The sequence below is a fragment of the Anomaloglossus baeobatrachus genome, chromosome 11 (assembly GCF_048569485.1).
Source record: "Anomaloglossus baeobatrachus isolate aAnoBae1 chromosome 11, aAnoBae1.hap1, whole genome shotgun sequence".
Taxonomy (NCBI): Eukaryota; Metazoa; Chordata; class Amphibia; order Anura; family Aromobatidae; genus Anomaloglossus; species Anomaloglossus baeobatrachus.
In genome coordinates this window covers 7,655,062-7,719,983 of record NC_134363.1, presented here as the reverse complement: position 1 = coordinate 7,719,983, position 64,922 = coordinate 7,655,062, and the positions used below count along the sequence as shown (strand labels likewise).

At 51.6% G+C, this 64,922-nt stretch overlaps 1 protein-coding gene across 1 annotated transcript; it reads right to left on the bottom strand.

Moving 5' to 3' along the window:
* Window positions 1-10,434: 10,434 nt before the first annotated feature.
* Window positions 10,435-44,001, bottom strand: LOC142257008 (ATP-dependent RNA helicase DDX19A). The gene is made up of 12 exons (XM_075329055.1): window positions 43,887-44,001; window positions 41,882-41,939; window positions 41,688-41,762; window positions 39,126-39,261; window positions 19,588-19,680; window positions 19,388-19,490; window positions 18,980-19,094; window positions 13,004-13,181; window positions 12,686-12,923; window positions 12,306-12,468; window positions 11,869-12,060; window positions 10,435-11,485 (listed from the first exon to the last, which is right to left on the bottom strand). The coding sequence occupies exons 1-12, from the start codon at window positions 43,941-43,943 to the stop codon at window positions 11,424-11,426; spliced, it is 1,470 nt and encodes a 489-aa protein (XP_075185170.1). The 5' UTR covers window positions 43,944-44,001; the 3' UTR covers window positions 10,435-11,423.
* Between the last annotated feature and the right edge of the window lie 20,921 nt (window positions 44,002-64,922).

Below are 64,922 nucleotides of genomic sequence, written 5' to 3'. Positions count from 1 at the left end.
AGGACACACACGCTCAGTCACCTCCACCTAATGGGCAGAGTGCTGGAGGACACACACGCTGAGTCACCTCCACCTAATGAGCAGAGTGCTGGAGGACACACACGCTCAGTCGCCTCCACCTAATGGGCCGAGTGCTGGAGGACACACACGCTCAGTCACCTCCACCTAATGAGGCGAGTGCTGGAGGACACACACGCTCAGTCACCTCTACCTTATAATCCGAGTGCTGGAGGACACACACGCTCAGTCACCTCCACCTAATGGGCAGAGTGCTGGAGGACACACACGCTCAGTCACCTCCACCTAATGGGCCGAGTGCTGGAGGACACACACGCTCAGTCACCTCCACCTAATGGGCCGAGTGCTGGAGGACACACACGCTCAGTCACCTCCACCTAATGGGCCGAGTGCTGGAGGACACACACGCTGAGTCACCTCCACCTAATGAGCAGAGTGCTGGAGGACACACACGCTCAGTCGCCTCCACCTAATGGGCCGAGTGCTGGAGGACACACACGCTCAGTCACCTCCACCTAATGAGGCGAGTGCTGGAGGACACACACGCTCAGTCACCTCCATCTAATGAGCCGAGTGCTGGAGAACACACACGCTCAGTCACCTCCACCTAATGAGCCGAGTGCTGGAGGACACACACGCTCAGTCACCTCCACCTAATGAGCCGAGTGCTGGAGGACACATGCTCAGTCACCTCTACCTTATAATCCGAGTGCTGGAGGACACACACGCTCAGTCACCTCCACCTAATGAGCCGAGTGCTGGAGGACACACACGCTCAGTCACCTCCACCTAATGAGGCGAGTGCTGGAGGACACACACGCTCAGTCACCTCCACCTAATGGGCCGAGTGCTGGAGGACACACACGCTCAGTCACCTCCACCTAATAGGCCGAGTGCTGGAGGACACACACGCTCCATTAATCTCTCCCCAGAGTGGTCAATGCACAGCGATGCCTTATTTTCTGCAGAACAGCCATTAGAAGTCCCTTTCTTCCTTCTTGTCAGGAAAGCGGCAGCCTCAGCAGTATATCTGAGAACACTGCCTTTAGAAGGGGGGTAAGACGACAATAGTGGCAGCTGCCAGAGGGGGGAGGAGACTGATTCTGGCTGTGGGATAACCCTTTAAACATCAAAAATTGCAGTTGACGAGATCAACAGATGAAAGAATTAAGCCCTTTAGAGAGAAATGTGACCGATGCAGAACTTTCTGCAACAAAAACTGCATTGTGGGAATTTAACTCCCCTAACGACATACGATGGAGAGAATCGGCCTACATCGGCTCCTCGCCTTTTATGTGGGGTCCCAAGCCGAGCCTGCGTACTCCCTGGCAGATAATGGCTATTATTCAGCCATCAATTTCTCATTTTTGTCTAAACAGCCATGGGTAAAGAAAAATAATTAAAAAATAAATAAATAATAAAAAAAGATATATAAATTTCTTCGGCGCTCCATTGGGAGACCCAGACGATTGGGTGTATAGCACTGCCTCCGGAGGCCACACAAAGCAATTACACTAAAAAGTGTAAGGCCCCTCCCCTTCTGGCTATACACCCCCAGTGGGATCACTGGCTCACCAGTTTTCTGCTTTGTGCGAAGGAGGTCAGACATCCACGCATAGCTCCACTGTTTAGTCAGCAGTAGCTGCTGACTATGTCGGATGGAAGAAAAGAGGGCCCATATGGGGCCCCCAGCATGCTCCCTTCTTACCCCACTTGTGGTTTGTAAGGTTGAGGTACCCATTGCGGGTACAGAGGCTGGAGCCCACATGCTGTTTTCCTTCCCCATCCCCCTGAGGGGCTCTGAGGAAGTGGGATCTTACCGGCCTCCAAGCCCTGAGGCCGGGCTCCGTCCACAGACCCATTGAACCTGCTGGATAAGGAGCCGGGGTACCGTTCAGGGACAAGGCCCTGCAACTTTCAGGTACTCTGTGTCCCCGTACAGACAGGCACGCACACGCCAGACTTGCTGGGTGTGTTAGTGCGCCGGGGACAGTAGCGCTCCACGCTGGGGTTTGAGTCACAGCAGCTTAGCTGTGTGACTTCATGTGCTGGGAACTACCGCGCCGGCCACTCTCGGAGCGGCGGCGCGGCTGGGACTTGTAGTGCGCCGGGGACTTAGCGCCGACCGCGCTTTTACGGCGGCGGCGCTTATAAATTTAGTCCCCGGCTTTTGCGGCCTAGCTCCGCTTCGTTCCCGCCCCCTCCCTGTCACTCAGGGAATGGGACAGACGCTGTGCAATCGTCAGCGCCGAGGGCTGGAGCCTTATTTACATGCTCCAGCCCTCTCACTAGGCACAGTGGGACGCAGGTTTCCCGCTTTTGGTCTGAGCACGCCCAGGGCCCGCCCCCCCCTCCACAGGACGCCGGCAGCCATTCCTGCATGCAGTCTGGCTGGAGGACGGACACAGGCTCTGGGAGACCCAGACTAGGGATTTCTGGCGACCACACACCCGCGTTTAGCGGGCGGTAAGCAGCACATTAGTGCTGGCCCCACTAGTGCCACAGTGTGTATTGGTGTACTTTTTCCTGTACCAGATATATATATATATATATATACTGCACTGTACGGTCGCTTCTTGGCTGTATACCCCTATATTGCTCTGAGGAGACAGCAACATGTCATCCACAAAACGCAAGGGTGCCAAGGCACGGGCTGTATACACTGCTTGTACAGCATGTGGGGCTAATCTACCAGCAGGCTCCAACGACTCTCATTGTGTGCAATGTTCAGTCCCAGTGGCACTTCGTCAGCCAGAGCATATGGTGGTGGTAGCCCAGGCAGAGACGCCTGTGAACCCTGCCCCGGTGACGGGGACAGAATTTGCAGTCTTTGCTGATAAAATGTCTGTGACTATGACAAAAATCCTGGAGACCTTGCAGTCCAGGCCAGTTGCTCAGACCATGGACACTGCTGTGGCTATGTTCCCAGGTCCCCCTCAGTTGGAACTAATCCGTACTTCAAGGGGGTCCCAGGCATCACAGGCTGAGGGCTCTGACTCTGATGACAGTCCCAGGCCGCCTAAGCGAGCTCGCTGGGAGAGACCCTCCACGTCATCACGCGGGTCAGGGTCTCAGCGAGAAGGGTCTCTATATGATGAGACAGAGGTGGGTGATCAGGAGTCTGGTCCTGACACCGCACTCAATTTGGATACGCCAGATGGTGACGCCATGGTAAATGACCTTATAGCGGCCATCAATAGGCTGTTGGATATTTCTCCCCCAGCCCCTTCAGCAGAGGAGGCAGCTGCCCAGCAGGAGAAATTCCATTTCCTGTATCCCAAGCGAAAATTGAGTACTTTTCTGGACCACTCTGACTTCAGGGAATCAATCCAGAAACACCATGCTTATCCGGACAAGCGTTTTTCCAAACGTATGAAGGATACACGTTCTCCCTTTCCCCCTGACGTGGTCAAACGCTGGACCCAGTGTCCAAAAGTGGACCCTCCAATATCCAGGCTTGCAGCTAGATCCATAGTTGCAGTGGAGGATGGGGCTTCACTTAAAGATGCCAATGACAGACAGATGGACCTTTGGTTGAAATCTGTCTATGAAGCTATTGGCGCGTCGTTTGCTCCAGCATTCGCGGCCGTGTGGGCGCTCCAAGCTATTTCAGCTGGTCTGGCACAGGTGGACTCTTAAGTCCAGCAGTGCCGCAAGTGGCGTCCTTAACTACGCAAATGACTGCGTTTGCGACCTACGCTATCAATGCTGTCCTAGACTCTACGAGCCGTACCTCAATGGCATCCGCCAACTCTGTAGTTTTGCGCAGAGCCTTGTGGTTAAAGGAATGGAAAGCAGATTCTGCTTCTAAAAAATGTTTAACCAGCTTGCCATTATCTGGAGACAGACTGTTTGGTGAGCAATTGGCGGAAATCATTAAACAGTCCAAAGGTAAGGACTCTTCCTTACCCCAGCCCAGATCAAGCAAACCTCAACAGAGGAAGTGGCAGTCGAGGTTTCGGTCCTTTCGAGGCTCGGGCAAGCCCCAATTCTCCTCGTCCAAAGGGACTCAGAAAGAGCAAAGGAGCTCTGATTCCTGGCGGACTCACTCACGCCCCAAGAAAGCAACCGGAGGTACCGCTTCCAAGGCGGCTGCCTCATGACTTTCGGCCGCCTCCCTCCGCATCCTCGGTCGGTGGCAGGCTCTCCCGCTTTTGCGACATTTGGCTGCCACAGGTCAAAGACCAGTGGGTAACAGACATTTTGTCTCACGGGTACAGGATAGAGTTCAGTTCTCGTCCTCCGCCTCGGTTCTTCAGAACTTCCCCACATCCCGACCGAGCAGATGCCCTTCTGCAGGCGGTGCATTCTCTAAGAGCAGAAGGAGTGGTGGTCCCTGTTCCTCTTCGGGAACAAGGACAAGGTTTTTACTCCAATCTCTTTGTGGTGCCAAAAAAGGACGGCTCATTCCGTCCTGTTCTGGACCTAAAACTGCTCAACAAGCATGTGAACGCCAGGCGGTTCCGGATGGAATCCCTCCGCTCAGTCATTGCCTCAATGTCTCAAGGAGATTTCCTAGCATCAATAGACATCAAAGATGCTTATCTCCACGTGCCGATTGCTACAGAGCACCAACGCTTTCTACGCTTCGTGATAGGAGACGACCATCTTCAGTTCGTAGCTCTGCCATTTGGTCTGGCGACAGCCCCTCGGGTGTTCACCAAGGTCATGGCGGCAGTGGTAGCAGTCTTGCACTCTCAGGGACACTCTGTGATCCCTTACTTGGACGATCTACTTGTCAAGGCACCCTCTCAGGAGGCATGCCAACTCAGCCTGAACGTTGCACTGGAGACTCTCCAGACGTTCGGGTGGATCATCAACTTCTCAAAGTCAAATCTGTTACCGACCCAATCACTGACGTATCTTGGCATGGAGTTTCATACTCTCTCAGCGATAGTGAAACTTCCGCTGGACAAGCAGCGGTCACTACAGACTGGGGTGCAGGCTCTCCTTCAAAGTCAGTCGCACTCCTTAAGACGCCTCATGCACTTCCTCGGGAAGATGGTGGCGGCAATGGAGGCGGTTCCGTTTGCGCAGTTTCATCTGCGCCCACTTCAATGGGACATTCTCCGCCAATGGGACGGGAAGTCAACATCCCTGGACAGGAAAGTCTCCCTTTCCCAGATGGCCAAGGACTCTCTGCAGTGGTGGCTTCTTCCCACCTCATTATCACAGGGAAGATCCTTCCTACCACCATCCTGGGCGGTGGTCACGACAGACGCGAGTCTGTCAGGGTGGGGAGCAGTTTTTCTCCACCACAGGGCTCAGGGTACGTGGACCCAGCAGGAGTCTACCCTTCAGATCAATGTTCTGGAAATCAGAGCAGTGTATCTTGCCCTACTAGCCTTCCAGCAGTGGCTGGAAGGAAGGCAGATCCGAATTCAGTCGGACAACTCCACAGCGGTGGCATACATCAACCACCAAGGGGGAACACGCAGTCGGCAAGCCTTCCAGGAAGTCCGGCGGATTCTGATGTGGGTGGAAGCCACGGCCTCCACCATATCCGCAGTTCACATCCCCGGCGTAGAAAACTGGGAAGCAGACTTCCTCAGTCGCCAGGGCATGGACGCAGGGGAATGGTCCCTTCACCCGGACGTGTTTCAGGAAATCTGTCGCCGCTGGGGAAGGCCGGACGTCGACTTAATGGCGTCCCGGCACAACAACAAGGTCCCAACCTTCATGGCACGGTCTCGCGATCACAGAGCTCTGGCGGCAGACGCCTTAGTGCAAGATTGGTCGCAGTTCCGGCTCCCTTATGTGTTTCCACCTCTGGCACTCTTGCCCAGGGTGCTACGCAAGATCAGATCCGACTGCAGCCGCGTCATACTCGTCGCCCTAGACTGGCCAAGGAGGGCGTGGTATCCGGATCTGTGGCATCTCACGGTCGGCCAACCGTGGGCACTACCAGACCGACCAGACTTGCTGTCCCAAGGGCCGTTTTTCCATCGGAATTCTGCGGCCCTGAACCTGACTGTGTGGCCATTGAGTCCTGGATCCTAGCGTCTTCAGGATTATCCCAAGGGGTCGTTGCCACCATGAGACAGGCTAGGAAGCCCACGTCCGCTAAGATCTACCACAGAACGTGGAGGATATTCTTATCCTGGTGCTCTGCTCAGGGAGTGTCTCCCTGGCCATTTGCATTGCCTACATTTCTTTCTTTCCTGCAATCTGGGTTAGAAAAAGGTTTGTCGCTCGGCTCCCTTAAAGGGCAAGTCTCGGCGCTATCCGTCTTTTTTCAGAAGCGTCTAGCACGACTTTCTAAGGTACGCACGTTCCTGCAGGGGGTTTGTCATATCGTACCCCCGTACAAGCGGCCGTTAGATCCATGGGATCTGAACAGGGTACTGGTTGCCCTCCAGAAGCCGCCCTTCGAGCCTCTGAGGGAGGTTTCACTTTCTAGACTATCACAGAAAGTGGCTTTTCTGGTAGCGATCACATCTCTTCGGAGAGTGTCTGAGCTAGCAGCGCTGTCATCCAAGGCTCCCTTCCTGGTCTTCCACCAGGACAAGGTAGTGCTGCGACCCATTCAGGAGTTTCTCCCGAAGGTGGTATCCTCTTTTCATCTTAATCAGGATATCTCTTTGCCTTCTTTTTGTCCTCATGCAGTTCATCGCTATGAGAAGGATTTACATTTGTTAGATCTGGTGAGAGCACTCAGAATCTACATTTCCCGCACGGCGCCCCTGCGCCGTTCGGATGCACTCTTTGTCCTTGTCGCTGGTAAGCGCAAAGGGTCGCAGGCTTCCAAGGCCACCCTGGCTCGATGGATCAAAGAACCAATTCTTGAAGCCTACCGTTCTGCTGGGCTTCAGGTTCCATCAGGGCTGAAGGCCCATTCTACCAGAGCCGTGGGTGCGTCCTGGGCATTACGACACCAGGCTACGGCTCAACAGGTGTGCCAGGCAGCTACCTGGTCGAGTCTGCACACTTTCACCAAACATTATCAGGTGCATACCTATGCTTCGGCGGACGCCAGCCTAGGTAGAAGAGTCCTGCAGGCGGCAGTTGCCTCCCCGTAGGGGAGGGCTGTCTTTGCAGCTCTAACATGAGGTATTTCTTTACCCACCCAGGGACAGCTTTTGGACGTCCCAATCGTCTGGGTCTCCCAATGGAGCGCCGAAGAAGAAGGGAATTTTGTTACTTACCGTAAATTCCTTTTCTTCTAGCTCCTATTGGGAGACCCAGCACCCGCCCTGTTGTCCTTCGGGATTGTTGGTTGTTTTTCGGGTACACATGTTGTTCATGTTGAATGGTTTTCAGTTCTCCGACGTTACTTCGGAGTGAATTTGTTTAAACCAGTTATTGGCTTTCCTCCTTCTTGCTTTTGCACTAAAACTGGTGAGCCAGTGATCCCACTGGGGGTGTATAGCCAGAAGGGGAGGGGCCTTACACTTTTTAGTGTAATTGCTTTGTGTGGCCTCCGGAGGCAGTGCTATACACCCAATCGTCTGGGTCTCCCAATAGGAGCTAGAAGAAAAGGAATTTACGGTAAGTAACAAAATTCCCTTCTTTATATATAAAATTTATATAAAAAAATTTTCTAAATAAAAATAATCTCAATTTCTTCCCTTTTACCACATTTTATAAAAGTCCGATCTTTCAAACTATAAAATAAATTAATCATGTTGGTAAATATAAAAAAAAAAAAAAAAAAATAGCAGGATTGCAGTTTAGCCACTGCAACAAAAAATAAAAAAAGAAAAAGGTTTTATTTTAAAACAAACCACAAACTAAAACTATGCTTTGTTTTTAGTTTTATTTTTTTCTTTTTTTTTTAGTTTAAAAAAACCCTAAACTAAATAAAAACAAAAAAAATAAAAATGAACTTAAAAAAACTAAAAACAGAATAAAAAAAATAAATTAAACTTAAAATGAAAACTGAAAAATAAAAACTAATCTAAAAAAAAGTTTGTTTTATTTTCATTTTTAAATTATAGTTTATTTTTTTAGTTTGGTTTATTTGTATTTTTCGTTTAGTTTTTATTTAGGTTTAGGATTGTTAAAAATCCACATTTGACTTTTAGGATCGCTACTTCCAATAGGTGGCGCTGCGCTGGGTTTTTCTCCTATCCTGGAGAGACAATTTGAATATTTAGGTTTAGTTTTAGTTAAAAAATAAAAAAAAAGGTTTATTTTCTTAAACTAAAAAGCTAATAAAAATTAAACTAAAAAACAAAATTTAGTTTTCTTTATTTTCATTTTATAGTTTATTTTTTTGCTTTGGTTCATTTGTGTTTTTCATTTTTATTTAGGTTTATTTTTAGTTTGTTTTTTTAGTTAAAAAACTTTAAACTAAAAAAAACCAACCCTACAAAAAAAACCAAAATAATTAAAAATAAAATAAAACAAAAAATAAGAAAAAAAATTAATGATAATCAAATAATATATATTATACACTAGCTGTTCAAAACATCATAAATAACTCACAATGATAAATAAAAAAAATTTCAGAACACAAAAAAACAAGCTCCCAGCTCCATATCCCAGAAATGTAGGTTTTACGGTTCTTGGAAGGTTGAGAGACTGCAGTATTATATCACCCTATAAATAAATAAAATAAAATAAAATAAAATAAAAAAATACTATAGATGCTTGGGGTCTGCACATTTGTACTGACCTGGATAATCTTTAGGTTATTGTTACCGTTAAAAAAAAAAAACAAAAAAAAACAAAAAAAAAAGGGAAACGATAGCTCAAACATTAAAAACAAAACCCAGTCTTTAAAGAGTTAATTTTTGTTAAAAAAATACACCGGCTATTTTTCTGGCAACGGCTTTTATGACTCAACGTGTTTTATTATCCGCAAGGAAAATCATTAAAAGAAAATTAATGCCGCCATCTGGTCACAGAAATTCTGCTGCCAACGTGATAAGACGGTTTCCGGAATACACGGAAGATTCTACGCATGTTGTATCTGAGGGGTTTTTTTTTTTTTTGTTTTTTTTTTTAAAACACCAGTTTTTGTGGCTTTTTGTTATGTACTTTGAGCCAAAAGCAAGAAATGGATGTCACCGGCAGTGGGGTCCGGGGCTGGGGCGGCTCATACCAGTTGTGTCCAAGTCCGGGCCCGGATGCAGAGAACGATGCCATAGAAAAACTATGGGGTCAGGGGACACAGCTGGGATATTTAAAAAGGACACGCACCGGCGGCGGGGTAATGAGCACACTGGACGCCGCGCACAGTGTCAGCACACCGGATATATATAGGGACGCCGCGCAGTGTCAGCACACCGGATATATATAGGAACGCCGCGCACAGTGTCAGCACACCGGATATATATAGGGACGCCGCGCACAGTGTCAGCACACCGGATATATATAGGAACGCCGCGCACAGTGTCAGCACACCGGATATATATAGGAACGCCGCGCACAGTGTCAGCACACCGTGTATATATTATATATATACACCGTATTTTTCGCTTTATAAGACGCACCGGAATATAAGACGCACCCCAAACTTAGACATATCCGTCTTATACTCCGGTGTTCTCTTACCGGAGGGGGCAGCAGTGGTGGTGAAGCGGGGTCACAGGAGGCACAGGTTGTGCTGGCAGGCGCGGCGGGTCAGTGGGGTCTGTGGTTGCAGGTGCCGTGGCGTCCGTGGTTGCAGGTGCGGTGGCGTCCTTGGTGGCAGGAGCCGTGGAGTCCGTGGTGGCGGCAGCAGCGGTGGCGAGTGAGCCGTGCAGCAGGCCGGTGCAGTGAGTGTCCGCGGTCCCGGTTCAGTGGTGGTGGCGGCGGGGACTGCTCAGTGGTGGAGCAGACGGATGCAGTGTTTTCCCAGTGTGTCCGCGGTCCCGATTCAAGTAATGGCGCCCGGAGCAACGCATGCGCAGATGAAGCTCTCATCCAAGGGCTCCATCTGCGCACGCGCCGACTCCCAGAGCAGCGCGTGCGCAGATGGAGCTCTCATCCAAGAGCTCCACCGGCGCCATCATTTGAAAGTGGGACCGTGGACAACTGGTAACATGCTGCACAGCCGCTCGCCCCGCATGCACAGAGTGGCAGCCAGCAGGCTGCCCGCTCACCCTGCGTACAAGCCGCCGGGTACCTGTGCTTGCGTGCGGTGGCAGCTGGGTACCCATGGCTGTGTGCGGGCGGCAGCCGGCTGCCGCCCGCACGGGCACCCGACTGCCGCCCGCACACAGCCATGGGTACCCGGCTGCCACCGCATGCAAGCACAGGTACCCGGTCGCCCGATCGCCTCAGACAGCAAAACCCCAAATTGTTATAAAGAAAAAAGGGTAACATTAATAGGGGCGCCCAAACTTTTTCATATGACTGTATAGAGATGCTGCGCACAGTGTCAGCACATCGGATATATATATATATATATATATATATATATATATAGCGGGGTAATGAGCACACTGGACGCCGCACACAGTGTCAGCACATTCTTTATTCATACATGAGACATCGGAGCTGCAGGACCCGTCCTTCCCCCCCCCCGCCCGGACGTCGCCTTCCTGCGGATGATCCTGCGAAGTTCTCATTGTCTAATTAAAATCGTCCATGGTTTTTTTTCCTAAAACTTTAGGTACAGCCTTCTCATTTTTTGCCTTTAAATTTTACTTGGTAAAAGAATTTCTGCTTCGGTCCTGAAGCCTTTTTTTTTTATTATTTTTTTTTTTTTATTTTTTTTAAACTAAAATGTTAAAAAGGAAAAAATGGAGGGAGACGACCCAGCGAGAATGGCTTTAATTCATGGATTCTCTGTCCCTGGTTGTCCGCCGGCATCACTTCGGCATCTGGGGGCAATCGGCTCTGCACCGACACCGCTCAGTGCAAAAGTGATGGCACCGCTCAGTGCGGAAGTGATGGCGCCGGATAACTCCTTTTGATGTGTGGTTTGCAGTCATTCGATCGGGGATGCCCATCGTTCTGTCATATCCCAGCATGCCGTGCGCACCGAGGAGGAAATGCTGGGACACCCTTCTGCAGGAGTTACTAAGAGTAAAGAGCGTTTAAGTCCATAGTGATGTATAGAAAAGAGGCAGAATAAATAGTCACAGCCCAGCGGGGTCCAGAGGAGGACAAAACAAGGAAAAGAGGAATCACGTGACTGATGCGGGCGCACAGATGATCCGTGGAGGCGGCCATCGCCCCAGAGTCCTTGTGAAGAAGGACGGGGTACAGACGAGTCCGGAGGGTGATCCTCGGGGGGTGAATGGGGAGAAGTCAGGATAAGCCAATGACTGATTAACCCCAAAAGGAAGCAAAACAAGGGGTTAACTCCTGGTCCAAAAGAGGGGAAGAAAAAAAAAAAAGTTCCAATAATTCGTAAACGCTGGACTACCAGCATCCGTGTAACACGGCGGCCCGGGTGGGAGGAGGTTCTGCCGCAGCCGCGAGACGTCCTCAGTAATAATCCTGGAGGTCGGGAGGAGGCGGCCGGGGAACGCTCAGTTGTTGATTTTCTCAATCTCATCAATGTCGTCTGTGTCCAATTTCTCAATGGGTTTATCTACGAGAAATAGAAACGACGGGACGTGAGCGACACAGAAGGCTCCTCCCCCCCGCTCCTTAGCGTGACCCCACCCGCCCCCTTCCAAACACTGCTCCACCCCCCGCTCCCATCTCCGAAGGTTGCTCCCCCCCATATGTCCCACTCCCGTCTCTGCACGCGCCCCCCGCTGCCGTCTCTGCACGCGGCTCCCATCATCCCACTACCATCTCTGCATGCGAGCCCCCCCATCCCTGCCCCCCTGTCCACAACGCACGTTCACGGTGCTCCATTTTACCTTCATTGCACCAAACACCTTAGACGAGCAGTGGAGTCACCGGGGGATTAAACACATCTACAGTGATACTACCACGTCCGTCCCTGGCTGCGGGGCCGTTACTTACTGAAGTGTTGCTGTATCTGGCTCAGGATGTTCATGCTGTGCTTGCTGTCCACCATGTTGATGGCGAGGCCTCTTTTGCCAAAGCGCCCGGTGCGTCCGATTCTGTGCAGATACGTCTCGTTATCCGGATTCCCATCTTTGTCCACAGGAAGATCGAAGTTGAGCACTACCGAGACCTGCTCCACATCAATACCTGCAGGATGAAGGAGTCATGTCACCTGCACCAGACCCGGCCGCACAGCTTGGACCCACCCGGCCACACAGCTTGGACCCACCCGGCCACACAGCTTGGACCCACCCGGCCACACAGCTTGGACCCACCCGGCCACACAGCTTGGACCCACCCGGCCACACAGCTTGGACCCACCCGGCCACACAGCTTGGACCCACCCGGCCACACAGCTTGGACCCACCCGGCCACACAGCGGATTTACCCACCTCGGGCGCACACGTTGGTGGTGACCAGAACCTTTTCTTTGCCTTCTCGGAATCGGTCGATCACGGCTGCTCTCTGCTCCACCATCATCTCACCGCTCAGTAACGCCACCTGGTGGCCTTCTTTGGACAGCTCACCCGCAAGCCAGGAGGCAGTTTTTCGGGTCTGCAGTGAGCAATATGCAACATTAAACATGGACAGAAATGGCTGTCACAACATACAACATCTAACCACCTGGATGACACAGTCGCCCTGGACCTCAGCATCTCAGGGGGTTAGACCACCCGGATCAGAGTCATCTGTTACCGGCCGCCGCACGTTACAGGCGCAGCTCCGATGCATCAGATGTAACCGTAATTAACCCTTTCCATCCCACACTCACATGGCAGAAGATCATGGCTTGTGCGATGGTTATGGAGCCGTAGATGTTGCACAGGGCCTGGAACTTCTCCTCGCGGCTGTTGCAGAGCACATAATACTGCTTTATGGTGTCCAGCGTCTCCTCCTCGCGCTTCAATTTAATGATGTTCGGCTCTGGGACGACTTTCTGAGCGAATTTCCAAACAGAGTCCTCGAATGTGGCGGAAAAAAGCAGCATCTGGCAGTCCTTGGGCAGCATCCTGCAACACACAACGTCTGATCATCAGCCCCCTGCGCAGCCCGGTGCAGCAGACGACACCACGCCGAGCCCCGCGCTCACCTCTGGATGCGGATGCTCTGGTCCTGGTGGCCTTGTGTGGCGATCATCACATCGGCCTCGTCCAGCACAAACACCTTGATCTTCTTAGGGTCAATGAACCTCAGCTTGGAGCACCAGTCCAGCACGGTCCCGGGGGTCCCGATAACTATGTGTTCTGTGAGCTTCATCCCGCGCTCCACTGCGGAGACCAGAAACACCGGTCACACAACGCAGACACCCGCCACACGCAGAGCTGGTGCAGCCAGCGGGATTAACCCTGTACACTCAGTATTTCTAGGCAGCACTCTCTGTGTAGACCGTGTCATTATCAGTGTCACAAAGAGATAATGCATGCCATTCATCTAAATAACAGTGATTTCTGACAGAAGCAAAGGGGGCCTTCCTCCCCCGGACGCAAAAAGAGGGCCCTCCTCCCCACCCCCACGCAAAAGGAAGCTTCTCCCCCTCACCCCCACGCAAAAGGAAGCTTCTCCCCCCCCCCCCGCCCCCCCTCTCCAACGCAAAAGAAAGCCTCTTCCTCCCGACGCAAAAGAAAGCCTCTCCCCCCGGCGCAAAAGAAAGCCTCTCCCCCCCGGCGCAAAAGAAAGCCTCTCCCCCCCGCGCAAAAGAAAGCCTCTCCCCCCCCCCCCCCCGATGCAAAAGAAAGCCTCCCCCCCCCCCGACGCAAAGAAGGGAATTTTGTTTACTTACCGTAAATTCCTTTTCTTCTAGCTCCAATTGGGAGACCCAGACAATTGGGTGTATAGGCTATGCCTCCGGAGGCCGCACAAAGTACTACACTTAAAAGTGTTAAGCCCCTCCCCTTCTGCCTATACACCCCCCGTGCTCCCACGGGCTCCTTAGTTTTGGTGCAAAAGCAAGAAGGAGGAAAAAGAATTAAAAACTGGTTTAAAGTAACTTCAATCCGAAGGAATATCGGAGAACTGAAACCATTCAACATGAACAACATGTGTACACAAAAAAACAGGGGCGGGCGCTGGGTCTCCCAATTGGAGCTAGAAGAAAAGGAATTTACGGTAAGTAACAAAATTCCCTTCTTCTTTGTCGCTCCATTGGGAGACCCAGACAATTGGGACGTCCAAAAGCAGTCCCTGGGTGGGTAAAATAATACCTTGTAAGAGAGCCGTAAAACGGCCTCTTCCTACAGGTGGGCAACCGCCGCCTGAAGGACTCGCCTACCTAGGCTGGCATCCGCCGAAGCATAGGTATGCACCTGATAGTGTTTCGTGAAAGTGTGCAGGCTCGACCAGGTAGCTGCCTGACACACCTGCTGAGCCGTAGCCTGGTGTCGTAAGCCCAGGACGCGCCCACGGCTCTGGTAGAATGGGCCTTCAGCCCTGAGGGAACCGGAAGCCCAGCCGAACGGTAGGCTTCGAGAATTGGCTCCTTGATCCACCGAGCCAAGGTTGATTTGGAAGCCTGTGACCCTTTATGCTGGCCAGCGACAAGGACAAAGAGTGCATCCGAGCGGCGCAGGGGCGCCGTACGAGAAATGTAGAGTCTGAGTGCTCTCACCAGATCTAACAAGTGCAAATCCTTTTCACATTGGTGAACTGGATGAGGATAAAAAGAAGGTAAGGAGATATCCTGATTGAGATGAAAGGGGGATACCACCTTAGGGAGAAATTCCGGAACCGGACGCAGAACCACCTTGTCCTGGTGAAAAACCAGGAAGGGGGCTTTGCATGACAGCGCTGCTAGCTCAGACACTCTCCGAAGGGAAGTGACTGCTACTAGAAAAACCACTTTCTGCGAAAGGCGTGAGAGAGAAATATCTCTCATTGGCTCGAATGGTGGTTTCTGAAGAACCATCAGCACCCTGTTCAGATCCCAGGGTTCTAACGGCCGCTTGTAAGGTGGAACTATGTGACAAACCCCCTGCAGGAACGTGCGTACCTGCGGAAGCCTGGCTAGGCGCTTCTGGAAAAACACAGAGAGCGCTGAGACTTGTCCCTTAAGGGAGCCGAACGACAAACCCTTTTCCAGTCCAGATTGAAGGAAGGACAGAAAAGTGGGCAAGGCAAAAGGCCAGGGAGAAATACCCTGAGCAGAGCACCACGACAGGAAAATTTTCCACGTCCTGTGGTAGATCTTGGCGGACGTTGGTTTCCTAGCCTGTCTCATAGTGGCAATGACGTCTTGAGATAACCCTGAAGACGCTAGGATCCAGGACTCAATGGCCACACAGTCAGGTTGAGGGCCGCAGAATTCAGATGGAAAAACGGCCCTTGAGATAGCAAGTCTGGTCGGTCTGGTAGTGCCCACGGTTGGCCGACCGTGAGATGCCACAGATCCGGGTACCACGACCGCCTCGGCCAGTCTGGAGCGACGAGGATGACGCGGCGGCAGTCGGTCCTGATCTTGCGTAACACTCTGGGCAACAGTGCCAGCGGAGGAAACACATAAGGGAGCTGAAACTGCGACCAATCCTGAACTAAGGCGTCTGCCGCCAGAGCTCTGGGATCTTGAGACCGTGCCATGAACGCCGGTACCTTGTTGTTGTGCCGGGACGCCATGAGGTCGACGTCCGGCACCCCCCAGCGGCAAAAGATCTCCTGAAACACGTCCGGGTGAAGGGACCATTCCCCTGCGTCCATGCCCTGGCGACTGAGATAGTCTGCTTCCCAGTTTTCCACGCCTGGAATGTGAACTGCAGTGATGGTGGAGGCCGTGGCTTCCACCCACAGCAGAATCCGCCGGACCTCCTGGAAGGCTTGCCGACTGCGTGTGCCGCCTTGGTGGTTGATGTATGCCACCGCTGTGGAATTGTCCGACTGAATTCTGATCTGCTTGCCTTCCAGCCACTGCTGGAACGCCTTCAGGGCAAGATACACTGCCCGTATTTCCAGAACATTGATCTAAAGCGAGGACTCTTGCTGGGTCCACGTACCCTGAGCCCTGTGGTGGAGAAAAACCGCTCCCCACCCTGACAGACTCGCGTCCGTCGTGACTACTTCCCAGGATGGGGGTAGGAAGGATTTCCCCTTCGATAATGAAGTGGGAAGAAGCCACCCCCGAAGGGAAGCTTTGGTCGCCTGAGAGAGGGAGACGTTCCTGTCGAGGGACGTCGGCTTCCTGTCCCATTTGCGTAGGATGTCCCATTGAAGTGGACGCAGGTGAAACTGCGCGAACGGAACTGCCTCCATTGCTGCCACCATCTTCCCCAGGAAGTGCATGAAGCGTCTCAAGGGGTGTGACTGGCCTTGAAGGAGAGATTGTACCCCTGTCTGTAGTGACCGCTGCTTGATCAGCGGAAGCTTCACTATCGCTGAGAGGGTATGAAACTCCATGCCAAAATATGTCAGTGATTGGGCCGGTGTCAGATTTGACTTTGGAAAATTGATGATCCACCCGAAACTCTGGAGAGTCTCCAGGGTAGCGTCGGGGCTGTGTTGGCATGCCTCTAGAGAGGGTGCCTTGATCAACAGATCGTCCAAGTACGGGATCACCGAGTGACCCTGAGAGTGGAGGACCGCTACTACAGTAGCCATAACCTTGGTGAAAACCCGTGGGGCTGTTGCCAGGCCGAACGGCAGTGCCACGAACTGCAGGTGTTCGTTTTCTATGGCGAAGCGCAATAAGCGCTGGTGCTCTGGAGCAATCGGTACGTGGAGATAAGCATCTTTGATATCGATCGATGCAAGGAAATCTCCTTGGGACATTGAGGCGATGACGGAGCGGAGGGATTCCATCCGGAACCGCCTGGTTTTTACGTGTTTGTTGAGAAGTTTCAGGTCCAGGACAGGACGGAAAGACCCGTCCTTCTTTGGGACCACAAACAAGTTGGAGTAAAAACCGTGGCCCTGTTGCTGAATAGGAACAGGGACCACCACTCCTTCTGCCTTCAGAGTGCCCAGCGCCTGCAGAAGAGCCTCGGCTCGCTCGGGAGGCGGGGATGACCTGAAGAATCGAGTCGGGGGACGAGAGGTGAACTCTATCTTGTAACCGTGAGACAGAATGTCTCTCACCCAACGGTCTTTTACCCGTGGCAGCCAGGTGTCGCAAAAGCGGGAGAGCCTGCCACCGACCGAAGATGCGGAGTGGGGAGGCTGAAAGTCATGAGGAAGCCGCTTTGGTAGCGGCACCTCCGGTGGCCTTTTTAGGACGTGACTTAGACCGCCATGCATCAGAGTTCCTTTGATCTTTCTGAGGCCTTGTGGACGAGGAGAATTGGGACCTGCCTGCGCCCCGAAAGGACCGAAAACTCGACTGCCCCCTCCTCTGTTGGGGTATTTTCGGTTTGGGCTGGGGTAAGGATGTATCCTTTCCCTTGGATTGTTTGATGATTTCATCCAAACGCTCGCCAAACAATCGGTTGGCAGAAATTGGCAAACTGGTTAAGCACTTTTTGGAAACAGAATCTGCCTTCCATTCCCGTAGCCACAAGGCCCTGCGGAGTACCACCGAATTGGCGGCTGCAACCGCCGTACGGCTCGCAGAGTCCAGGACAGCATTAATAGCGTAAGACGCAAATGCCGACGTCTGAGTGGTTATGGACGCCACCTGTGGCGCGGACGTGCGTGTGGCTGCGTCGATTTGCGCTTGACCTGCTGAGATAGCTTGTAGCGCCCATACGGCTGCGAATGCTGGGGCAAAAGAAGCTCCGATAGCTTCATAGATGGATTTCAACCAGAGCTCCATCTGCCTGTCAGTGGCATCTTTGAGCGAGGCCCCATCTTCCACTGCAAGTATGGATCTAGCTGCCAGTCTGGAGATTGGAGGATCCACTTTGGGACACTGAGTCCAACCTTTAACCACGTCAGGGGGAAAAGGATAACGTGTATCCTTAAGGCGCTTAGAAAAACGCTTATCTGGACAAGCATGGTGATTCTGGACTGCCTCTCTGAAATCAGAGTGGTCCAGAAACATACTCGGTGTACGCTTGGGAAACCTGAAAAGGAATTTCTCCTGCTGTGAAGCTGACTCCTCCACCGGAGGAGCTGAGGGAGAAATATCCAACATACGATTGATGGACGCAATAAGGTCGTTCACTATGGCGTCCCCGTCTGGAGTATCAAGATTGAGAGCGGCCTCAGGATCAGAATCCTGATCAGCTGTCTCCGCATCATCAACCAGAGATTCCCCCCGCTGAGACCCTGAACAATATGAGGATGTCAAGGGAATTATCAAGCGAGCTCGCTTAGTCGGTCTGGGGCCGGGGTCTGTGTCAGAACCCTCAGCCTGGGATCCATGAGACACCCCAGGAGGACATTGTTGGTCCAACTGAGGTGGGCCAGGGGACAAAGATTCAACAGAGTCCCTGTGCTGAGATACCGGCCTTGCGTGTCTGACCTCCTTCGCACAAAGCAAAAAACTGAGGAGCCCGTGGGAGCACGGGGGGTGTATAGGCAGAAGGGGAGGGGCTTAACACTTTTAAGTGTAATACTTTGTGCGGCCTCCGGAGGCATAGCCTATACACCCAATTGTCTGGGTCTCCCAATGGAGCGACAAAGAAAGAAAGCCTCCCCCCCCCCCCCCCCCCCGACGCAAAAGAAAGCCTCTTCCCCCCCCCCCCCCGCCCCCCCAGCGCAAAAGAAAGCCTCCCCCCCCGGCGCAAAAGAAAGCCTCTCTCTCCCCCCCCTAAGGCGCAAAAGAAAGCCTCCCCCCCCTCCCTAAGGCGCAAAAGAAAGCCTCCCCCCCCCCTCCCTAAGGCGCAAAAGAAAGCCTCCCCCCCCCTCCCTAAGGCGCAAAAGAAAGCCTCTCCCCCCCTCCCTAAGGCGCAAAAGAAAGCCTCTCCCCCCCTCCCGGCGCAAAAGAAAGCCTCTCCCCCCCTCCCGGCGCAAAAGAAAGCCTCTCCCCCCCCCTCCCTGACGCAAAAGGGGGGCCTTCCTACTGATTTTTTGAAGAGGAGACACATTATACCTTCACAATAAATGGTAATAAAAGTCGAGAGATTTCACTGCCAGGAATCTCAGAAATTGACCCAATGATAAGGATGGGTCTGAACAGCAGCGCTCTGCATTTATGGCGACTCACGTTTGTTCCCTCGCACGGCGTACGCCAGCTTCAGTTCCGGGTAGAACTTTCCCATCTGTTCAATGACTTTTCCAGTTTGCAGAGCGAGTTCATATGTGGGAGAAAGACACAGGCACTGCGGAAAGAACATGGAGGAAGAGCTCAAACTATACATTATACTCCAGAGCTGCACTCACTATTCTGCTGGTGCAGTCACTGTGTACATACATTACTGATCCTGAGTTACCTCCTGTATTATACTCCAGAGCTGCACTCACTATTCTGCTGGTGCAGTCACTGTGCACATACATCCTGTGTAAGTAACATCACTGAGGATCAGTAATGTAATGTATATACACAGTGACTGCACCGGCAGAATAGTGAGTGCAGCTCTGGAGTATAATACAGGATATATATGCACGCACTTACCTGTGGATACTTGTTTGCAGGGTTGACGCTGGACAGCATGGCCAGAACAAAGGCGGCAGTTTTCCCTGTACCGGACTGTGACTGAGCGATCAGATTCTGCGGCCTGTAAGACACAATCGAGTCACTGTTAGGGATCTTTGTACTTATGTGAACATTAACCCCAGTGCAGAAGTCCTCACACCCTCGGGTTGGACACTTACGGCTCAGCCAGCATCATCGGCAATGCATTCTCCTGGATTTTGGAAGGTCTGTTAAATCCCATGGCGTAGACCCCTTGTAAGAGTTGGGGTTTCCTTGAAAGACAAAAGCGAAGTGTGAAACAACAAGAGATAACAGCAAGAAGAGAGGGGGTGGGGGGGGGGCGGCAAGATGGACCCGTAAGCAGCAAGTGGAGTATTTAGTGCAGCTGATTAATATACATACATAAATTTTTTTTTTTTTTTTTTTTTTTTTTTTTTTTTTTTTTTTTTTTTTTTACACACACACACACATATATATATAAATCTTTAACAAGAAATATATATATATGTAAATATAGTGTATATATATATATATATATATATATATATATATATATATATATATATATATATATATATAATTTTGTTACTTACCGTAAATTCTTTTTCTTATTAGTTCCGTATTGGGAGACCCAGACCATGGGTGTTTAGCTTCTGCCTCCGGAGGACACACAAAGTACTACACTTAAAAGTGTAGCTCCTCCCTCCTAGCATATACACCCCCTGGTAGCCAGTCCTAGCCAGTTTAGTGCAAAAGCTGAAGGAGAATAGCCACCCACAAGCAGAACCGAGTAAGAACCGGAACAACCGGAGACTCTGTCCATGACAACAGCCGGTGATAACACACGGAACAAGAAAATTGCCAACAGGCAACAGGGAGGGTGCTGGGTCTCCCAATACGGAACTATAAGAAAAAGAATTTACGGTAAGTAACAAAATTCTCTTTTTCTTTATCGTTCCTTATGGGAGACCCAGACCATGGGACGTTCCAAAGCTGTCCCTGGGTAGGAATAAACAGAAAAACTAAGAAGTAGGCGGAGCCTAACTTCACAAATGGGCGACAGCCGCCTGAAGGATGCGTCTGCCCAAGCTCGCATCTGCCGAAGCATGAGCATGCACTTGGTAGTGCTTCGAAAAGGTATGCAGACTAGACCAAGTGGCAGCCTGACAGACTTGCTGAGCCGTAGCCTGGTGCCTGAAAGCCCAAGAGGCACCGACAGCTCTGGTCGAGTGTGCTTTGATCCCTGGTGGGGGAGGCACCTGAGAACACTGGTAGGCATCGGAAATGGCCGATCTAATCCAACGGGCTAAGGTCGGTTTAGAAGCAGAGAGGCCCTTGTGCCGCCCTGTGGTTAGCACAAAAAGAGAGGTGCACCGCCTGAGCGCAGCGGTGCGAGACACATGGATCCGGAGAGCACGCACCAGATCTAGAGTATGCAGCGCTTTCTCAAAGCGATGAACAGGGTCCGGACAGAAGGAAGGCAAGGTAATGTCCTGGTTAAGGTGGAAGGGAGAGACCACCTTAGGAAGAAAGTCCGGAGTCGGACGGAGAACCACCTTGTCTTGGTGAAAAACCAAAAAAGGTGACTCCGAGGAGAGCGCAGCCAAATCAGAGACTCTCCTGAGAGAAGTTATGGCAACTAGAAAGGCCACCTTTTGAGAAAGACGATACAAAGAAACCTCCCTAAGGGGCTCGAAAGGGGGTTTCTGCAATACCGTGAGGACCAAGTTAAGGTCCCAGGGATCCAAGGGCCGCCGAGAAGGCGGAATGATGTGAGACGCACCTTGCATGAAGGTGCGGACCTGAGCCAGCCGGGCGAGACGCCGCTGGAACAACACTGACAGAGCTGAGACTTGTCCCTTGAGAGAGTTGAGGGACAGTCCTAGATGCAGACCGGACTGTAAAAAAGACAGAAGGGTCGGCAACGAGAATGGCCAAGGAGAATGGCCGGAAGAGCGACACCAGGACAGGAAAATTTTCCAAGTCCTGTGATAGATCTTGACGGAGGAAGACTTACGGGCCCGAGTCATAGTGGAGATGACTTCAGGAGGAATACCAGAAGCCGTCAAGATCCAGGACTCAAGAGCCACGCCGTCAATTTGAGGGCCGCAGAATTCGGGCGGAAAAACGGACCTTGTGAGAGCAGGTCTGGACGGTCCGGAAGATGCCACGGCATCTCCACGGACAGTTGGAGCAGGTCCGGATACCAAGCTCGCCTGGGCCAGTCCGGTGCAATGAGGATGACTCGACGGCCCTCCATTCTGATCTTGCGCAGAACTCTGGGCAAAAGAGCTAGAGGGGGAAACACGTAGGACAGACAAAACTGGGACCAGTCTTGAACCAGAGCGTCCGCGGCGAAGGCCTGAGGATCGTGGGAGCGAGCCACGTAAACCGGAACCTTGTTGTTGTGACGGGATGCCATTAGGTCCACGTCCGGAGTGCCCCACTTGCGGCAGATTGACTGAAACACTGCCGGGTGCAGGGACCACTCGCCACCGTCCACGGTTTGACGGCTGAGATAATCTGCCTCCCAGTTTTCTACGCCAGGGATGTGGACTGCGGATATGGTGGACCTGGAGTCCTCCGCCCATTGAAGAATGCGTTGGACCTCCAACATTGCCAGGCGGCTGCGTGTCCCGCCTTGGTGATTGATGTAGGCAACCGCTGTCGCGTTGTCTGACTGGACTCGAATGTGCCTGCCCGCCAACAGGTGGTGAAAGGCTAGGAGAGCTAGAAGCACAGCTCTGGTTTCCAGCACATTGATTGAAAGGGCTGACTCGGACGGAGTCCAAGTGCCCTGAGCTCTGTGGTGGAGATATACTGCTCTCCAGCCGGAAAGGCTGGCATCCGTGGTGAGGATCACCCAGGACGGGGCCAGGAAGGAGCGTCCCTGAGACAGAGAGAGGGGCCGAAGCCACCACTGAAGAGAGCTCCTGGTCCGTGGCGACAGAGCCACTAGCCTGTGTAAGGCGGAAAGCCACTTGTCCCAACAGCGGAGAATGTCCAGCTGCAGAGGACGCAGATGGAACTGGGCAAAGGGAACAGCCTCCATTGACGCCACCATCTGACCCAGCACCTGCATTAGGTGCCTGATGGAATAACGGCGGGGCCTCAGCAGAGAGCGCACCGCCAGATGGAGGGACTGCTGTTTGATTAAGGGCAACTTTACAAGTGCCGGCAGAGTCTCGAACTGCATCCCTAGGTACGTGAGCCTCTGGGTCGGAGTCAGAGTGGATTTGGGAAGATTGACAATCCACCCGAATTTGGCTAGGGTGGCGAGAGTGAGCGAAACACTCCGCTTGACACTGCGATTGGCACATGTAGATAGGCATCTCTGATGTCGATGGACGCCAGGAACTCCCCTTGGGTCATAGAGGCAATGACTGATCGCAGAGACTCCATGCGAAAATGCCGCACCCGGACATGCTTGTTGAGAAGCTTGAGATCCAGGATGGGCCGGAAGGTACCGTCCTTATTTTGGAACTAGGAAGAGATTTGAGTAAAAACCTCTGAACCGTTCCTGAGCGGGAACTGGGACAATCACTCCGTTTGCCTGCAAGGACGCCACGGCCTGCGAGAAGACGGCGGCCTTGGAGCAGGGGGGAGTTGAGAGAAAAAAATCTGTTTGGCGGGCTGGAAGAGAATTCTATCCTGTAGCCGTGAGATATGATGTCTCTCACCCACTGATCGGAGACCTGCTTTAACCAAGCGTCGCCAAAGTGGGAGAGCCTGCCACCGACTAAGGACGTGGTTGGAGCGGGCAGAGAGTCACGAGGAGGCTGCCTTAGTGGCAGAACCTCCTGCGGTCTTCTGCGGACGCGCTTTTGGGCGCCAGTTGGATTTCTGGTCCTTAGCTGAGTTAGCGGACGAGGCGGAAGGCTTAGAGGACGACCAGTTGGAGGAACGAAAGGAGCGAAACCTCGATTGATTCCTACCCTGGGCGGGTTTCCTGGTCTTGGTTTGTGGCATGGAAGTACTCTTCCCGCCAGTAGCTTCTTTAATGATTTCTTCCAGCTGTTCACCAAACAGCCGTGAACCAGCAAAAGGGAGCCCCGCAAGAAACTTCTTGGAAGAAGCATCTGCCTTCCACTCTCGAAGCCACAAGATCCTGCGGATAGCGAGGGAATTAGCCGAAGCCACCGCAGTGCGGTGAGCAGCCTCTAGCATGGCAGACATGGCATAGGATGAAAAAGCTGAAGCCTGAGCAGTTAAGGTAACCATCTCAGGCATAGATTCCTTGGTGAGGGAATGCATCTCCTCTAGAGAAGCAGAGATGGCTTTGAGAGCCCACACTGCTGCAAACGTCGGGGAAAACGCGGCCCCCGCAGCTTCATACACAGATTTGACCAGAAGGTCAATCTGACGGTCAGTGGAATCCTTAAGTGAGGTGCCGTCAGCCACCGACACAACGGTCCGGGCTGAGAGCCTAGACACCGGAGGGTCTACCTTTGGGGAGTGAGACCACTCCTTGACCACCTCAGGTGGAAATGGAAACCGGTCATCAGAACCACGCTTTGGAAAGCGTTTGTCAGGGCAGTCCCTGGGTTTGGTCACAGCGGCCTGAAAACTGGAGTGGTTAAAGAAAACACTCTTCACTCTCTTAGGCGAGGTAAACTGGTGCTTTTCTGCCAGAGAGGGTTGCTCCTCTGACACTGGCGGGTTGAGATCCAGCACAGAATTAATAGAAGCAATCAAATCACTAAGGTCCGAGTCACCCTCAGAGAAATCGATGGGATACATAGCCTCCGAGCCCCCAGTGAGGGCATCCTCCTCATCTTGAGAGTCAGCTCTTGAGACAGAGCCGTGGGATGGGGAGGGGGAGGAAACCCTGCGCCTTCTCTTAGAAGGACGGGGTCTGGGATCAGATGATGAATCCTCCGTGAGCTCCGATGGACGGAGGTCAGAGGATAGGAGTCCTCTGTCAAGAGTATTAGAGGCACCCTGTGAGGGGGGCTGATGCATATTCATCAAAGTCCTGGACAAAAACCCCATGGACTCAGCAAATGACTGGGATATGGACCTAGAAAAGGACTCTACCCAGGCCGGGGGTTCAGCCACAGGTGCAGCAGCAGCCTGAGAGACCACTGGGGGTGAGACTCCAGGCTGTGGCACCTCCAAGTTAGAGCAGACATCACAATGTGGATAAATGCTCGGCTCAGGCAGCAGGAGCTTACAGGCAGTGCATGCAGAATAAAGCTTTGGAGCCTTGCTCCTTGTGTGAGACATGCTGCTGGAGTGGGGGCTTTGCAGAGAATGAACCCCAGGGAGAATATACAGAGGTCCACAACCGGAGACCGGCTGTGGCTTACCAGACCGCTGAGCGCGGTGTTGTGTGCCCTCCAGATCCCGAATCCCGATCCCCCAGTCGCAGCACCTCAGCAGAGATGCAGAATGCAGGATGTCCCAGAGCAGAGTGAACTCTGCCTGAGAAGAGGGCGTTCCTATAAAAGCGAGGGAACTGGAGGGCTATAGAGACCTGCCGGGAAGGAGGGACGCCCCAGCAGTGGGGAGTGTCCCTCCCCTGTGTAGAACGGCCGCCGGGAGGTGCCGAACCTGTCCCTCTGCATGAGTGACATGCGAGGGCAGGAAAAATGAAACTAGGCCTCCGGCGAAGCCGGGACCTAAATTTAAGCGGCGAGGCCGACAAGCAGGCACCATCGGCGCGGTTCTCAGGCAAAAGCTAGAGAACCCGCCGGAAAAGTTAAAACAATCACATACAGCATACTCTCCCCTTACAATAAAGAACCGGGACCCCCAACATAAACGTCTCAGGTACTTAGCTGCTGAGACGCAGGGCCATGTCCCTGGGGATGAGTGCTCCGGTCCAACAGAATCCTCAAGGGGCTGTGGATGGAGACCGGACTCCTGCCAGGCATGGAGACCGCGCTGGCTCCCACTTCAAGCCAGAGCCCAGAAGGGATGGTGAAGGAGCGCGGCATGTAAGGCTGCAGCCTTGTAAATCAACCTTAACAACACCGCCGACACAGTGGGGTGAGAAGGGACATGCCGGGAGTCCAGACATGGACCCGCTTTTCTTCAAACTCTTTCCAAAAGTCAAACAAATCAGATGAGAATGCATGTGTGGATGTATGCCTCCCGACACAAAGCAATAAACTGGCTAGGACTGGCTACCAGGGGGTGTATAAGCTCAGAGGGAGGAGCTACACTTTTAAGTGTAGTACTTTGTGTGTCCTCCGGAGGCAGAAGCTAAACACCCATGGTCTGGGCCTCCCAATACGGAACTAATATACATATATATACATACATATATACACATTATATATATATATATATATATATATATATATATATATATATATATATATATATATATATATATATATATATATATATATATATATATATATATATATATATATATATATATATATATATACATATATACATATATATACATATACATATACATATATATATATACATATACATATACATATACATATATATATATACATATACATATACATATATATATATATATATATATACACACACACACACACACAAATCTATAACAAGAAATGAAGGGAATTTTGTTTACTTACCGTAAATTCCTTTTCTTCTAGCTCCAATTGGGAGACCCAGACAATTGGGTGTATAGCTATTGCCTCCGGAGGCCACACAAAGTATTACACTTAAAAGTGTAAGGCCCCTCCCCTTCTGGCTATACACCCCCAGTGGGATCACTGGCTCACCAGTTTTAGTGCCAAAGCAAGAAGGAGGAAAGCCAATAACTGGTTTAAAGACCAAATCAATCCGAGGAAACATCGGAGAACTGAACCATACCACATGAACAACATGTGTACCCGAAAAAACAGAAAAACCCCGAGAAAACAGGGCGGGTGCTGGGTCTCCCAATTGGAGCTAGAAGAAAAGGAATTTACGGTAAGTAAACAAAATTCCCTTCTTCTTTTTCGCTCCTAATTGGGAGACCCAGACAATTGGGACGTCCAAAAGCAGTCCCTGGGTGGGTAAAAGAATACCTCGTGATAGGGCCGTCAAACAGCCCTTTCCTACAGGTGGGCAATTGCCGCCTGAAGGACTTATCTACCTAGGCTGGCGTCTGCCGAAGCGTAGGTATGCACCTGAAAATGCTTGGTAAAAGTATGCAGACCCAATCAGGTAGGTGCCTGACACACCTGCTGAGCCGTAGCCTGGTGCCGTAATGTCCAGGATGCACCCACGGCTCTGGTAGAATGGGCCTTCAGCCTTGAGAGAACCAGAAGCCCAGTAGAACTGTAGGTTTCAAGAATTGGTTCCTCGATCCCCCGAGCCAGGGTGGATTTGGAAGCTTGCGACTGTTTACGCCGACCAGCGACAAGGACAAAGAGTGCATCCGGGTGGCGCAGGAGCGCCATGCGGGAAGTAGAACCTGAGTGCTCTCACCAGAACCAACAGATGCAAATCCTTCTGAAATTGATGGACTGGACGAGGACACAAAGAAGGTGAGGTGATATCCTGATTGATATGAAAGTGGGATACCACCTTAGGGAGAAATTCCGGAACCGGACGCAGAACTACCCTGTCCTGGTGAAGGACCAGGAAGGGAGTTTGTATGAGAGCGTTGCTAGCTCGGAAACTCTCCTAAGAGACGAGACCGTTACTAGAAGGCCACTTCCCGTGAAAAGCGGGAAGGGAGACATCCTTCAAAGGCTCGAAAGGCGGCATCTGGAGAGCAATTAGAACCTTGTTCAGATCTCAGGGCTCTAACGGCCGCTTGTACGGAGTGCTGAGAAGACAAACTCCCCGTAGGAACGTGCGTACCTGAGGAAGTCGTCGTTTCTGAAAAAATACAGATAGCGCTGAGACTTGTCCCTAAAGGGAACTGAGCGACAACCCATTTTCCCACCTAGATTGCAGGAAGGAAGGAAACATAGACGATGCAACCGGCCAGGGAGAAACACCCTGCGCCGAGCACCGAGATAAGAATATCTTCCACGTCCTGTGGTCAATCTTGGCGGACGTTGGTATGCTAGCCTGTCTCATGGTGGCAACCACGTCCTGAGGTAATCCTGACGACACTAGGTTCCAGGACTCAATGCCACACCATCCGGTTGAGGGCCGTAGAATTCAAATGGAAGAATGGCCCTTGAGACAGCCAGTCTGATTGGTCTGGTAGTGCCCCCGGTTAGCCTACCGTGAGGCACCACAGAACCGAGTACCACAACATCCTCGGCCAATCTGTAGCGACGAGGATGGCGCGGCCGCAGTCGGTCTTGATCTAGCGCAGCACTCTGGGCAACAATGCCAGAGGTGGCACCTAAGGTAGCTGGAACTGCGACCAATGCTGAACTAAGGCGTCTGCCGCCAGAGCTCGATGATTGTGAAACCGTGCCATGAAGCTGGCACATTGTTGTTGTGCCGTGACGCCATTAGATCGACGTCCGGCCTCTGTCAGCGGCGCCAGATCTCCTGAAACCCGTCCGGGTGAGGAGACCATACTCTTTCGGCCACACCCCAGCGACTTAGGAAGTCAGCTTCCTAGTTTTCCACACCTGGGATGTGAACTGTGGATATGGTGGATGCCGTGTCTTCCACCCACATCAGAACCTGCCGGACTTCCTGGAAGGCTTGCCGGTTGCGCGTTCTTCCTTGGTGGTTGATGTATGCCACCGCTGTGGAGCTGTCCGACTGAAGTCGGATATGCTTGCTTTCCAGCTGCTGTTGGAAGGTTTGTAGGGCAAGATACACTGCTCTGTGTTCAAGAACATTGATCTGAAGGGTGGACTCTTGCTGAGTCCACGTACCCTGAGCGCTGTGGTGGAGAAAAACTGCTCCCCACCCTGATAGACTCGCGTCTGTCGTAACTATCGCCCAGGATGGGGATAGGAAGGACCTTCTTTTTGACCAAGAGGTGGGAAGAAGCCACCACCGTAGAGATTCCTTGGCCGCCTGAGAAAGAAAGACGACTCTGTTGAGGGACGTCGACTCCTCGTCCCATTGGCGGAGAATGTCCCATTGTAGTGGACGCAGTAAAACTGCGCGAAAGGAACTGCCTCCATTGCTACCATCTTACGTAGGAAGTGCATGAGGCGTCTCAATGTGTGCGACTGGTACTTAAAGAAGAGCTTGCAGCCCGTAGTGAATGCTGTTTGTCTAGCGGAAGCTTCACTATCGCTGAGAGAGTATGAAACTCTATGCCTAGATATGTTATCGATAGGGTCGGGGTCGGATCTGACTTTAAAAAGTTGATGATCCACCCAAAACTCTAGAGAGTCTCCAGCGCAACGTTCGGGCAGTGTTGGCATGTTTCCTAAGAGAGTGCCTTGACAAGTAGATCGTCTAAATACGGGATCACAGAGTGACCCTGAGAGTGCAGGACTGTGACTACTGCTGCCCTGACCTTGGCGAAGACCAGTGGGACTGTCGCTAGCCGGAAGGTAGAGCTACGAACAGAAGGTGTTCGTCTCCTATAACGAAGCGTAGAAACGCTAGTGCTCTGGATCAATCGGCACGTGTGGATAAGCATCCTTGATGCCTAATGATGCTAGGAAATATCCTTGGGACCTTGAGGCGATGACATGGCGGAGGGATTCCATCCGGAACCGCCTGGTGTCCACGAGCTTGCTGAGCAGTTTTAGATCCAGAACGGGACGGAACGGCCCGTTGTTATAGGTACCACAAAGAATTTGGGGTAAAAACCGTGACCTTGTTCCTGAAGAGGAACGGGGGTCATCACTCTTTCTGCCTATAGAGTGCACCCTGTTTGCAGAAGAGCAGCGGCTCGGCCGGGAGGTGGAGAAATTCTGAAGAATCGAGTTGGAGGACGAGAAGTGAGCTCTATCCTGTACCCGTGAGACAGAATGTCTCACACCCAATGGTCATTGACCTATGGCAGCTAAATATCGCCAAGGCGGGAGAGCCTGCTACCGACCGAGGCCGCAAGTCATGAGGAAGCCGCCTTGGAAGCGGGTTTTCAGACTGTCGCTTTTTTGGGCGTGACTGAGCCCGCTAAGAATCTGAGCTCCTCTGATCCTTTTGAGTCCACATTGGACGAGGAAAAATGGGACCTGCCCGAGCCTCGAAAAGACCGAAACCCCGACTGCCTCTTGCTCTGTTGGGGTTTGTTGTGTCCGGGCTGAGGAAAGGATGAATCCTTACCCCTGGACTGTTTAATGGTTACATCCAACGCTCACCAAACAGTCGGTCAGCAGAAAAAGGCAACTGGTTAAGCAACCTTTTTTGGAAGCAGAATCTGCCTTCCATTCACTTAACGAGCAGACCAGGCTCTGCTTAAAAACACGGAGTAGCGGAGGCTACCGCCGCACGGTTCGCAGAGTCCAGGGCAACCTGAATCGCGTAAGAAACAAATGCAGACATTTGAGAGGTTAAGGATGCCACCTGCGGCACAGATGTACGTGTAACCGTGTCAATCTGTGTAAGACAAGCTGAAATAGCTTGGAGTGCCCCAAGGGAGAGAATGCCGGAGCCAACGGTGCGCCGACAGCCTCATAGATGGATTTCGACCAGAGATCCATCTGTCTGTCAGTGGCATCTTTGAGTGCAGCTCCATCTCCCACTGCAACTATGGATCTAGCTACAAGCCTGGAGATTGGAGGATGCCGCTTGGGACACTGGGTCCAGTCCTTGACCAAGTCAGGGGACAGGGATAACGTGTATCCTAAGCCGTTTGGAGAAGCGCATATCTGGATAAGCGTGGTGTTCCTGGACTGCCTCTCTGAAGGCAGAGTGGTCCAGAAAAATACGTGAAGCTGACTCCTCCACTGGAGGAGCTGTGAGAAATAACCAACATTCTATAGATGGACGCTATAAGATTATTTACTATGGCGTCACGATCAGGTGTATCCAGATTGAGAGCGGTCTCAGGATCAGAATCCTGAGCCGCTACTTCCGCCTCATTACACAGAGAGTCCTCTGGTAGGACCCTGATGAAACCGAGGCCGCTCATAGTGAGCCCGCTTAGGCTGTCTGGGACTGACGTCCGTGCAGAGCCGTGACTCTGGGATGCGTGTGACATTCCCGGAGCTGTTAGTTGTTCACACTGAGGGGGTCATGGATCAATGATTCAACAGTGCCCATATTGTGAGAGACATGTCCGGACTGCTAGGCTTCTAGTATCATAGCCATAGTCTCAGAAAATCTGTCAGTAAATACTGCAGACACCGTCCTCATCCCCTGGCCATTAGTGCATACAATGGGAGTCTATGTAACCTGCCGGCCGTATAGCCGTACATGCTGTACCAGCTGCATAGAAAAACATGTGGTTCTGCACCTTTGTTTTACACAGAGAATATGCTGATAACTCCTCCGCATAATCCAGGAGGGTATATACAACGTGCGACCAAACAGTGCAATATATATAGTACAAGCATATCTATAAGTGCACTTCTGCACTAGTGGGGTTAGCACCACAGGTGCTGCTTAACGCCTGTTGCAGCGATTGTGTGACTATCAGAATGCCAGGGTCTTCCACACTTGTCTCTGTATCGTACAGAAACTGACACTAATGGCTGCCGGCGTCCTTGTAGAGAAGGAAGCCGTGGGCGTGCCTGAGAAAGTGCGGGAATCCGGATTCACAGTGCACACAGTGAGAGGGGTGGAGTATGCAAAACATACTCCAGCTCTCAGCGCTGCTGTGCTATGCAGCGTCACGCCCCTACCCTGACTGTCAGGGCTGTGGGCGGTAACGAAGGGAGACTAGGCCCAGAAGCCGGGGACTCGAGTTAACAGCGCGGCCGCCGTAAAAGCGCGGGCCGCGCTGAAGTCCCCGGCGCACCACAAGTGCCAGCCGCGCCGCAGTCCCAGCGGCCGGCGCGACCGATTCCTAGAAGTGGCCAGCGTCCCGCCCCTCTCCTGACTGGCAGGTCTGGGGGCGGGAACGAACGGAAGCAGGCCGCAAAAGCCGGGGACTCTAGTTATCAGCGCGGCCGCCGTAAAAGCGCAGGCCGCGCTGAAGTCCCCGGCGCACTACAAGTGCCAGCCGCGCCGCAGTCCCAGCGGCCGGCGCGACCAATTCCCATAAGTGAGCCTGCTTCAGCGAAGCTGAATGAGGCCATGGCACAGGCGCCGCAGCGCTGATGTCCCCCGGCGCACTACAACACCCAGCATGCTGCGGTGTGAGCGCCAAATGCACGGGGACACAGAGTACCTTGAGGAAGCAGGGCCATGTCCCTGATGTACTCCGCTCCATCCAGCATCTTCTCCAGGGGCTGTAGATGGAGCACGGTCTCAGTGCCTGGAGACCGGTAAATCCCACTTCACCCAGAGCCCTGTAAAAAGGGATGGGGAAGGAATCAGCATGTGGGCTCCTGCCGCCGTACCCGCAATGGGTACCTCAACCTTACAAACACCTCCGACATACAGTGGGGTGAGAAGGGAGCATGCTGGGGGCCCTTAGTATGGGCCCTCTTTTCTTCCATCCGACATAGTCAGCAGCTGCTGCTGACTAAAAAGTGGAGCTATGCGTGGATGTGTTGCCTCCTTCGCACAAAGCACAAAACTGGTGAGCCAGTGATCCCACTGGGGGTGTATAGCCAGAAGGGGAGGGGCCTTACACTTTTAAGTGTAATACTTTGTGTGGCCTCCGGAGGCAATAGCTATACACCCAATTGTCTGGGTCTCCCAATTAGGAGCGAAAAAGAAATATCTATATATATATATATATATATATATATATATATATATATATATATATATTACACACACACACACACACAAATCTATAACAAGAAATATATATATATAAATATAGTGTGTGTGTGTATATATATATATATTATACATACACACATAAACATACACGTAAATCTATAGCAAGAAATATTAATATATATATTTATTTATATTTCTTGTTATAGATTTGTGTGTATATTATCTATAAAGAAGGGAATTTTGTTACTTACCGTAAATTCCTTTTCTTCTAGCTCCTATTGGGAGACCCAGACGATTGGGTGTATAGCACTGCCTCCGGAGGCCACACAAAGCAATTACACTAAAAAGTGTAAGGCCCCTCCCCTTCTGGCTATACACCCCCAGTGGGATCACTGGCTCACCAGTTTTAGTGCAAAAGCAAGAAGGAGGAAAGCCAATAACTGGTTTAAACAAATTCACTCCGAAGTAACGTCGGAGAACTGAAAACCATTCAACATGAACAACATGTGTACCCGCAAACAAACCAAAAATCCCGAAGGACAACAGGGCGGGTGCTGGGTCTCCCAATAGGAGCTAGAAGAAAAGGAATTTACGGTAAGTAACAAAATTCCCTTCTTCTTCGGCGCTCCATTGGGAGACCCAGACGATTGGGACGTCCAAAAGCTGTCCCTGGGTGGGTAAAGAAATACCTCATGTTAGAGCTGCAAGACAGCCCTCCCCTACGGGGGTGTCACTGCCGCCTGCAGGACTCTTCTACCTAGGCTGGCGTCCGCCGAAGCATAGGTATGCACCTGATAATGTTTGGTGAAAGTGTGCAGACTCGACCAGGTAGCTGCCTGGCACACCTGTTGAGCCGTAGCCTGGTGTTGTAAGCCCAGGACGCACCCACGGCTCTGGTAGAATGGGCCTTCAGCCCTGATGGAACCGGAAGCCCAGCAGAACGGTAGGCTTCAAGAATTGGTTCTTTGATCCATCGAGCCAGGGTAGCCTTAGAAGCCTGCGACCCTTTGCGCTTACCAGCGACAAGGACAAACAGTGCATCCGAACGGCGCAGGGGCGCCGTGCGGGAAATGTAGATTCTGAGTGCTCTCACCAGATCTAACAAATGTAAATCCTTCTCATAGCGATGAACTGCATGCGGATAAAAGGAAGGCAAAGAGATATCCTGATTAAGGTGAAAAGAGGATACCACCTTAGGGAGAAACTCCTGAATGGGGCGCAGCACTACCTTGTCCTGGTGGAAGACCAGGAAGGGAGCCTTGGATGACAGAGCTGCTAGCTCAGACACTCTCCGAAGAGATGTGATCGCTACCAGAAAAGCCACTTTCTGTGATAGTCTAGAAAGTGAAACCTCCCTCAGAGGCTCGAAGGGCGGCTTCTGGAGGGCAACCAGTACCCTGTTCAGATCCCATGGATCTAACGGCCGCTTGTACGGGAGTACGATATGACAAACCCCCTGCAGGAACGTGCGTACCTTAGAAAGTCGTGCTAGACGCTTCTGAAAAAAGACGGATAGCGCCGAGACTTGCCCTTTAAGGGAGCCGAGCGACAAACCTTTTTCTAACCCAGATTGCAGGAAAGAAAGAAATGTAGGCAATGCAAATGGCCAGGGAGACACTCCCTGAGCAGAGCACCAGGATAAGAATATCCTCCACGTTCTGTGGTAGATCTTAGCGGACGTGGGCTTCCTAGCCTGTCTCATGGTGGCAACGACCCCTTGGGATAATCCTGAAGACGCTAGGTTCCAGGACTCAATGGCCACACAGTCAGGTTCAGGGCCGCAGAATTCCGATGGAAAAACGGCCCTTGGGACAGCAAGTCTGGTCGGTCTGGTAGTGCCCACGGTTGGCCGACCGTGAGATGCCACAGATCCGGATACCACGCCCTCCTTGGCCAGTCTGGGGCGACGAGTATGACGCGGCTGCAATCGGATCTGATCTTGCGTAGCACTCTGGGCAAGAGTGCCAGAGGTGGAAACACATAAGGGAGCCGGAACTGCGACCAATCTTGCACTAAGGCGTCTGCCGCCAGAGCTCTGTGATCGCGAGACCGTGCCATGAAGGTCGGGACCTTGTTGTTGTGCCGGGACGCCATTAAGTCGACGTCCGGCCTTCCCCAGCGGCGACAGATTTCCTGAAACACGTCCGGGTGAAGGGACCATTCCCCTGCGTCCATGCCCTGGCGACTGAGGAAGTCTGCTTCCCAGTTTTCTACGCCGGGGATGTGAACTGCGGATATGGTGGAGGCCGTGGCTTCCACCCACATCAGAATCCGCCGGACTTCCTGGAAGGCTTGCCGACTGCGTGTCCCCCCTTGGTGGTTGATGTATGCCACCGCTGTGGAGTTGTCCGACTGAATTCGGATCTGCCTTCCTTCCAGCCACTGCTGGAAGGCTTGTAGGGCAAGATACACTGCCCTGATTTCCAGAACATTGATCTGAAGGGTGGACTCCTGCTGAGTCCACGTACCCTGAGCCCTGTGGTGGAGAAAAACTGCTCCCCACCCTGACAGACTCGCGTCTGTCGTGACCACCGCCCAAGACGGTGGTAGGAAGGATCTTCCCTGTGATAATGAGGTGGGAAGAAGCCACCACTGCAGAGAGTCCTTGGCCGTCTGGGAAAGGGAGACTTTCCTGTCCAGGGATGTTGACTTCCCGTCCCATTGGCGGAGAATGTCCCATTGAAGTGGGCGCAGATGAAACTGCGCAAACGGAACCGCCTCCATTGCCGCCACCATCTTCCCGAGGAAGTGCATGAGGCGTCTTAAGGAGTGCGACTGACTTTGAAGGAGAGCCTGCACCCCTGTCTGTAGTGACCGCTGCTTGCTCAGCGGAAGCTTCACTATCGCTGAGAGAGTATGAAACTCCATGCCAAGATACGTCAGTGATTGGGTCGGTAACAGATTTGACTTTGAGAAGTTGATGATCCACCCGAACGTCTGGAGAGTCTCCAGTGCAACGTTCAGGCTGAGTTGGCATGCCTCCTGAGAGGGTGCCTTGACAAGTAGATCGTCCAAGTAAGGGATCACAGAGTGTCCCTGAGAGTGCAAGACTGCTACCACTGCCGCCATCACCTTGGTGAACACCCGTGGGGCTGTCGCCAGACCAAATGGCAGAGCTACGAACTGAAGATGGTCGTCTCCTATCACGAAGCGTAGAAAGCGTTGGTGCTCTGTAGCAATCGGCACGTGAAGATAAGCATCTTTGATGTCTATTGATGCTAGGAAATCTCCTTGAGACATTGAGGCAATGACTGAGCGGAGGGATTCCATCCGGAACCGCCTGGCGTTCACATGCTTGTTGAGCAGTTTTAGGTCCAGAACAGGACGGAATGAGCCGTCCTTTTTTGGCACCACAAAGAGATTGGAGTAAAAACCCTGTCCTTGTTCCCGAAGAGGAACAGGGACCACCACTCCTTCTGCTCTTAGAGAATGCACCGCCTGCAGAAGGGCATCTGCTCGGTCGGGATGTGGGGAAGTTCTGAAGAACCGAGGCGGAGGACGAGAACTGAACTCTATCCTGTACCCGTGAGACAAAATGTCTGTTACCCACCGGTCTTTGACCTGTGGCAGCCAAATGTCGCAAAAGCGGGAGAGCCTGCCACTGACCGAGGATGCGGAGGGAGGCGGCCGAAAGTCATGAGGCAGCCGCCTTGGAAGCGGTACCTCCGGTTGCTTTCTTGGGGCGTGAGTGAGTCCGCCAGGAATCAGAGCTCCTTTGCTCTTTCTGAGTCCCTTTGGACGAGGAGAATTGGGGCTTGCCCGAGCCTCGAAAGGACCGAAACCTCGACTGCCACTTCCTCTGTTGAGGTTTGCTTGATCTGGGCTGGGGTAAGGAAGAGTCCTTACCTTTGGACTGTTTAATGATTTCCGCCAATTGCTCACCAAACAGTCTGTCTCCAGATAATGGCAAGCTGGTTAAACATTTTTTAGAAGCAGAATCTGCTTTCCATTCTTTTAACCACAAGGCTCTGCGCAAAACTACAGAGTTGGCGGATGCCATTGAGGTACGGCTCGTAGAGTCTAGTACCGCATTGATAGCGTAGGTCGCAAACGCAGTCATTTGCGTAGTTAAGGACGCCACTTGCGGCACTGCTGGACTTAAGAAAGAGTCCACCTGTGCTAAACCAGCTGAAATAGCTTGGAGCGCCCACACGGCCGCGAATGCTGGAGCAAACGACGCGCCAATAGCTTCATAGACAGATTTCAACCAAAGGTCCATCTGTCTGTCATTGGCATCTTTAAGTGAAGCCCCATCCTCCACTGCAACTATGGATCTAGCTGCAAGCCTGGATATTGGAGGGTCCACTTTTGGACACTGGGTCCAGCGTTTGACCACGTCAGGGGGAAAGGGATAACGTGTATCCTTCATACGTTTGGAAAAACGCTTGTCCGGATAAGCATGGTGTTTCTGGATTGATTCCCTGAAGTCAGAGTGGTCCAGAAAAGTACTCAATTTTCGCTTGGGATACAGGAAATGGAATTTCTCCTGCTGGGCAGCTGCCTCCTCTGCTGAAGGGGCTGGGGGAGAAATATCCAACAGCCTATTGATGGCCGCTATAAGGTCATTTACCATGGCGTCACCATCTGGCGTATCCAAATTGAGTGCGGTGTCAGGACCAGACTCCTGATCACCCACCTCTGTCTCATCATATAGCGACCCTTCTCGCTGAGACCCTGACCCGCGTGACGACGTGGAGGGTCTCTCCCAGCGAGCTCGCTTAGGCGGCCTGGGACTGTCATCAGAGTCAGAGCCCTCAGCCTGTGATGCCTGGGACCCCCTTGAAGTACGGATTAGTTCCAACTGAGGGGGACCTGGGAACATAGCCACAGCAGTGTCCATGGTCTGAGCAACTGGCCTGGACTGCAAGGTCTCCAGGATTTTTGTCATAGTCACAGACATTTTATCAGCAAAGACTGCAAATTCTGTCCCCGTCACCGGGCAGGGTTCACAGGCGTCTCTGCCTGGGCTACCACCACCATATGCTCTGGCTGACGAAGTGCCACTGGGACTGAACATTGCACACAATGAGAGTCGTTGGAGCCTGCTGGTAGATTAGCCCCACATGCTGTACAAGCAGTGAGGACAGCCCGTGCCTTGGCACCCTTGCGTTTTGTGGATGACATGTTGCTGTCTCCTCAGAGCAATATAGGGGTATACAGCCAAGAAGCGACCGTACAGTGCAGTATATATATATATATATATATATATATATATATATATATATATATATATATATATATATATATATATATATATATATATATATATATATATATATATATATATATATATATATATATATATCTGGTACAGGAAAAAGTACACCAATACACACTGTGGCACTAGTGGGGCCAGCACTAATGTGCTGCTTACCGCCCGCTAAACGCGGGTGTGTGGTCGCCAGAAATCCCTAGTCTGGGTCTCCCAGAGCCTGTGTCCGTCCTCCAGCCAGACTGCATGGGCGTGCTCAGACCAAAAGTGGGAAACCTGCGTCCCACTGTGCCTAGTGAGAGGGCTGGAGCATGTAAATAAGGCTCCAGCCCTCGGCGCTGACGATTGCACAGCGTCTGTCCCATTCCCTGATTGACAGGGAGGGGGCGGGAACGAAGCGGAGCTAGGCCGCAAAAGCCGGGGACTAAATTTATAAGCGCCGCCGCCGTAAAAGCGCGGTCGGCGCTAAGTCCCCGGCGCACTATAAGTCCCAGCCGCGCCGCCGCTCCGAGAGTGGCCGGCGCGGTAGTTCCCAGCACATGAATCCACACAGCTAAGCTGCTGTGACTCAAACCCCAGCGTGGAGCGCTACTGTCCCCGGCGCACTAACACACCCAGCAAGTCTGGCGTGTGCGTGCCTGTGTGTACGGGGACACAGAGTACCTGAATGGTGCAGGGCCATGTCCCTGAACGGTACCCAGCTCCGTATCCAGCAGGTTCAATGGGTCTGTGGATGGAGCCCGGCCTCAGGGCTTTTGGGCCGGTAAGATCCCACTTCCTCAGAGCCCCTCAGGGGGATGTGGAAGGAAAACAGCATGTGGGCTCCAGCCGCCGTACCAGCAATAGGTACCTCAACCTTACAAACCACAAGCGGGGTGAGAAGGGAGCATGCTGGGGGCCCCATATGGGCCCTCTTTTCTTCCATCCGACATAGTCAGCAGCTACTGCTGACTAAACAGTGGAGCTATGCGTGGATGTCTGACCTCCTTCGCACAAAGCAGAAAACTGGTGAGCCAGTGATCCCACTGGGGGTGTATAGCCAGAAGGGGAGGGGCCTTACACTTTTTAGTGTAATTGCTTTGTGTGGCCTCCGGAGGCAGTGCTATACACCCAATCGTCTGGGTCTCCCAATGGAGCGCCGAAGAAAATATAAATATAGTGTGTGTGTCTATATAATATATATATATATATATATATATATATATATATATATATATATATATATATATATATATATATATATATATATATATATATATATATATATATATATATATATATATATTTTAAGAAATTGTGCACATTAAAAACCCCTTTCCCCGGCGCTCGGGAACCCGTCTGTCCAGGAGACCGGCGCCATCATTAAGGAGCAGCAGCTATTACAGGCCCCAGTGCCTCCGTGCAGGGTAGGGGGGAGTGTGGGGGTCTCGATCGGAGCTGGTCGCCATGGAGACGCAGGCGAGAGATTCGGCAGTAAGGTAATTAGTGCGGCTCCTTCGCAGCGGCTGCACGTTACCGAGCGAGAAAAATAGCCTCAAACACAAGGAGAATATCTGCATCATCTGCCAACGCCGCGGGAGGAAACAATATATGTCCGTGTGTGATAATTTGTAATAAATGCTAATAATCCGGCTATCAAACAGCCGGATTATTGGGGTCCTCAGTGCCAATGCAAAAGAAAGACCACAAGATGTGCTGTAAAAAACGCCCCATCTGCAGGCTTCAGCCCTATGGCGTTTGAAAAACTACAACTCCCAGCAAGCCTTGCTAGCCTCTGGCCCTTAGGGCATGCTGGGAGTTGTAGTTTTGCAGCAGCACGATGGCCTAAGGCTGCAGTCAGGAGTCGTAAGCCCCATTTTTCAGGTCACTTACAGCCGCAGCTCCTCGAAGGACTTGACAGAGTAGAGGGGGGAGTTGGGGTCTCGCTGCAGGACCTCCACTTGGTTGGTCGTGTTCACCAGGTTATTGCGGATGAGTTTGTTGAGCAGAGACTGAGCCGCTTTATCCTCTGGAGGGAAAGAAAGAGACAATGAGCGGAGTAATCACAGTGTGGAGGTGGGGGGGGGGCGAGTAAGGGGCACAGGGACATCGGGGGTCCCGGCAGCCTCATACAGTCTGGAATAAGCACTACCTAGAACAACCCTCCTAAAGCGGAAGACCCCCCTCCCCCCATGTAAAAAACATACACCTGTATCCCACACAGACCACGGGAGCGCTGCACACAGTCAGTAGCAGGTGATCGGCTGCAGCGCTCACTTTCCTGGGACGTCCTAAATCCCTTGCAGCAACCAGGACCACTATAGTCATGGAAAAGGAGATTATGAGCCGGGGAGACCCCTCCTTGTGTTACACCCCCGTCCTGGGGTGCGGGAGATAAGATATCATCACTGGTGGCAGCAATCCTTAATATTACACTTCCCAAATATACAGGCCACTGTCAGGATCCCAGATCCCCCGCCTCCTGTTAAGACCCTTCACAGCCCCCGGCCTCCAGGGTAAAGCCACAATCCACCTTCCTGGGGTCTCACTTCTATATACGGGGGGAATCAGCGGAAAATTACTTGCAGCTGCAGCCCAGTTCCCCTGAAGGGCGGTCAGCCCCGGCCCTTGTGCTTCTGGGATGTTATTGTCATTTGGACCCATTTTCTTACTTATATCAAGGCATTGTGCAGTGATTGTGTAAAAGATCTTTCCATCTATCCAAAAGGGCCATGGGTGGGGGGGCTGGAGGAGAGAAGGCAGCCACAGGCGGGCCCAGCACAGGGGGAGGCAGCCACAGGCGGGCCCAGCACAGGGGGAGGCAGCCACAGGCGGGCCCAGCACAGGGGGAGGCAGCCACAGGCGGGCCCAGCACAGGGGGAGGCAGCCACAGGCGGGCCCAGCACAGGGGGAGGCAGCCACAGGCGGGCCCAGCACAGGGGGAGGCAGCCACAGGCGGGCCCAGCACAGGGGGAGGCAGCCACAGGCGGGCCCAGCACAGGGGGAGGCAGCCACAGGCGGGCCCAGCACAGGGGGAGGCAGCCACAGGCGGGCCCAGCACAGGGGGAGGCAGCCACAGGCGGGCCCAGCACAGGGGGAGGCAGCCACAGGCGGGCCCAGCACAGGGGGAGGCAGCCACAGGCGGCCCAGCACAGGGGGGAGGCAGCCACAGGCGGCCCAGCACAGGGGGGAGGCAGCCACAGGCGGCCCAGCACAGGGGGAGAGATCTTTCCTTGTGAGATAAAGCCATGCGTCCGCTCTTACTGAATGTTTCCAGTTGCTGCTTTTCAATGAACAGTCGCCTCCAATTGCCCAACTCGCCTTCTGCACGCCCCGCAGTCTGGATTTTGTAACGGTGGGACGGGCCCCCTGAATCCACTATTTTGGGTGTCAGTTTTCCGTATTCCCAGAAGTCTTTAGTCCATTCACGTCTCAGGACCTCATCTCGGTCCGTTAGCGCCACGGGTGCCCTCTCATTCGCCTTCACTTTCCCCCATAATGTCCTCATCTCCCCTCTTATTGCAGAGATTTCCTCCCGCACCTCCTGCATCTGCAGTGTAAGACGAGCTGTAGAGTCTCTTCGTGCCTTCCCCCAGTCCTCCATCTCCGAGTAGCGATATCCAGGAGGAGGATCAGGTCCTGATCATTCAGCGGCCGCCGCACGGGAGTCCAGACTCCTTTATTATCAGTTAGATGGATTCAGGGAGTCCCCACAACTCCCCCCACAGGGGAACAAGAGGCAGAAACCGGTGGGAGCAAGAGGAGACGACCGAGCCGAGAAGGAAGAGCCAACGCGGAAGCTAAAGCTGTAAACCACAACGCACCACTGCGGGGAGATGGCACCGTCATCATGGCACGCGGTCACACCTGAACGTCCACATTCCTGTCAGGCACCGGGAAAGCTGCCAAGTCTGCGGCTGGGGGGGAAGGGGGGGAGGAATTACACAGCGAAAGCTGCCAATCTGCGGCGGGGGTCACACAGCAAAAGCTGCCAATCTGCGGCGGGGGTCACACAGCAAAAGCTGCCAATCTGCGGCGGGGGTCACACAGCAAAAGCTGCCAATCTGCGGCGGGGGTCACACAGCAAAAGCTGCCAATCTGCGGCGGGGGTCACACAGCAAAAGCTGTCAGTCCGTTACGGGGGTCACACAGGGAAGGCTGTCAGTCCTCAGTGGGAACGGGGTTACGCAGGGAAGGCTGTCAGTCCGTTGCGGGGGTCACACAGGGAAGGCTGTCAGTCTGCAGTGGGGGCGGGGTTACACAGGGAAAGCTGCAGCAAGTGGTCTTATAAGTGAGAACTCGCTGGTATCAGGGGTTCTGTACCATGCTGGTCTTTGATGGGAGAGCAGAACCTGCTGGCAGATCCCTTTAATTCATCCCCTGTACTGATTTCTGCCATTGGTCAGTGACTGGTAGCTTTAGTGTGTGGACCTGGTTGGTCACTCGGCCGCTCACCTTTGTCGTCATCCTCTGTTTTCTCTTCTGTGTTGTTCGTCTTCTCAGGTCCTTCATTCTCTACCGGAGCGGTGCCTGATAACGAGAGCGGGCGTCAGAACGAGGCGGCTCCTCTGTTCCAATACTTAAAAAATGTAGATTCAGGAAGGGGGGGGGTCGACAAGCGCAGCTCAGCGGCCCCGGCTCGCACTCACCGTTACTCTCAGGTTTAGGTGTCTGGACTTTTTCTTCTTTCAGCTGCAGCTTATTGAACTAAGGAAGAAAAGAAACAAAAAAAAAAAGTCAGAATAACACGAATGGAAAGACCCCAGTCCTAGTGCCCACCACGGCGGACACATAAAACAGACCCCGGAATTACAACCAGATGACATCCGGCCCAGAAAAGCATCAGCCGCCTGTCAATGCCCCAAAAAAAAAAACAACCCAAAAACAAACAATGGGGTATTCTGCAAAAGATGGAAACGCATACAATGTGAAAATCAGTACCACAAACACGTCAGACCCGAAATACAGACAGGGGTCACTCCGGAGCGAGAAGCGCAGAATCCGGAGACAGAAGGCGGCTCCTACCTACAGCGCAGGCTCCAGCGTCCCGGCAACACCTCATTTATTTCTTTTCATCCACCCCCATGTTCCTCCCTCCAGTCAGTTATAGGCCGGGCGTATACAGCTTTCTATATAACTAGAGGTGTATAGCCAACGACAGGGAGGAACAAAGGAAAGAGTAAAAAATAAGAATAAAATGGCAGCACAGGAACAGCTGGAAATTATGTACCCATCTATCTCCAGTGACATGATGTATTATATTCCAGAGCTGCACTCACTATTCTGCTGGTGCAGTCACTGTGTACATACATTACTGATCCTGAGTTACCTCATGTATTATCCTCCAGAGCTGCACTCACTATTCTGCTGGTGCAGTCACTGTGTACATATATTACAGATCCTGAGTTACCTCATGTATTATCCTCCAGAGCTGCACTCACTATTCTGCTGGTGCAGTCACTGTGTACATACATTACTGATCCTGAGTTACCTCCTGTATTATACTCCAGAGCTGCACTCACTATTCTGCTGATGCAGTCACTGTGTACATACATTACTGATCCGGAGTTACCTCCTGTATTGTACTCCAGAGCTGCACTCACTATTCTGCTGGTGCAGTCACTGTGTACATTACTGATCCTGAGGTCCCTCCTGTATTATACTCCAGAGCTGCACTCACTATTCTGCTAGTGCAGTCACTGTGTACATACATTACTGATCCTGAGTTACCTCCTGTATTATACTCCAGAGCTGCACTCACTATTCTGCTGATGCAGTCACTGTGTACATACATTACTGATCCTGAGTTACCTCCTGTATTATACTCCAGAGCTGCACTCACTATTCTGCTGGTGCAGTCACTGTGTACATTACTGATCCTGAGTTACCTCCTGTATTATACTCCAGAGCTGCACTCACTATTCTGCTGGTGCAGTCACTGTGTACATTACTGATCCTGAGTTACCTCCTGTATTATACTCCAGAGCTGCACTCACTATTCTGCTGGTGCAGTCACTGTGTACATTACTGATCCTGAGTTACCTCCTGTATTATACTCCAGAGCTGCACTCACTATTCTGCTGGTGCAGTCACTGTGTACATTACTGATCCTGAGTTACCTCCTGTATTATACTCCAGAGCGGCACTCACTATTCTGCTGGTGCAGTCACTGTGTACATACATTACTGATCCTGAGTTACCTCCTGTATTATACTCCAGAGCTGCACTCACTATTCTGCTGGGGCAGTCACTGTGTACATACATTACTGATCCTGAGTTATCTCCTGTATTATACTCCAGAGCTGCACTCACTATTCTGCTGGTGCAGTCACTGTGTACATACATTACTGATCCTGAGTTACCTCCTGTATTATACTCCAGAGCTGCACTCACTATTCTGCTGGGGCAGTCACTGTCTGTGTACATACATTACTGATCCTGTATTAGCCTCCGGAGCTGCACTCCATATTCTGCCCTCACTCGGTACAGCACAGACTCTCGCCCCATCTCTGTGTTTCGGGGTGTCAGTGTAGGCCGCCCCCCACACCGGGTGGCAGCGGCTCGGGCAGCTCACACAGGCCGCCCCGGGGCACACTGCAGGGTAATGGCGGCTCCTGAGCTCAGCAGGCCCCGTACACCGCCCTCCTCTCTCACCGACTCCGCCGCCGCCTCCTGCTCGTCCACCGCTAGCGCCCAGGAATTAGCCGCCATCGTGCTTCAGCTTTCCAACACCGGAACCACCACAAAGACACACCGCCGCTTCCGCAGGCACCCAGCCAATAGGAATGAAGCTCTGCTCCGCCCTGGTGCTCCTAAATATCCTCCCGGCAGAAAGGAAAGCAGAACTTACGTTCCGACATCCAGACGTTCCCATCCGCAACCACTCCCCAGTGACACGTGGAATGTCACATGACCCTGACAGCATTTGATATTACGAGGCGGAAAGGTCTGTTGTCATAGAAACCGCTGGTGGCCCGCCCCGCGCTCCTTTGCGCTCTGAGGCAAAGAAAGAGGCGGGAACTGAGAAGAGCAGGAGCTGAGGAAGAGGAGAGGAGCAGAGGCTGAGGAGCAGATGAGGAGAGGAGAGGAGCGGAGCAGGAGGAGAGGAACAGAGGAGGAGAGGAACAGGAGCTGAGGTGGAGAGGACAGGAGCTGAGGAGGAGAGGAGCAGAGGCTGAGGAGCAGATGAGAGGAGCAGGAGCTGAGGAGAGGAGAGGAGCAGAGGAAGAGGAGCAGAAGCTGAGGAGCAGATGAGGAGAGGAGCTGAGGAAGAGGAGAGGAGCAGAAGCTGAGGAGCAGGCGCTGAGGAAGAGGAGAGGAGCAGAGGCTGAGGAGCAGATGAGGAGAGGAGCAGAGGCTGAGGAAGAGCAGAGGAGCAGAAGCTTAGGAGGAGAGGAGCAGAAGCTGAGGAGCAGGCGCTGAGGAAGAGGAGAGGAGCAGAAGCTTAGAAGGAGATGAGGAACAGGAGCTGAGGAGGAGCAGGAGCTGAGGAGAGAAGCTAAGGAGGAGAGGAACAGGAGCTGAGGAGGAGCAGGAGCTGAGGTGAGGGCAGGAGCTGAGGAAGAGGAGAGGAGCTGAGGAAGAGGAGAGGAGCAGAAGCTTAGGAGGAGAGGCGCTGAGGAAGAGGAGAGGAGGAGAAGCTTAGGAGGAGGGGAGCAGAGGCTGAGGAGCAGATGAGGAGAGGAGCAGGCGCTGAGAAAGAGGAGAGGAGCAGAAGCTTAGGAGCAGAGGAGGAGAGGAGCAGAGGCTGAGGAGCAGATGAGGAGAGGAGCAGAGGCTGAGGAGCAGATGAGAGGAGCAGGCGCTGAGGAAGAGGAGAGGAGCAGAAGCTTAGGAGCAGAGGAGGAGAGGAGCAGAGGCTGAGGAGAGGAGCAGGCGCTGAGGAAGTGGAGAGGAGCAGAAGCTTAGGAGGAGAGGAGCTGAGGAAGAGGAGAGGAGCAGAAGCTTAGGAGGAGAGGAGCAGAGGCTGAGGAGCAGATGAGGAGAGGAGCAGGCGCTGAGCAAGAGGAGAGGAGCAGAAGCTTAGGAGGAGAGGAGCAGAGGCTGAGGAGAGGAGCAGGCGCTGAGGAAGTGGAGAGGAGCAGAAGCTTAGGAGGAGAGGAGCTGAGGAAGAGGAGAGGAGCAGAAGCTTAGGAGGAGAGGAACAGGAGCTGAGGAGGAGCAGGAGCTGAGGAGAGAAGCTAAGGAGGAGAGGAACAGGAGCTGAGGAGGAGCAGGAGCTGAGGTGAGGGCAGGAGCTGAGGAAGAGGAGAGGAGCTGAGGAAGAGGAGAGGAGCAGAAGCTTAAGAGGAGAGGCGCTGAGGAAGAGGAGAGGAGCAGAAGCTTAGGAGCACAGGAGGAGAGGAGCAGAGGCTGAGGAGCAGATGAGGAGAAGAGCAGGCGCTGAGGAAGAGGAGAGGAGCAGAAGCTTAGGAGGAGAGGAGCAGAGGCTGAGGAGCAGATGAGGAGAGGAGCAGGCGCTGAGGAAGAGGAGAGGAGCAGAAGCTTAGGAGGAGAGGAGCAGAGGCTGAGGAGAGGAGCAGGCGCTGAGGAAGTGGAGAGGAGCAAAAGCTTAGGAGGAGAGGAGCTGAGGAAGAGGAGAGGAGCAGAAGCTTAGGAGGAGAGGAGCTGAGGAGAGGAGCAGAAGCTTAGGAGGAGAGGAGCAGAGGCTGAGGAGCAGATGAGGAGAGGAGCAGGCGCTGAGGAAGAGGAGAGGAGCAGAAGCTTAGGAGGAGAGGAGCAGAGGCTGAGGAGCAGATGAGAGGAGCAGGCGCTGAGCAAGAGGAGAGGAGCAGAAGCTTAGGAGGAGAGGAGCAGAGGCTGAGGAGAGGAGCATGCACTGAGGAAGTGGAGAGGAGCAGAAGCTTAGGAGGAGAAGAGCTGAGGAAGAGGAGAGGAGCAGAAGCTTAGGAGGAGAGGAACAGGAGCTGAGGGGGAGAGGAACAGGAGCTGAGGAGGAGCAGGAGCTGAGGAGAGAAGCTAAGGAGGAGAGGAGCAGGAGCTGAGGAGGAGCAGGAGCTGAGGTGAGGGCAGGAGCTGAGGAAGAGGAGAGGAGCTGAGGAAGAGGAGAGGAGCAGAAGCTTAGGAGGAGAGGCGCTGAGGAAGAGGAGAGGAGCAGAAGCTTAGGAGCACAGGAGGAGAGGAGCAGAGGCTGAGGAGCAGATGAGGAGAAGAGCAGGCGCTGAGGAAGAGGAGAGGAGCAGAAGCTTAGGAGGAGAGGAGCAGAGGCTGAGGAGCAGATGAGGAGAGGAGCAGGCGCTGAGGAAGAGGAGAGGAGCAGAAGCTTAGGAGGAGAGGAGCAGAGGCTGAGGAGCAGATGAGAGGAGCAGGCGCTGAGCAAGAGGAGAGGAGCAGAAGCTTAGGAGGAGAGGAGCAGATGAGGAGAGGAGCAGGCGCTGAGGAAGAGGAGAGGAGCAGAAGCTTAGGAGGAGAGGAGCAGAGGCTGAGGAGCAGATGAGAGGAGCAGGCGCTGAGCAAGAGGAGAGGAGCAGAAGCTTAGGAGGAGAGGAGCAGAGGCTGAGGAGAGGAGCATGCGCTGAGGAAGTGGAGAGGAGCAGAAGCTTAGGAGGAGAGGAGCTGAGGAAGAGGAGAGGAGCAGAAGCTTAGGAGGAGAGGAACAGGAGCTGAGGAGGAGAGGAACAGGAGCTGAGGAGGAGCAGGAGCTGAGGAGAGAAGCTAAGGAGGAGAGGAACAGGAGCTGAGGAGGAGAGGAACAGGAGCTGAGGAGGAGCAGGAGCTGAGGAGAGGAGCTGAGGAGGAGAGGAACAGGAGCTGAGGAGGAGAGGAACAGGAGCTGAGGAGGAGGAGAGGAACAGGAGCTGAGGAGGAGGAGAGGAACAGGAGCTGAGGAGGAGAGGACAGGAGCTGAGGAGGAGGAGAGGAGCAAGAGCTGAGGAGGAGAGGGGCAGGCGCTGAGGAGGAGAGGAACAGGAGCTGAGGAGGAGAGGACAGGAGCTGAGGAGGAGAGGAGCAAGAGCTGAGGAGGAGAGGAACAGGAGCTGAGGAGGAGAGGAGCAGAAGCTGTGAAGAAGGAGCTAAGGAAGAGGAGAGGAGCAGAGGCTGAGGAGGAGAGGAGCAGAGGCTGGGGAGGAGAGGTGCAGAGGCTGGGGAGGAGAGGTGCAGAGGCTGAGGAGGAGAGGTGCAGAGGCTGAGGAGGAGAGGTGCAGAGGCTGAGGAGGAGAGGTGCAGAGGCTGAGGAGGAGAGGTGCAGAGGCTGAGGAGGAGAGGTGCAGAGGCTGAGGAGGAGAGGTGCAGAGGCTGAGGAGGAGAGGTGCAGAGGCTGAGGAGGAGAGGTGCAGAGGCTGAGGAGAAGAGGAGCAGAGGCTGAGGAGAAGAGGAGCAGAGGCTGAGGAGGAGAAGAGCAGAGGCTGAGGAGGAGAAGAGCAGAGGCTGAGGAGGAGAAGAGCAGAGGCTGAGGAGGAGAAGAGCAGAGGCTGAGGAGGAGAAGAGCAGAGGCTGAGGAGGAGAAGAGCAGAGGCTGAGGAGGAGAAGAGCAGAGGCTGAGGAGAAGAGCAGAGGCTGAGGAGAAGAGCAGAGGCTGAGGAGGAGAAGAGCAAAGGCTGAGGAGGAGAAGAGCAGAGGCTGAGGAGGAGAAGAACAGAGGCTGAGGAGGAGAAGAGCAAAGGCTGAGGAGGAGAAGAGCAAAGGCTGAGGAGGGGAAGAGCAGAGGCTGAGGAGGGGAAGAGCAGAGGCTGAGGAGGAGAAGAGCAGAGGCTGAGGAGGAGAAGAGCAGAGGCTGAGGAGGAGAAGAGCAGAGGCTGAGGAGGAGAAGAGCAGAGGCTGAGGAGGAGAAGAGCAGAGGCTGAGGAGGAGAAGAGCAGAGGCTGAGGAGGAGAAGAGCAGAGGCTGAGGAGGAGAAGAGCAGAGGCTGAGGAGGAGAAGAGCAGAGGCTGAGGAGGAGAAGAGCAGAGGCTGAGGAGGAGAAGAGCAGAGGCTGAGGAGGAGAAGAGCAGAGGCTGAGGAGGAGAAGAGCAGAGGCTGAGGAGGAGAAGAGCAGAGGCTGAGGAGGAGAAGAGCAGAGGCTGAGGAGGAGAAGAGCAGAGGCTGAGGAGGAGAAGCAGGAGATGAGGAATAGAGGAGCAGAGGATGAGGAGGAGAAGATCAGAGGCTGAGGAGGAGAAGATCAGGGGCTGAGGAGGAGAAGATCAGGGGCTGAGGAGGAGAAGATCAGGGGCTGAGGAGGAGAAGATCAGAGGCTGAGGAGGAGAAGATCAGAGGCTGAGGAGGAGAAGATCAGAGGCCGAGGAGGAGAAGATCAGAGGCCGAGGAGGAGAAGATCAGGGCCGAGGAGGAGAAGATCAGGGGCCGAGGAGGAGAAGATCAGGGGCCGAGGAGGAGAAGATCAGGGGCCGAGGAGGAGAAGATCAGGGGCCGAGGAGGAGAAGATCAGGGGCCGAGGAGGAGAAGATCAGGGGCCGAGGAGGAGAAGATCAGGGGCCGAGGAGGAGAAGATCAGGGGCCGAGGAGGAGAAGATCAGGGGCTGAGGAGGAGAAGATCAGGGGCTGAGGAGGAGAAGATCAGGGGCTGAGGAGGAGAAGATCAGGGGCTGAGAAGGAGGAGGAGAAGAGCAGGGGCTGAGAAGGAGGAGGAGAAGAGCAGGGGCTGAGAAGGAGGAGGAGAAGAGCAGGGGCTGAGGAGGAGGAGGAGAAGAGCAGGGGCTGAGGAGGAGGAAAAGAGCAAGGGCTGAGGAGGAGAAGAGCTTGAGGAGAGGAGAAAGGGCTGAGAAGGAGAGGATAGGAGCAGGCGTTGAGGAGGATAGGAGCAGGCGCTGAGGAGGATAGGAGCAGGCGCTGATGAGGATAGGAGCAGGCGCTGATGAGGATAGGCGCAGGCGCTGATGAGGATAGGCGCAGGCGCTGAGGAGGATAGGCGCAGGCGCTGAGGAGGATAGGCGCAGGCGCTGAGGAGGATAGGCGCAGGCGCTGAGGAGGATAGGCGCAGGCGCTGAGGAGGATAGGCGAAGGCGCTGAGTAGGAGAGGAGCAGGCGCTGAGTAGGAGAGGAGCAGGCGCTGAGTAGGAGAGGAGCAGGCGCTGAGTAGGAGAGGAGCAGGCAATGAGAAGGAGAGGAGCAGGCGCTGAGGAAGAGGAGCAGGCGCTGAGGAGGATAGGAGAAGGCGTTGAGGAGGATAGGAGCAGGCGCTGATGAGGATAGGCGCAGGCGCTGATGAGGATAGGCGCAGGCGCTGAGGAGGATAGGCGCAGGTGCTGATGAGGATAGGCGCAGGCGCTGAGGAGGATAGGAGCAGGCGCTGAGGAGGAGAGGAGCAGGCGCTGAGGAGAGGAGCAGGCGCTGAGGAGGAGAGGAGCAGGCGCTGAGGAGGAGAGGGGCAGGCGCTGAGGAGGAGAGGGGCAGGCGCTGAGGAGGAGAGGGGCAGGCGCTGAGGAGGAGAGGGGCAGGCGCTGAGGAGGAGAGGGGCAGGCGCTGAGGAGGAGAGGAGCAGGCGCTGAGGAGGAGAGGAGCAGGCGCTGAGGAGGAGAGGAGCAGGCGCTGAGGAGGAGAGGAGCAGGCGCTGAGGAGGAGAGGAGCAGGCGCTGAGGAGGAGAGGAGCAGGCACTGAGAAGGAGGGGAGCAGGCACTGAGGAGGAAAAGGGCAGGCGCTGAGGAAGAGGAGAGGAGAAGACGCTGTGGTGCAGGAGCTAAGGAAGAGGATAGGAGCAGAGGCTGAGGAGAGGAGCAGGAGCTGAGTAGGAGGAGAAGAACAGGAGATGAGGAATAGAGGAGCAGAGGAGGAGAAGCGCAGGAGCTGAGGAGGAGAAGCGCAGGAGCTGAGGAGGAGAAGCGCAGGAGCTGAGGAGGAGAAGCGCAGGAGCTGAGGAGGAGAAGCGCAGGAGCTGAGGAGGTGAAGCGCAGGAGCTGAGAAGGAGAAGCGCAGGAGCTGAAAAGGAGAGGACCAGGGGCTGAGGAGGAGCTGAGCAGGAGGAAAGGAGCTGAGGACGGACGAGAAGAGCAAGAGCTGAGGAGGAGAAGAGCAGGAGCTGAGGAGGAGAGGAGCAGGCGCTGAGGATAGGAGCAGGCGCTGAGGAGGATAGTGTTAGGCGCTGAGAAGTAGGAGAGGAGCGGGCGCTGAGCAGAAGAGCAGGAGCTGAGGAGGAGAAGAGCAGGAGCTAAGGAGGATAGTAGCAGGCGCTGAGAACAGGACCAGGCATTGAGGTGGGATTAGATACACAGCTCAGGAGAGAGTATCACACAGGAGAGGATTAGATACAAGGCTCAGCAGACAGTATCACACAGGAGAGGATTAGATACACAGCGCAGCAGACAGTATCACACAGGAGAGGATTAGATACACAGCGCAGCAGACAGTATCACACAGGAGAGGATTAGATACATGGCTCAGCAGACAGTATCACACAGGATAGGATGAGATACACGGCTCAGCAGACAGTATCACACAGGAGAGGATTAGATACACAGCTCAGCAGACAGTATCACACAGGAGAGGATTAGATATACAGCTCAGCAGACAGTATCACACAGGATGGGATTAGATACACGGCACAGCAGACAGTATCACACAGGAGAGGATTAGATACACGGCTCAGCAGACAATATCACACAGGAGAGGATTAGATACATGGCTCAGCAGACAGTATCACACAGGAGAGGATGAGATACACAGCTCAGCAGACAGTATCACACAGGAGAGGATTAGATACACAGGTCAGCAGACAATATCACACAGGAGAGGATTAGATACACAGCTCAGCAGACAGTATCACACAGGAGAGGATTAGATACACAGCTCAGCAGTCAGTATCACACAGGAAAGGATTAGATACACAGCACAGCAGATAGTATCACACAGTAGAGGATTAGATACACAGCTCAGCAGACAGTATCACACAGGATAGGATTAGATACACAGCTCAGCAGACAGTATCACACAGGATAGGATTAGATACACAGCTCAGCAGACAGTATCATACAGGAGAGGATTGGATACACGGCTCAGCAGACAGTATCATACAGGAGAGGATTAGATACACAGCTCAGCAGTCAGTATCACACAGGAGAGGATTAGATACACAGCGCAGCAGACAGTATCACACAGGAGAGGATTAGATACACAGCTCAGCAGACAGTATCACACAGGAGAGGATTAGATACACGGCTCAGCAGACAGTATCACACAGGAGAGGATTAGATACACGGCTCAGCAGACAATATCATACAGGAGAGGATTGGATACATGGCTCAACAGACAGTATCACACAGGAGAGGATTAGATACACGGCTCAGCAGACAGTATCACACAGGAGAGGATTAGATACACAGGTCAGCACACAATATCACACAGGAGAGGATTAGATACACAACTCAGCAGACAGTATCACACAGGAGAGGATTAGATATACAGCTCAGCAGACAATATCACACAGGAGAGGATTAGATACACAGATCAGCAGTCAGTATCACACAGGAGAGGATTAGATACACGGCTCAGCAGACAGTATCACACCGGAGAGGATTAGATACACAGCTCAGCAGACAGTATCATACAGGAGAGGATTAGATACACAGCTCAGCAGTCAGTATCACACAGGAGAGGATTAGATACACAGCGCAGCAGACAGTATCACACAGGAGAGGATTAGATACACGGCTCAGCAGACAGTATCATACAGGAGAGGATTGGATACACGGCTCAGCAGACAGTATCACACAGGAGAGGATTAGATACACGGCTCAGCAGACAGTATCACACAGGAGAGGATTAGATACATTGCTAAGCAGACAGTATCACACCGGAGAGGATAAGTTACACAGCTCAGCAGACAGTATCACACAGGAGAGGATTAGATACACGGCTCAGCAGACAGTATCATACAGGAGAGGATTGGATACATGGCTCAGCAGACAGTATCACACAGTAGAGGACTAGATACACAGCGCAGCAGACAGTATCACACAGGATAGGATTAGATACACGGCTCAGCAGACAGTATCACACAGGGGAGGATTAGATACACAGGTCAGCAGACAATATCACACAGGGGAGGATTAGATACACAGCTCAGCAGACAATATCACACAGGAGAGGATTAGATACACAGCTCAGCAGACAGTATCACACAGGAGAGGATTAGATACACAGCTCAGCAGACAGTATCACACAGGATAGGATGAGATACACGGCTCAGCAGATAGTATCACACAGGAGAGGATTAGATACACAGCTCAGCAGACAGTATCACACAGGAGAGGATTAGATATACAGCTCAGCAGACAGTATCACACAGGAGAGGATTGGATACACAGCTCAGCAGACAGTATCACACAGGAGAGGATTAGATACACGGCTCAGCAGACAGTATCACACAGGAAAGGATTAGATATACGGCTCAGCAGACCGTATCACACAGGAGAGGATTAGATACACAGGTCAGCACACAATATCACACAGGAGAGGATTAGATACACAGCTCAGCAGACAGTATCACACAGGAGAGAATTAGATACACGGCTCAGCAGACAGTATCACACAGGAGAGGATTAGATACACAGCTCAGCAGACAGTATCACACAGGATAGGATTAGATACACGGCTCAGCAGACAGTATCACACAGGAGAGGATTAGATACATGGCTCAGTAGACAGTATCACACCGGAGAGGATTAGATACACGGCTCAGCAGACAGTATCACACAGGAGAGGATTAGATACACGGCTCAGCAGACAGTATCATACAGGAGAGGATTGGATACATGGCTCAGCAGACAGTATCACACAGGAGAGAATTAGATACACGGCTCAGCAGACAGTATCACACAGGAGAGGATTAGATACACAGCTCAGCAGACAGTATCACACAGGAGAGGATAAGATACACAGCTCAGCAGACAGTATCACACAGGATAGGATTAGCTACACGGCTCAGCAGACAGTATCACACAGGAGAGGATTAGATACATGGCTCAGTAGACAGTATCACACCGGAGAGGATTAGATACACGGCTCAGCAGACAGTATCACACAGGAGAGGATTAGATACACGGCTCAGCAGACAGTATCACACAGGAGAGGATTAGATACACGGCTCAGCAGACAGTATCACACAGGAGAGGATTAGATACACGGCTCAGCAGACAGTATCACACAGGAGAGGATTAGATATACGGCTCAGCAGACCGTATCACACAGGAGAGGATTAGATACACGGCTCAGCAGACAGTATCACACAGGAGAGGATTAGATACATGGCTCAGTAGACAGTATCACACCGGAGAGGATTAGATATACGGCTCAGCAGACAGTATCACACAGTAGAGGATTAGATACACGGCTCAGCAGACAGTATCACACAGGAGAGGATTAGATACACGGCTCAGCAGACAGTATCACACAGGAGAGGATTAGATACACGGCTCAGCAGACAGTATCACACAGGAGAGGATTAGATACACGGCTCAGCAGACAGTATCACACAGGAGAGGATTAGATATACGGCTCAGCAGACCGTATCACACAGGAGAGGAGTAGATACACGGCTCAGCAGACAGTATCACACAGGAGAGGATTAGATACACAGCTCAGCAGACAGTATCACACAGGAGAGGATTAGATTCACAGCTCAGCAGACAGTATCACACAGGATAGGATTAGATACACGGCTCAGCAGACAGTATCACACAGGAGAGGATTAGATACACAGCTCAGCAGACAGTATCACACAGGAGAGGATTAGATACACAGCTCAGCAGACAGTATCACACAGGAGAGGATTAGATACACAGCTCAGCAGACAGTATCACACAGGAGAGGTTTAGTTACACGGCTCAGCAGACAGTATCACACCGGAGAGGATTAGATACACGGCTCAGCAGACAGTATCACACAGGAGAGGATTAGATACACGGCTCAGCAGACAGTATCACACAGGAGAGGATTAGATACACAGCTCAGCAGACAGGATTACACAGGAGAGGATTATATACACAGCTCAGCAGACAGTATCACACAGGAGAGGATTAGATACACGGCTCAGCAGACAGTATCACACAGGAGAGGATTAGATACACGGCTCGGCAGACAGTATCACACAGGAGAGGATTAGATACACAGCTCAGCAGACAGTATCACACAGGAGAGGATTAGATACACGGCTCAGCAGACAGTATCACACAGGAGAGGATTAGATACACGGCTCAGCAGACAGTATCACACAGGAGGGGATTAGATACACGGCTCAGCAGTGCTTTCCCTGCAGCTGATGTGTTGTGTAGCTCAGTGGTGATGGATTCTGGGTTTTCGCTTCATTATAAAATACAATGAATGTCTCGCTTCTTCTATTATAGATGAGTGATCGCCCCGGGGGGAATGTGAATATAACACTTAATATGGCTCCATTATTCTGCGGCCTCAGTAACTGCGCAGCCCTGATTCTCCGCACAGCTCCGCTCCTCACTGCCATACTGGAGAATCATCATCATACGCAGCCATTCCTAGGAGACTGGTGTTACTGCAATCTCATGTCTGGTCACGTCAATATATCAGTGATGTCATCATCAGGGGGCGGGGCTCTATATAAGGGGTGTGGTCTAATGACTGGTCACGTCATATCAGTGATGTCATCAGGGGGCAGGGCTGTATATAAGGGGTGTGGTCTCATGTCTGATCATGTCATTATGTCAGTGATGACATCACTAGGGGGCGGGGCTCTATATAAGGGGTGTGGTCTAATATCTGGTCACGTCATATCAGTGATGTCATCAGGGGGCGGGGCTGTATATAAGGGGTGTGGTTTCATGTCTGATCATGTTAGTGATGTCAACACTGAGCTGCTTAGTGTTGTTTCGATAAAATCACTGATTAATCAGCAGTAGATTATCATTACAGGACTACTTGGCTGCTGATAGTCCAGCATATTCCTGAGCTCTGTATAACTGCAGCAGACAGCTCAGTAAGTGACACATTGCTAGAATCAGAGTCTCTGTCTCTACATTATGCTGCTGCTGACAGATTCCCTTTATAGGGAGTCCCCGGAGTGGTGTCTGTGATGCGCTCTCTGGTATCTGCCGCCGCTGCTCAGTTTCCGTGGACTGCGCTGTGTAAACAGACGCCGGAGATAATAACCATCGTGTTAATGGCTCATAACCTGCATTTATATGACACTAAAGGCTTTGAATGCCTCCGCCGACGCGCTTTGTGCTCATTGTATCAGCGCGGCGCACCTGGTGCCGGTCCCACCGCGCGGCGCACACCGACGCCGAGACTCAAGGTCGTCCCTGAGAGGGAACAAAGCTGGGTCCTCAAAGCAAGAAAGTACAAGAGCGAATGCTCAGCACCTGCTGTATCTAAGCCTGTGCTGTTTGATAGTACCCGCTAAGATGTGTATCTAATCTTATCTCCGCTGATCTGGTGTATCTAATCCAACAGTGTTATATTCCCTACTGAGCCACTGTATCTAATCCTATAATGCTATACTGTCTGCTGAGCCATGTATCTAATCCTCTTGTGTGATACTGTCTGCTGAGCCGTGTATCTAATCCTCTCCTGTGTGATACTGTCTGCTGAGCTGTGTATCTAATCCTCTCCTGTGTGATACTGTCTGCTGAGCCGTGTATCTAATCCTCTCCGGTGTGATACTGTCTGCTGAGCCGTGTATCTAATCCTCTCCTGTGTGATACTGTCTGCTGAGCCGTGTATCTAATCCTCTCCTGTGTGATACTGTCTGCTGAGCTGTGTATCTCATCCTATCCTGTGTGATACTATCTGCTGAGCCGTGTATCTAATCCTATCCTGTGTGATACTGTTTGCTGAGCAGTGTATCTAATCCTCTCCTGTGTGATACTGTCTGCTGAGCCGTGTATCTAATCCTCTCCTGTGTGATACTGTCTGCTGAGCCGTGTATCTAATCCTCTCCTGTGGGATACTGTCTGCTGAGCCGTGTATCTAATCCTCTCCTGTGTGATACTATCTGCTGAGCCGTGTATCTAATCCTATCCTGTGTGATACTGTCTGCTGAGCCGTGTATCTAATCCTATCCTGTGTGATACTGTCTTCTGAGCTGTGTATCTAATCCTCTCCTGTGTGATACTGTCTGCTGAGCTGTGTATTTAATCCTCTCCTGTGTGATACTGTCTGCTGATCTGTGTATCTAATCCTCTCCTGTGTGATACTGTCTGCTGAGCTGTGTATCTAATCCTCTCCTGTGTGATACTGTCTGCTGAGCCGTGTATCTAATCCTCTCCTGTGTGATACTGTCTGCTGAGCCGTGTATCTAATCCTATCCTGTGTGATACTGTCTTCTGAGCTGTGTATCTAATCCTCTCCTGTGTGATACTGTCTGCTGATCTGTGTATCTAATCCTCTCCTGTGTGATACTGTCTGCTGAGCTGTGTATCTAATCCTCTCCTGTGTGATACTGTCTGCTGAGCTGTGTATCTAATCCTCTCCTGTGTGATACTATCTGCTGAGCCGTGTATCTAATCCTTGGATATAAAGCATCTGCGGATCTCTGTAATAATCCATATTGACGCACGCTGCATCCTGTGTATCTCATGGAGGAGACTGAATATTTCTTATACCTCAAGGGATCTAGTTAAGCTTCTTCTGGTATCCAACCAGGTATCTAAGTGATGGGCTCGGGTGCAGGTGCACTCATTTACGCATTACCGTGTTTTCTGAAGCAGAAATAGATGAATGAACATGACCGGCAGCGGAAAAGTGATCACCGCAGGGACAGTCCAGAGAGGTTACATGATAAACGTGCCAAATAGCAGAGCTCCACAGACCATAACACACTGACACTCTCTATACATCCCTGTACCTATACTGACACCCCCTATACATCCCTATACCTATACTGACACCCCCTATACATCACTATACCTATACTGACATCCCCTATACATCACTATACCTATACTGACATCCCCTATACATCACTATACCTATACTGACACCCCCTATACATCACTATACCTATACTGACATCCCCTATACATCACTATACCTATACTGACATCCCCTATACATCCCTGTACCTATACTGACACCCCCTATACATCACTATACCTATACTGACACCCCCTATACATCACTATACCTATACAGACACCCCCTATACATCCCTATACCTATACTGACACCCCCTATACATCACTATACCTATACTGACACCCCCTATACATCACTATACCTATACAGACACCCCCTATACATCCCTATACCTATACTGACATCCCCTATACATCACTATACCTATACTGACATCCCCTATACATCACTATACCTATACTGACACCCCCTATACATCCCTATACCTATACTGACACCCCCTATACATCACTATACCTATACTGACATCCCCTATACATCACTATACCTATACTGGCATCCCCTATACATCACTATACCTATACTGACATCCCCTATACATCACTATACCTATACTGACACCCCCTATACATCCCTATACCTATACTGACACCCCCTATACATCACTATACCTATACTGACACCCCCTATACATCACTATACCTATACTGACACCCCCTATACATCACTATACCTATACAGACACCCCCTATGCATCCCTATACCTATACTGACACCCCCTATACATCACTATACCTATACTGACACCCCCTATACATCACTATACCTATACAGACACCCCCTATACATCCCTATACCTATACTGACATCCCCTATACATCACTATACCTATACTGACATCCCCTATACATCACTATACCTATACTGACACCCCCTATACATCCCTATACCTATACTGACACCCCCCTATACATCACTATACCTATACTGACATCCCCTATACATCACTATACCTATACTGGCATCCCCTATACATCACTATACCTATACTGACATCCCCTATACATCACTATACCTATACTGACACCCCCTATACATCCCTATACCTATACTGACACCCCCTATACATCACTATACCTATACTGACACCCCCTATACATCACTATACCTATACAGACACCCCCTATACATCACTATACCTATACTGACACCCCCTATACATCCCTATACCTATACTGACACCCCCTATACATCCCTATACCTATACTGACACCCCCTATACATCCCTATACCTATACTGACACCCCCTATACATCACTATACCTATACTGACATCCCCTATACATCCCTATACCTATACTGACACCCCCTATACATCCCTATACCTATACTGACACCCCCTATACATCACTATACCTATACTGACACCCCTATACATCACTATACCTATACTGACATCCCCTATACATGACTATACCTATACTGACACCCCCTATACATCCCTATACCTATACTGACACCCCCTATACATCACTATACCTATACTGACACCCCCTATACATCACTATACCTATACTGACATCCCCTATACATCACTATACCTATACTGACACCCCCTATACATCCCTATACCTATACTGACACCCCCTATACATCACTATACCTATACTGACACTCCCTATACATCACTATACCTATACTGACACCCCCTATACATCACTACACCTATACTGACACCCCCTATACATCACTATACCTATACTGACACCCCCTATACATCCCTATACCTATACTGACACCCCCTATACATCACTATACCTATACTGACATCCCCTATACATCACTATACCTATACTGACACCCCCTATACATCCCTATACCTATACTGACACCCCCTATACATCACTATACCTATACTGACACCCCCTATACATCACTATACCTATACTGACACCCCCTATACATCACTATACCTATACTGACATCCCCTATACATCCCTATACCTATACTGACACCCCCTATACATCCCTATACCTATACTGACACCCCCTATACATCACTATACCTATACTGACACCCCCTATACATCACTATACCTATACTGACATCCCCTATACATGACTATACCTATACTGACACCCCCTATACATCCCTATACCTATACTGACACCCCCTATACATCACTATACCAATACTGACACCCCCTATACATCACTATACCTATACTGACATCCCCTATACATCACTATACCTATACTGACACCCCCTATACATCCCTATACCTATACTGACACCCCCTATACATCACTATACCTATACTGACACTCCCTATACATCACTATACCTATACTGATACCCCCTATACATCACTATACCTATACTGACACCCCTATACATCACTATACCTATACTGACACCCCCTATACATCCCTATACCTATACTGACACCCCCTATACATCACTATACCTATACTGACATCCCCTATACATCACTATACCTATACTGACACCCCCTATACATCCCTATACCTATACTGACACCCCCTATACATAACTATACCTATACTGACACCCCCTATACATCCCTGTACCTATACTGACACCCCCTATACATCCCTATACCTATACTGACACCCCTATATATCACTATACCTATACTGACACCCCCTATACATCACTATACCTATTCTGACATCCCCTATACATCACTATACCTATACTGACACCCCCTATACATCACTATACCTATACTGACACCCCCTATACATCCCTATACCTATACTGACACCCCCTATACATCACTATACCTATACTGACACCCCCTATACATCACTATACCTATACTGACATCCCCTATACATCACTATACCTATACTGACACCCCCTATACATCACTATACCTATACTGACACCCCCTATACATCACTATACCTATACTGACATCCCCTATACAGCACCACATATCATATACTGACACCCCCTATACAGCACCACACACCCTATAGTGACATCCCCTATACATCTCCACACATCATATACTGACATCCCCTATACATCAGCCATATTCCTACAGCAAGCAGTAATAATATTTTATGTTTTCACCGTTTCAGTTTTAATTTCCTCTTCATTTACAAGCTCTGAAGATGCGCAAATGTTTACTCAGCTTCTCCCAGCACGAAATATCACTGCCTGAGGTGAGCGGAATATTACTGACACCATCTGTCATTAACTATCTGGGAGCTACATCCGCCATACTTTATACTCCCCTAGCTACTCACCTACACAGTAGAGTTTGTATTATAGCACTAAGTGTAATTCCTATACTCTGTACTGTCTTTATACACACACTAAACATTTAAATGCATGAGGACAGTATTATAGCAGTTATATATATATATATATATATATATATATATATATATATATATACATAGGAACAGTATTATAGTAGTTATATTCTTGTACATAGGAACAGTATTATAGTAGTTATATTATTGTACCTAGGGACAGTATTATAGCAGTTATATTCTTGTACATAGGGGCAGTATTATAGTAGTTATATTCTTGTACATAGGGGGCAGTATTATAGTAGTTATATTCTTGTACATAGGGAGCAGTATTATAGTAGTTATATTCTTGTATATAGGGGCAGTATTATAGTAGTTATATTCTTGTATATAGGGGCAGTATTATAGTAGTTATATTCTTGTATATAGGGAGCAGTATTATAGTAGTTATATTCTTGTACATAGGGGGCAGTATTATAGTAGTTATATTCTTGTATATAGGGGCAGTATTATAGTAGTTATATTCTTGTATATAGGGAGCAGTATTATAGTAGTTATATTCTTGTACATAGGAGCAGTATTATAGTAGTTATATTCTTGTATATAGGGGGCAGTATTATAGTAGTTATATTCTTGTATATAGGGGCAGTATTATAGTAGTTATATTCTTGTATATAGGGGCAGTATTATAGTAGTTATATTCTTGTGCATAGGGGGCAGTATTATAGTAGTTATATTCTTGTATATAGGGGGCAGTATTATAGTAGTTACATTCTTGCAGGTTGTAACAGCCAGGCGTACTGTACTATCCCTAAAGACACGACATGACAGTGTGAACAGTCCTCGGAGCTGGAGAGGAGGCGCATTGTGTGGATTGCGGGGATACATTGTTACATTTGCGGTGTTCACATATTCACATTGTTCTTCTTTCATTGGTTTATAATAAAAAGGCAGAAGGTTTTCAGCTTTTACTAATGATCCATGACCCAGGATTATATATTGTATAGTGGGGGGTGAATACTTTTGATTGTACTATTAACCCTTTCCTGTTTCTATTGCATTAATATCAGCAGATCTCTGTTGTCAGTGTAATGATCATTTCCTGAATTTTATCTCTTGCTGTGATTGGACGGAGACATGGAGCCCTCAGCCAATCACAGCCCGAGCTTCCCGTTCCGTTCTGTTTAGCTCATAACAATTCCTAGAAAATCTGGAATTCCCTAAATATTTCCAAGATATAAATTATTCATGGTCTGCGCCTGATCCTCCTGTCACCAGCAGCAGCACGAATGTGACACCGCGCAGCCAGGGACTAACCCCTCCACTGCCAGGCTGCTGCACCAGCAGAATAGTGAGTGCAGCTCTGGAGTATAATACAGGAGGTAACTCAGGATCAGTAATGTATGTACACAGTGACTGCACCAGCAGAATAGTGAGTGCAGCTCTGGAGTATAATACAGGAGGTAACACCGGATCAGTAATGTAATGTATGTACACAGTGACTGCGCCAGCAGAATAGTGAGTGCAGCTCTGGAGTATAATACAGGAGGTAACTCAGGATCAGTAATGTAATGTATGTACACAGTGACTGCACCAGCAGAATAGTGAGTGCAGCTCTGGCGTATAATACAGGAGGTAACACCGGATCAGTAATGTAATGTATGTACACAGTGACTGCGCCAGCAGAATAGTGAGTGCAGCTCTGGAGTATAATACAGGAGGTAACTCAGGATCAGTAATGTAATGTATGTACACAGTGACTGCACCAGCAGAATAGTGAGTGCAGCTCTGGAGTATAATACAGGAGGTAACTCAGGATCAGTAATGTATGTACACAGTGACTGCACCAGCAGAATAGTGAGTGCAGCTCTGGCGTATAATACAGGAGGTAACACCGGATCAGTAATGTAATGTATGTACACAGTGACTGCACCAGCAGAATAGTGAGTACAGCTCTGGAGTATAATACAGGAGGTAGCTCAGGATCAGTAATGTATGTACACAGTGACTGCACCAGCAGAATAGTGAGTGCAGCTCTGGAGTATAATACAGGAGGTATCTCAGGATCAGTAAGGTAATGAGTCTCCTCATTTTGTCAGTATTTGGTCTTTTCGGCTTTATTTTGGGCCCTTTGGCTGAAAACAATGACATTTCTGGATGATCAGTCGTGGTGCCGTCTTTGCGTGATGAAGTCATTCTTGGAATTTGATTGTTCTCATTAATTTCAGCTCTGGAGGGCGGTGTTAGTGTGAGGGGTCAGTCCGCAGTGTTCTCGCCAGTCCCAGCCAGTATCGGAAATTAAAGCCGCAGCGACCTGTGGCCGTTATCTGATCTCCTGATTCGTTGTCATTTCTATTGTGATGGGTAATTGTAATGAAGGAATATTTGGGTGTAAACACCGGTGGGACTGATAGAGAGAACTCGTATCGATTCAGAGGGGAGGAAGCAACATTGTATCTGCTGCAGAAGATGTAACCGCAAACATCCAGCGTCTCCAGTGCTGCAGTGTGGAGAAGCTGGAGCGCCATTACCGCTGTACAAACTGGCCAATACAACCAGCGACAAGCCGCACCCCTGTGCTGCGCCCCTACCTTATGTGCATCTTCCCCGGCTGAAAGCCTAAAGGGTGTGAGTGACTGAGGGAGATGCGGGTGACTGAGGGAGATGCGGGTGACTGGAGGAGATGCGGGTGACTGAGGGAGATGCGGGTGACTGGAGTAGATGCGGGTGACTGAGGGAGATGCGGGTGACTGGAGGAGATGTGGGTGACTGGAGGAGATGTGGGTGACTGGAGGAGATGTGGGTGACTGGAGGAGATGTAGGTGACTGGAGAAAGATGTGGGTGACTGGAGGAGATGTGGGTGACTGGAGGATATGTGGGTGACTGGAGGAGATGTAGGTGACTGGAGGAGATGTGGGTGACTGGAGAAAGATGTGGGACACTGGAAAAAGATGTGGGTGACTGGAGGAGATGCGGATGACTGAAGGAGATGTAGGTGACTGGAGAAAGATGTGGGTGGGTGACTGGAGGAGATGTGGGTGACTGGAGGAGATGTGGGTGACTGGAGATGTGGGTGACTGGAGGAGATGCGGGTGACTGGAGAAAGATGTGGGTGACTGGAGGAGATGCGGGTGACTGGAGGAGATGCGGGTGACTGGAGGAGATGCGGATGACTGGAGGAGATGTGGGTGACTGGAGGAGATGCGGGTGACTGGAGAAAGATGTGGGTGACTGGAGGAGATGTAGGTGACTGGAGGAGATGCGGGTGACTGAGGGAGATGCGGGTAACTGGAGGAGATGCGGGTGACTGAGGGAGATGCGGGTGACTGGAGGAGATGTGGGTGACTGGAGAAAGATGTGGGTGACTGGAGGAGATACGGGTGACTGAGGGAGATGCGGGTGACTGGAGGAGATGCGAGTGACTGGAGGAGATGTGGGTGACTGGAGGAGATGCGAGTGACTGGAGGAGATGTGGGTGACTGGAGAAAGATGTAGGTGACTGGAGGAGATGCGGGTAACTGGAGGAGATGTAGGTGACTGGAGGAGATGTAGGTGACTGGAGGAGATGTAGGTGACTGGAGGAGATGTAGGTGACTTGAGGAGATGCGGGTGACTTGAGGAGATGCGGGTGACTGGAGGAGATGCGGGTGACTGGAGGAGATGTGGGTGACTGAAGAAAAATGTAGGTGACTGGAGGAGATGCGGGTGACTGGAGGAGATGTGGGTGACTGGAGGAGATGTAGGTGACTGGAGGAGATGTAGGTGACTTGAGGAGATGTGGGTGACTGGAGGAGATGTAGGTGACTGGAGAAAGATGTGGGTGACTGGAGGAGATGTGGGTGACTGGAGGATATGTGGGTGACTGGAGGAGATGTAGGTGACTGGAGGAGATGTGGGTGACTGGAGAAAGATGTGGGACACTGGAAAAAGATGTGGGTGACTGGAGGAGATGCGGATGACTGAAGGAGATGTAGGTGACTGGAGAAAGATGTGGGTGGGTGACTGGAGGAGATGTGGGTGACTGGAGATGTGGGTGACTGGAGGAGATGCGGGTGACTGGAGAAAGATGTGGGTGACTGGTGGAGATGCGGGTGACTGGAGGAGATGCGGATGACTGGAGGAGATGCGGATGACTGGAGGAGATGTGGGTGACTGGAGGAGATGCGGGTGACTGGAGAAAGATGTGGGTGACTGGAGGAGATGTAGGTGACTGGAGGAGATGTGGGTGACTGGAGGAGATGTGGGTGACTGGAGGAGATGTGGGTGACTGGAGGAGATGTGGATGACTGGAGGAGATGCGGATGACTGGAGGAGATGTGGGTGACTGGAGGAGATGCGGGTGACTGGAGGAGATGCGGGTGACTGGAGGAGATGTGGGTGACTGGAGGAGATGCGGGTGACTGGAGGAGATGCGGGTGACTGGAGGAGATGCGGGTGACTGGAGGAGATGTAGGTGACTGGAGAAAGATGCGGGTGACTGGAGGAGATGTAGGTGACTGGAGAAAGATATGGGTGGGTGACTGGAGGAGATGTGGGTGACTGGAGGAGATGTGGGTGACTGGAGGAGATGTGGGTGACTGGAGGAGATGCGGGTGACTGGAGGAGATGCAGGTGACTGAGGGAAATGCCGGTGACCGAG

Bases quoted from the DNA above. Each gene is read 5' to 3' on its own strand.
- LOC142257008 (XM_075329055.1), bottom strand. From the start codon at position 43,943: ATGGCGGCTAATTCCTGGGCGCTAGCGGTGGACGAGCAGGAGGCGGCG. The intron at 13,182-18,979 runs GTGAGTCGCCAT...TGGTCTCCGCAG, and splicing joins CGCCGTGCGAGGGAACAAAC to TGGAGCGCGGGATGAAGCTC. The intron at 12,061-12,305 runs GTGGGTAAATCC...TTCATCCTGCAG, and splicing joins CACCAACGTGTGCGCCCGAG to GTATTGATGTGGAGCAGGTC.